Here is a 72,089-nt window from a genome sequence, read left to right on the forward strand (position 1 = left end):
GGAAGAAAGCTTCAAAGGTGGACCGAGTTATCGAATACCTCACCACTGACTCGACGCCGTCTGATCATCAGTTTCTTCGTATTCGGATGGTATGCTGATTCTGCAACCGTTTCTTTAATTAATGAAAAAAGTTCCAGTTGTTGCTGAGGCCTGTACTGAATCCACTACCGGTTTTGGCCTTCGTATTAGAACATTTTCAGCTGGTACAAGGAGTATCGGAAATATGACAGATATGTAAATCCATACATATTATAAAAATCGATGTATGTATCTATTTCCACTTCTCCTCCTAATACAATGGATGGATTTCAACCAAACTTGGTAGACTTATCCCTTATTGTGAGTTAATAATCACTGTGTGACTAAGAACCAGGGGACAGGGCGTCATAAACATTGAGATGCAGGAAAACTACCATATTGTGCCAGACGTTTAAATTTATATCTTCTTTTCTACTAACTCTATTCGCAACACATCATGCGTACAGTATCCAAGTATGCCACTGAATGTACCTACAAAGTTGTATCACTGTGTAACATATATGTAGCTGCACCGTGGTCTACCGTGTTTGATTAGTAATCAACACGCCCTTGGTCCCAGATTAGAAACATTCCTCTGCTTAAACTTTGATTAATAATCAGCATCAGCGACCGAAGACATCCGGCATAAGAAGTCACACTCATTGCCAAAGGGCTTATCAAACAGGGCGGAGGAGTGGACAGAGGTTCAGGGCACTCTCTTGAACTTGGGGTGGAAAACTGCCCCTAAAGGCGGAAGAATCAGAAATGATCAACGGGATGAGGATGCAGAAGCCCGTAGAACCCAACGCATGAAAGACACATAACGTGTATCCACAGGACATATGGCTGGTAATTGAGAAAGTGTCATGATGATCTCTTCATTGGCAAAAAGATACCGGAATAGTCCCCAATTCGGATCTCCGGGAAGGGGACTGCCGAGAGAGAGGTAACCATTAGAAAAAGATTCATAACCAACGAAAGGATAACGTTGTACGAGTCGGTACGTGGAAAGTCACAAGCTTGAACGTCGTAGAGAAGCTAGAAAATCTGAAAAGGGAAATGCGAAAGCTCATCTAGAAATAGTAGGGGTCAGTGAAGTGAAACGGAAAGTTAGTATCATCAGAAGCAGAAAATGGTATAACGGGAGTAGGACTCGCTATGAATAGGAAAGTGAGGCAGAGAGTGTGTTACTGGGAACAGTTCAGTGATAGGGTTGTTCTTAGCAGAATCGACAGCAAACCAACACCGACAACGAGTGTTCAGGTATACATGCGCACCTCGCAAACTGAAGATGAAGAGATACGGGAAGTATATGAGGGTATTCAAAGCGTAATACAGTACATGGAGGCAGATGAAAATCTAATAGTCGTGGGCGACTGGAGTGCAGTTGTAGTGGAAGAATTAGAAGAAAAGGTTGCAGGAGAATATGGGCTTGAGACAAGGAATGAGAGAAGAGAAAGACTAATTGAGTTCTGTAATAAATTTCAGCTTGTAATGGCGAATACTCTGTTCAAGAATCATAAGAGGTGGAGGTATACTTGGAAAGGCTGGGAGGTACGGGTAGATTTCTAGATTTCAGTTAGATTACATCATGGTCAGGCAGAGACTCCGGAATCAGGTTCTGGATTCTAAGGCGTACCCAGGAGCAGATATAGACTCAGATCACAATATAGTAGGAATGAATAGTATGCTGGAGTTTAAGAGATTAGTCAGTTAGTACCAGTACGCAAACAGGTGGGATAAGGAAGTACTAAGGAATGACGAGATACGCTTCAACTTCACTAAGGCTGTAGATACAGCAATAGAGAATAGTCAAGTAACCAGTACAGTTGAAGAGGAATGGACGTCTCTAAAAAGTGCAATCACAGAAAGTGGAAAGAAAAGCATAGGTACAAAGAAGGTATCTCAAAGAAATGCTTCAGTTAATCGACGAAAGAAGGAAGTACGAAGTTGTTCAGGGAAATTCAGGAATACAGAAATACAAACCGCTGAGGAATGAAATAAATAGGAAGTGCAGGGAAACATAGACGAAATGGCTGCATGAAAAATGTGAAGAAATCAAAAAAGAAATGATTGTCGGAAGGACTGCCTCAGCATATAAGAAAGTCAAAACAGCCTATCGGTGAAATTAAAAGCAAGGGTGGTATCATTAAGAGCGGAACGGAAATTCCACTGTTAAATGCAGAGGAAAAAGCGGATAGGTGGAGAGTACATTGAAGGCCTCTATGAGAGGGGAGATTTGTCTGATGGAATAGAAGAAGAAAGAAGAGCAGATTTAGATGAGATAGGGGATCCAGTATTGGAATCGGAATATAAGAGAGCTTTGGAGGACTTAAAATCAAACAGAAGGGATAGATGACATTCCATCAGAAATTCGAAAATCGTTAAGGGAAGTGCCAAGAAACGACTGTTCGTGTTGGTGGTAGATTTTATGAGTCTGGCGGAATAGCATCTGAGTTTTGGAAAAATATCATACACACTGTTGCAAAGACTGCAAGAGCTGACCAGCGCGAGAATTATCGCACCGTCAGCTTAACAGCTCATGCATCCAAGTTGCTGACAAGAATAATATACTGAAGAATGGAAAAGAAATCTGAGAATGTGTTAAATGACGAGCAATTTGGCTTTAGAAAAGGTAAAGGCACCACAGAGGCAGTTCTGATGTTGCGGTTGATAATGGACGCAAGACTAAAGAAAAATCAAGACTCGTACATGGGGTCTGTCGACCTGGAAAAAGCGTTCGACGATGTAAAATGGTGCAAGACGTTAGAAATTCGGAGTAAAATGGGGGTAAGCTACAGGGAGAGACAGGTAATATATGTACAAGAGCCAAGACGGAATAATAAGAGTTGACGATCAAGAGCGAAGCGCTCGGATTAAAAAGGGTGTAAAACAAGGATGTAGTCTTTCGCCCCTACTGTTCAATCTGTGCATCGAAGAAGCAATGATGGAAATAAGAGAAAGGTTTGGGAGTGGAATTAAAACTCAAGGTGAAAGGATGTCAATGATTCGATTCGATGATGTCACTGCTCTCCTGTGTGAAAGTGAAGAAGAATTACATGATATGCTTAGTGGAATGAACAATCTAATGAATACAGAATACTGATTGAGCGTAAATAGAAGAAAGACGAAAGTAGTGAGAATTAGCAAAAATGAGAACAGTGAGAAACTAAACATCAGGACTGACGGGTACGAAGTAGATGGATTTAAGGAATTCTAATACCTAGGCATCAAAATAACCAATGATGGACTGAGAAAGGAGAGCATCAGTAGGAGAGTAGCACAGGTAAAAAGGTCATTCTTGGACAAGAGAAGGCAACTAGCGTCAAACAGTCCTTAATTTGAGGAAGAAATTTCTGAGAATGTACGTCTGGTGCATACCATTGTAAGCTAGTCAAACGCGACTATGGGAAAAACGGAACAGAGAATCGAAGCATTTGAGATGTGGTGCTACGGACAAATATTAAAATTAGATGGGCTGGTAACGTAAGGAATGAGGAGGTTCTGCGCAGAATCGGAGTGGAAAGGAATGTGTGGAAAACTCTGACAAGTAGAAGGGATAGGATGATAGGACATTTGTTAAGACATCAGGAAATGACTTCCATGGTATTAGAGGAAGCTGTAGACGGCAAAAACTGTAGAAGAAGACGGAAAGAGGAGTACATCCAGCAAATAATTGAGCAATTAGATTTCCAAGTGCTACTCGGCAATGAAGAGGTTGGCACAGGAGAGGAGTTAGTGGCGGGCCGCATCAAACCAGTCCGAAGACCGCCCGTGACTCAAAAATAAATGACATAGAGATCAAGAAATGTGACGTCATAAACACGGATATGCGTGAAAAACTACCACATCATGCGTTACGTTTATTATTGATTTGTTACTAACTCTATTCGTAACATACTTCGCTGAGAGTATCCACATTTGCCGCTAAGAGTACTTGCACAAATATATCTTTCTGCTATACATAGTTGAAGAGATTATGCGCCATGAACACTGAAATACGTGGAAAAAATACATCATGCTTGCTGTTTTAATACACTTGTTCTTTAATACTAAGACACATCCAACAGCCGAGAGCGGTACTAGGCGCTTCAGTCCGGAACCGCGCGACTGCTACGGTCGCAGGTTCGAATCCTGCCTCGGGCATGGATGTGTGTGGTGCCCTTAGGTTAGTTAGGTTTAAGTAGTTATGAGTTCTAGGGGACTGATCTCAGATGTTAAGTGCCATAGTGCTCAGAGCCATTTGTACTATTTTCCAACAGCCGAGTCATCTTAAGGATATCTCTGACACCTGGCAGCGATTTTGACAGCTTTCAACTGCGAAGCGCAAACGGTTGTGGGCGAAACCAGTAGCTGTTTATATAGCAATGGAAAGGCGTCGCCATGGAGACGTTTACGAAATCGCGCTGTAGACACACGAAGAAGGTGCGCCCAGTACGGAGAAACTGTCCCGGCTCATGTTTCTTAATTTGGACACTGTACGTGTACTTTTGTACATTAACATATTTCTTGTACGACCGTTTCATTGTTTGACGTATACATGGAAATGAAAGTTTTTCAATCTGTCACTAGTAATACAGTTCATTTTCTGTTTTCGATTGTAATAGAAGATGGCATAATGAATACCCGGACAATGCCGGGATTTCTTAACTGGATTGTATGTAATCAACACGTCAACTTGTGTCCTGTTCTACGGATGTATTCTGAACAAACCTATGGTGTGGCTATGGGTAGTCTGTTGGTGTCGTGGCGAACCTATACATGGAACACCTTGGACGAAGGCACTTGAATCTGACTAGTTCAAACCAACCAGTCTTTATTGGTAAGTGGGCGACACGTTTCTGGTGTGGCCACAGGAAGCGGTAAAACTTGAAGAGCAACTAGAACATGGTCGGTCACGGCGTGCCACGATCGTGAGTCTCATGTGTGGGTCGCGTGCGGTCGCTTCATACAGTATCGCGGTGCAGGATTTTTCGATCAGCACGACTCTCCTTGTGTTGGTATAGTCGTGGTGTCAACGGTGTCTACCCTTCACTACTTGTTCATTGTATGAAGGGCATTGAGAGTCCCAGTGGTCTGGTGTACAAAAGAGGGGGTCCTGTGATCTATCATCACAGTTCTTTAAAATGACACAGGAGAGGGATGAGAATTCTCAGTATCTATTATGCAGTCGCATAATCGAAGCTTATTGCAAATTTGCTATGAAACATTACAACACTACGCAGAAAGAATTTAAAGATTTACTTCACACTCATAGAGCAAAAAATTAGTATGCTCGACAGACAGAATTCATTGTTCTGTACATCAGGAAGCACTTTCTGCTAAATTCGTAATCATGCAGCTCGTGAAGAAATAGGTGGTACGAATAGTAAAATTTGTAAAGTCACACGCATTATTGCACTATCAGTTGTAACAGTTTTCGGTGAAACTGAATGAAGAATGTGGAGATCTTATACATTACAAATAAATATGTTGGTTAAAAAAGGGGCATGCCTGGAACGGCTTTTCGTTTTAAAAGCTCAGTGGGCGAGTTTATGAACTTATTTCTGATATGTGGGGGATACATTTAAAAATAACGTAGCGTTGTATAAGGGACGAATTCTGACAAAGGCAGTTCAGGTCCATAACCGCACTGGTGTTAAACAAAACGCGAGATCTGAAGAAATCGTTGCAGCGCAGAGGGAATTACAGGGACAGTTTTCTAAACGTTTTGACGACACTGTCAATCTTACATCTGTTTTCGAGCTGTTTTCGAGAACGTTTGTCGTTTCAGTTGAAAGTTTCCCTGTGTCTGTGTAGATATAACCTTCTGATCTCAAGTCTACTTCCCATTTTTATGTCACGTTCATTTACGTTAAAACTGTCCAGGAAGTCTGTCACGTTTTCGTCAGGTGGAGTTTCCACCTGTCCATAATGAGCTTGCAAAAGTATTTCGATTAACGTGTGTGTGTGAAAGACTTTTCTCAATTATGAAGCTAATAAGTCCCGATTATGTGTCAAACTGAGTGTGAAAATCTGTGAAATTGTCTGTGTCTGTCTGTACACCGACAGTATGTATGAGATGAAAATTACATTACGTCTTCAGCAAACCATAAATAATTAAATAATACTGAAAATATGTTGCGTTTCGATCTACATTACTAAGAAATATGGAATCAAGTCGTACGCAATGTGTCTGCATTGCCATTTAAATGTAGCACTTCCACCTTTTACTTCTCTTCGCCCTCCTCCCGCTCAGACAGCATGGCGAGCCAGGGGGGGGGGGGGGGGGGGAGTATGCAGCCAGAGCGCGTGCTATGGTACTCGAGCAAGGGCATGCCTCGTGAGCTGAACTCTAGGGTCAACTATCTTTCCTCCAGTCGTTACTTAAGAAAGGAATGGGTCGATCCCTGAGTCACAGTCTATACAGACAATCTGTGCAGACGGCACTCTTTCTCCATGCCTCGAGCCATGACTGCCTGTCACAAATTAATTCGGTGCTAAAGACTCTGGTCCACAGTGCTTAAACACTTGCAGACAAGGAGAGCAACACCAAAGAACTACAGTGCCTACGAATAGTGTTCTGAAGGAATGTGTACTCAGGTCATCAAATTGAATGGGCAATGTAGTAAAAAATCAAGAGAAAATCTGAGAAAAAGGTCGAGGCTGAGAGCGAGGAATAACTCTGAAGAAACTTATATGTACATTAGGTTGGTCCAATATCTAGAAAGATCGGTAGACTCGTCCAGAGACATAGAATCCAGTGTATTTCGCTCTCTTCAACTGAGATGTTAAAATACAATCTAGGTCTCTGAGAAATGGGTGTACATCGCATTCCATGCGAATGAGGCTTGTCTTACGAGTGGCGGACTACCATAACAGTCAAGGAGAGATTCAAGGAACATTAGCGACATAACTCACTAAAATGATCAATCAAATCGGCTGTCGCCGAGCACTGATTGGAATATAATCACGAAATGAAATACGATGAGATCAGTATCGTAGCGGAAATGCCAAGTTTCCGGAACAGTATAATTACGGATTGTGTCAAAATTAAGATGTCAAAATTAAATAAAACTGTATGTAGTATCAATTTAAACAAGGCTTCCAGTCGGGCACTGAGTTTATTAAGAATTCTCCGGGTATCATATCCACTAGAGCTGGAAAATGCAGAAATAGTTTGTTTTTTTCTCTGGTTATCAGTGCGAGCTCTGAAAACAAAACATCATCACAGGGTATAGTTAGTGTTGGGAGTCGAACTCGGCTTAAATATCAGGGGGAGACCAACAACAGTTCACACTCCGTTTGGGCTCCAGGCAGCGAGTACACACAACAGCAAAACTCACAGGCCCTGAAGAGGAAGACAGGATCAGTAGCCGAAATATTGTGCATAAAGTGGAAACAACAACTCGGCGGAGCACCTAGAAGCACACAATTAACAAACTTATATGGAAAGTAAAAATAATACATTCATTTTATTAACAAGTCAGGAAGAGTATTACCTCAAGATGAGATTTATGCTCTTGGCAAAGGACAAAAAAACGCTATAACACCTACGAAAATACCAGTTTGATGGTATTATCGCTAACGTACTCTCCCCAAAGGAACTACAGATGCATTCCGGACTGAAACCACCGAAGATTGCGCTACAATAAACCTTTAGAAAGTAATGAAACGAAACGAGAAGGAAAGGCTCTTAGAGCTTTATATTCAGATGAAGAGATAGTGATTCTTCCTGCTGATAAGGGGAATGCTACTGTTCCTATTAATAAAGAGGATTATAGAAGTAACATTTTGAATCTTTAAACGTGAGGACAGTCCAAAACCTTAAGATAGATCCTACAGCAGGCGTACTGAGGAAAAACAAATATACTGATAAAGTCATCTATTTCTTTTATTGAAGTTTGAAGCTTTGTGTTTTAGACTTTGTGGCCTACCCAACATTAATAAAATTGATCCTTCTCTGAGACCCATTGTTAGCGCTATCAGTTCTCCCATGTATGAAATAGGAAGATATCTCGCAACTCATTTACTGCCATATATTTGGAAAACTAACCCATATAAAAAAAGCCTCGCATCATTTTATAGACAAAATTGAAGGACTAATGCTCGCTCCTGAAGATATCCTTGTCTGTTTCGACATAGTGTCCTTGTTCACTATGATCCCAATCAACGAAGTTATCATACTTGTAACGGATATTTCTCCAGGAGATTTGTCTTTTCTTTTCAGACACTACCTTTCTTCCAGTCAGTTCCTGTAGGATGGTGTAGCAATAGGTAACCCATTAGGTGCTGCTATAGCTAATTTATACACTGATAAATTGGAACAGGCTTAAGAAAAAGCAAATAAGAAACTATCTCGCTGGTATCGGTTTGTGGTCTGGCCACGTGGTAAAAAAGGATTTAGACAAATTCCTTAGTTTTCTAAATAATACACTCCTGGAAATGGAAAAAAGAACACATTGACACCGGTGTGTCAGACCCACCATACTTGCTCCGGACACTGCGAGACGGCTGTACAAGCAATGATCACACGCACGGCACAGCGGACACACCAGGAACCGCGGTGTTGGCCGTCGAATGGCGCTAGCTGCGCAGCATTTGTGCACCGCCGCCGTCAGTGTCAGTCAGTTTGTCGTGGCATACGGAGCTCCATCGCAGTCTTTAACACTGGTAGCATCCCGCGACAGCGTGGACGTGAACCGTATGTGCAGTTGGCGGACTTTGAGCGAGGGCGTATAGTGGGCATGCGGGAGGCCGGGTGGACGTACCGCCGAATTGCTCAACTCGTGGGGCGTGAGGTCTCCACAGTACATCGATGTTGTCGCCAGTAGTCGGCGGAAGGTGCACGTGCCCGTCGACCTGGGACCGGACCGCAGCGACGCACGGATGCACGCCAAGACCGTAGGATCCTACGCAGTGCCGTAGGGGACCGCACCGCCACTTTCCAGCAAATTAGGGACACTGTTGCTCCTGGGGTATCGGCGAGGTCCATTCGCAACCGTCTCCATGAAGCTGGGCTACGGTCCCGCACACCGTTAGGCCGTCTTCCGCTCACGCCCCAACATCGTGCAGCCCGCCTCCAGTGGTGTCGCGAAAGGCGTGAATGGAGGGACGAATGGAGACGTGTCGTCTTCAGCGATGAGAGTCGCTTCTGCCTTGGTGCCAATGATGGTCGTATGCGTGTTTGGCACCGTGCAGGTGAGCGCCACAATCAGGACTGCATACGACCGAGTCACACAGGGCCAACACCCGGCATCATGTTGTGGGGAGCGATCTCCTACACTGGCCGTACACCACTGGTGATCGTCGAGGGGACACTGAATAGTGCACGGTACATCCAAACCGTCATCGAACCCATCGTTCTACCATTCCTAGACCGGCAAGGGAACTTGCTGTTCCAACAGGACAATGCACGTCCGCATGTATCCCGTGCCACCCAACGTGCTCTAGAAGGTGTAAGTCAACTACCCTGGCCAGCAAGATCTCCGGATCTGTCCCCCATTGAGCATGTTTGGGACTGGATGAAGCGTCGTCTCACGCGGTCTGCACGTCCAGCACGAACGCTGGTCCAACTGAGGCGCCAGGTGGAAATGGCATGGCAAGCCGTTCCACAGGACTACATCCAGCATCTCTACGATCGTCTCCATGGGAGAATAGCAGCCTGCATTGCTGCAAAAGGTGGATATACACTGTACTAGTGCCGATATTGTGCATGCTCTGTTGCCTGTGTCTATGTGCCTGTGGTTCTGTCAGTGTGATCATGTGATGTATGTGACCCCAGGAATGTGTCAATAAAGTTTCCCCTTCCTGGGACAATGAATTCACGGTGTTCTTATTTCAATTTCCAGGAGTGTATAAACCTAAAAATCCAGTTAACCATAGAAACAGAAAATGACAAAGTACCTTCCTTGGATATTTCGGATACCTTGTGTTTCAAATTGCCATTCGGCTGAAGGCCCCATATAAAAGAATAACAATCTCATGCCTTAAGGGCAATACAAGAACATTAATTTAACAGGTACTGATAGTCGGTTGAAGGCCACACATCAATCAAATAACTAAAACCCAAACAAGGAAATTACCATGTAACACACAAGGAATGGCGCTCAGAAGTTTCCAAGGGTCTGCCTGGGATTGTAACATTAACGCCCGCTTAGGTGAGACAGGCTGCCTGTCCAACGACTTCTTAATATGAAGGCAACCCAACCGCCAGACAGCCGACCGACCAATCAACAAGGCTAGTTCCGCTCCACGCAACCAGCAAAACGATCACAAGATTTCAATATAACGACACACACAATATTGGCGCCCACAACGACCAACAACATCTCAGCTGTCGAACTACACGCCGCGCTCGGCAGCAACAACACGACGAGGAAAATACACTGCAAAAAATTACGTCAGTGACCAGGGAAGGTAACCGGAACGTCAACGGCCACACGGCAGAAGATATCGCTGGTCAACTCCAATAACAGGGAATAAATTAAGTTAAACTTCACAGGAAGACGGCTGGAATCTTAGCCGACTTGAATACACACACGTTATTGCTCGCGGGAATGTCCCAAAAGCGGCAACCAGGATCAAACGAAGAAATGTAAACAGTTGAGGCTCGATAGTAGGTTAAGTGAGGACTCAACTTTCATGTCCAAGATCGGCGGGCAACGAACTTCGTAGCATCCGCAAGCAGCTGCCACTAATGGAAAGACAGCAACATTATCGCGATAGCCACAGGAGAAATAAAACCACAGGACTGCAACCAAGGTTTAATCCAAGAGAAGCATGACTCGAGCCAACCACGGCTCAAGATACTCCTCCGTTGTAGTTGCACCTAAGTATGGCTATCGGTATCGCTGAGGCACGCAAGCCTCCTCACCAATGGCAAAGTACATGGTTCTTGGGAGGGGCATGAATAAGGTATCGACCTCAATCCACGAAGGATTTCTATTGAAAGGAAGCAATAGTAGGACAAATGAAAATCGAAACAAGGCTCTATCAGTAATAAAGCAATAAGTAATTACGTAAAAGAAAACGGTAGCTAGCGTAATTAGGCAAAGTTGTCTCAGGAACTAGCACTGTTCCTAAAGAAAGTTAACTGTTGCTATTTTGTTTACGTAATACTGAAATACTATTTTTGCGTTTAGGGCACGAGACGGTAGTATGCTTTCGCAAGCAGTATAACAGTGGTTTGTCGTTATTAACACAGCAGGAGTTCTTAATAAGTTTTACCAACAACTGGCTCAGTAACACTAATTATCGGTATATTAAAGCAGAAAGCTAATGATCATTCCAGGTAAATGGTTACTAACGGTAGGGCAAATAACTTGGACATGGGGTTCTTTTATTAGTTGGATTATTGGAAAATGCTGTCACTGAAATACTTTCCAGGTAGCTGAATTATTTGTACTGATTATTATTTGTATTACCAAGGAGCATTCACTTTCTTAGACTATTTGATCAAACGGGACATGTGGTATCTGTATCTAGTACAGTTTGAATAGTTGTAGCCAGTTTCTAACTATAGCACACAAAAGTTAGAAACATGTACGTGCTTTTCATTAATGCTGTGGTTGTAACACGAACTTTAAAGAGGGCTCAGCAATTAGCGTGGTGACCCAGAAACTAATTCGTCAGTAAACTCAAATCAAGCTGAACATTTTAGTCTAAAAAAAAAAGTGGTTCAAATGGCTCCGAATACTATGGGACTTAACATCTGAGGTCATCAGTCCCCTAGAACTTAGAACTGCTTAAACCTAACTAACCTAAGAACATCACACACATCCATACCCAAGGCAGGATTTGAACCTGCAGCCGTAGCAGCCGCGTGTTTCCGGACTGAAGTGCCGAGAACCGCTCGGCCACCGTGGCCGGCTTTTAGTCTCAACAAAATACGAGAAGCACTATTAAATATATAGTTTTTTTTTAATTTTGTTTAGTCGTCAGTCTTCTGGCTGGTTTGACGCAGCCCAATATGAAGCCCTCTCCTGTACCAACCTCTCCACTTGCACTTGCACTTGCAACCTATGTCTTCAATTATTTTCGAGATGTATTCACCGTCTCTGTCTTCCTTTACAGTTTTAACACTCTAGAGCTACCTCCATTATCATGAAGTTATTCCCTCATGTCATAACGGATGTCCTATCATCCTGTACCTTCTTCTTGTCGGTGTTTCCCATATATTTTTTCCTTTCCGATTCTGCGCAGAACCTCCTCAATTCTTACCTTGCCAGTCCATTTAATTTTCACCTGTAACATCACATCTCAAATTCTTCAATTCTCTTTTGTTGTGGTTTTCCCACAGCCCATGTTTCAATTACATACATTCAATGCTCTGCTCCAAACGTACCTTCTCAGAAATTTCTTCCTCAAATCAAATCCTTTTTTTTGATACTAGTAGACTTCTCTTGGACAGGAATGCACCTTTTTTGTGCTAGTCTGCTTTTTATGTCTTCCTTGTTCTGTCCTTCATTGGTTATTTTGCTGCCTAGGTAACAAAATTACTTAACTTCATCTACATCATGACCCTTAGTCCTGATGTTAAGGTTCTGGCTGTTCTCATTTCTGCTACTTCTCATTACTTTCATCTTTTTTCGATTTACTCTCAGTCCATATTCTATACTCATTAGACTGTTCATTCAATTCAGCAGAGCAAGTAATTCTTCTTCACTTTCACTGAGGATAGCAATGTCATCGACAAATCGTATTATTGATATCCTTTCACCATGAATTTTAATGACACTCCTGAACCTTTCTTTTTTTTCCATCATTGCTTCTTTGATGTATAGATTCAACAGTAGGGGCGAAAGACTATATCCACGTCTCACACACTTTTTAATCTGAACACTTAGTTCTTAGTGTTCCATTCCTATTATTCACACTTGCCCCTTATACACGTTGTACATTAACCATCTCTCTCTATAGCTTACCTCTATTTTCCTCAGAATTTCTAACATCTTGCACCATTTTACACTGTCAAACGCTTTTTCCAGGTCGACAAATTCTATGAAAGTGTCTTGATTTTTCTTCGGTCTTGCTTCCATTCTCAACCGCAACGTCAGAACTGCCTCTCTTGTGTCGTTACCTCTCCTAAAGCCAAACTAGTCGTTATCTAACACATCCTCAATTTTCTTTTCGATTCTGTTGTATATTATTCTTGACAACAACTTGGGTGCATGGCTGTTAATCTGATTGTGCTATAGTTGTCGCACTTGTCAGCTATTGTGTGAAAGATGTTATTCCCGAAAGTCAAATGGTATATCTCCAGACTCATACATTCTACAAACCAACGTGAATAGTCGTGTAGCTGCCAGTTCCCTCAATGATTTTAGAAATTCCGATGTAATGTTACCCATCCCTTCGGTCTTACTTGATCTTAAGTCTTCAACAGGCCTTTTCAGTCTGACTCTAATACTGGATCTCCTATCTCTTCCATATCGACTCCCGTTTCTTCTTCTATCATCGTCATCAGACAAGATTTCCCGCTTATAGAGGCCTTCAATGTACTCTTTGCACCTACTCGCTCTCTCTTATGCATTTAACAGAGGAAACTCCAATGGGCTCTTAATATTACAGCCCTTGCTTTCAATTTCGTCGAAGGTTGTTTCGACATTCTATATGCTAAGTCAGTTCTCTCACCGATTACTTCTCTTTCGATTTCCTCACGTTTTCATGCAGCCATTTCGCCTTATCTGCACTTCCTTTTTATTTAATTCCTAAGTGACTTGTATTTCTGCGTTCTTGATTTTTCCTGAACATCTTTTTTACTTCCTCTTTTCGTTGATCACATAAAGTATTTCTTCTGTTACCCATGGTTTCCTCGCAGTTACCTTCTTTATACATACGTTTTTCTTCCAACTTTTATGATTACTCGTGTTGGAGATATCCATTCCTCTTCAACTGAACTGCTTACTGAGCTATTTATTATCGCAGAACCTATAACCTCAGAAGACTTCAAACGTATCCCTTCATTCCTTAGAATTTCCGTATCCCACTTCTTTGCACATTCGTTCTACCTGATTAATATCTTAAACTTCAACCTACTTTTCATCACTACTACATTGTGATCCGAGTCTATATGTGCTACAGGATACGCTTTATAATCCGGTATCTGATTTCGGAATCTCTGACTGACCATGACGTAATCTAACTGAAATCTCCCCGTACCTCCGAGCCTTTACCAAGTATAACTCGTCTTCCTGTGATTCTTCAGCAGAGTATTCGCTATTATTAGCTGAAATTTATTACAGAACTCAGTTAGTCTTTCTCCTCTCTCAACCGTAGTGCCAAGACCATATTCTCCCCTAAGCCTTCCTTCTATCCCTTCCCTTACAAATGCTTGCCAGCACCTCATGACTATTAGATTCTCATCTCCCTTAACGTACTGAATTACTCGTTCAGTATCCTCATACACTTCCTCTGTCTCTTCATCTTCAGCTTGCGACGTCGGCATGTATACCTGAACCATCGTTGTCGTTGTTGGTTCGCCGTCGATTCTGATGAGAATAACTCTGTCACTGAACTGTTCACAATAGCACACTCTCTGCCTTACCTTCCTGTTGATAACGGATCTTACAGCTGTTTACCATTTTCTGCTGCTACATACGTATGAATTTATATATGCTGTTATTTCCAAATCTGCACAAGTATTCATACTTGTGCTAGATCTTCAAATCGACTATCCGGCAACTGTTATGGATCACCATAGTTTCTGCAAATAACTTTAATACTGCCTGCCCGGTTGGCCGTGCGGTCCAACGCACGGCTTTCCGGGCGGGAAGGAGCGCCTGGTCCCCGGCACGAATCCGCCCGGCGGATTTGTGTCGAGGTTCGGTGAACCGGCCGGTCTGTGGATGGTTTTTAGGCGGTTTTCCATCCGTCTCGGGGAATGCGGGCTGGTTCCCCTTATTTCGCCTCAATTACACTATGTCGGCGATTGCTGCGCAAACAAATTCTCCACGTACGCGTACACCACCATTACCACGCAAAGATAGGGGTTACACTCGTCTGGTGTGAGACGTAGTCTGGAGGGTCCACCGGGGGCCGAACCGCACAATAATCCTGGGTTCGGTGTGGGGTGGCGGAGGGGTGAAGTGGACTGCGGTAGTCGTCGTGGGGTTGTGGACCACTGCGGCTGCGGCGGGGACGGAGCCTCTCCGTTGTTTCTAGATCCCCGGTTAAAATTCAATACAATAACTTTTATACTGAACTGAGATTTCAATAAGAAGAATTTTTAAGCTGAGTACTTTAAAGCTTTGTGATTGTACATTGGGGAAATTTAAGCTGCCGTTTTATGAAAAATACGGGATGTACTTCCAACATATGGCCCACTAAAAAATTATGAAATTTACTAATCCAAAAAGTTATTAGCTTTTGTTAAGGAAGGTATTTACTTTTAATTTCAATAAAATGGGGTACTCGGAAATATCGTAGTACTTGGAGTAGGACCCTGTCTGGATAAGTGACTGAGTATAAAACAACCTCTAATCTTCTTTCCTTCCTTTCCTTCTAAAATGCGTCACATTGAAGGATGAAAGTAACTGTTGTTGCGGTCTTGAATCTAAAGACTCTACATTCCTACGTAACTGCTGCAACCTATATAAATCTGGACCTGTAGTCAAGCCTTGGTCCCCTTCTACAATTTTAACCCCTCACACTTCCTCACGTTTCAAAACCGACGATTCATAGAGGGCTAAGGTGTGTCCCAATAACTAATCACATGCTTACTCAGGTTGGGCCACAACTTTCTTTTCTGCCCACTTCCATTCAGTACCTCCTCATTTTTTATTCGATCTGTCCATCTTCTGAGCCGTGGCGACCACTCCTTTTCGATTCTTCCCTGTCTCCCGTAGTCGTATGTGTCAGTGGGGCCACATTTGCCTCTTTGTATCGGTTCTTCTTGTGAAGGAACATCTCTGGCGGTGCATCCAGTAGGTGGCGGCGGCGACGGCGGCCTGCGGGGCGGAACGCGGAGGGAACCAGTACTACGAGGGCAAGCGGACAGCCGGGTACGGCGGACCAGGACTACCAGCAGCCCACACTACTAGCGGCAGCTACATTTTTCGAGTTAGATGTTAATAGTTAGCAGTGATGGAGGTTAGCAGTGTTAGCTCGAGCAGACGGTTTGGACGTGTGTCCGTCTTGGAGATCTAGTATTGGTTGGAAATGGATTGTAAAAATGATGCTTCATGTATTTGCTAATGTCTGGGAAATCTAATTATTGACGATTATATAATTTTGGATCTGGATGTCACATGATTAAGGTGAAATCTGCTAAATACATTGTTTGCTCTGCAACAAAATGTTTCCTTTGCTCGCCACATGCCTATTAGTAGTTAGAGCCTACAGTAATTAGTATCTTTTTATTTAGCTGGCTGTATGCTTGCTGTATTTGCTGTAGCTCGTGTCATGAAGATTTTCTGTGAGGTAACTGACTTATGAAATGTATGGGTTATTGTTATCATCTCTTCTAATTCAGGGCCATTCTTTTGTGTTAACTATTTGAGGTCGAATTGCGTTGCGTTTGTATATTGTTGGTCATAAAAGTTTAGGATAAGTTTGCGTTGTATTGGTAGGGACAATTCTGTAGGACAGTGTTGAAATGAAATGATAAAAACAAGCGGTAGTTTCAGAACATTCAGTAGGCATTCAGCAGTTTAAGTAGAAAAACGAAGTAGTTTCACCTAATCAGTTATTTCCGCAGTTTCAGTTTCAGAATTAAATAAAGAAGTTTCAGTGTCACCTGTCGAAGTCGTATCTAGATGATCAGGGGTCCAATATCACTCCAGCTGCACACGCCCCACACCATTACACAGTCTCCATCAGCTTGAACAGTCCCATGCTCACATGCAGGGTCCATGGATTCATGATGTTGTCTCTATACTTATACACCTCCATCCGCTTGATACAATTTGAAACGAGACTCGTCCAACCAGGCAATACGTTTCCAGTCATCAGCAGTTCAATGCCGGTGTTAACGGGCCCAGGCGAAGCGTACAGCTTTGTATTGTGCAGTCATAAAGGGTACACGAGTGGACCTTCGGCTCCGAAAGCCCATAGCGATGATGTTTCGTTGAACGGTTCGCAAGCTGACACTTGTTGATGGCCCTGCATTGAAATCTGCAGCAGTTTGCGGAATGGTTGCACTTCTGTCACGTGAACGATTCTCTTCAGTCGTCGTTGGTCCCGTTCTTGCAGGATCTTTTTCCGGCCACAGCGATGTCGGAGATTTGATGTTTTACCAGATTCACGATCGTCACTGTACACTCGTGAAATGGTTGTACGGGGAAATCCCCACTTCATCGCTATCTCGGAGATGCTGTATCCCATCGCTCGTGCGCCGATTATAGCACTATGTTCAAACTCATTTAAATCTTGATAGCCGGCCGTTGTGGACGAGCGGTTCTAGGCGCTTCATTCCGGAACCGCGCTGCTGCTGCGGTCGCAGGTTCGAATCCTGCCTCGGGCATGGATGTGTGTGTGGTGTCCTTACGTTGGTTAGGTTTAAGTAGTTCTACGTCTAGGGGACTGATGACCTCAGATCTTAAGTCCCATAGTGCTTAGAGCCATCTGAACCATTTAAATCTTGATAAACTGCAATTATAGCAGCAGTAACCGATATAACAATTGCGTCAGACATTTGTTCTGTTATATAGGCGTTGCCGACCGCAGCGCCATATTTGCCTGTCTACATGTCTCTGTATTCGAATACACATGCCTATACCATTTTCTTTGGCACTTCACTGTAAATATATTGTTATCATTTTACCATAAATGAAATTTAAGATAATCTAATGTATAAACAGCCATTAACCTTTTTCTTAGCCGTACTTTAGGCATGTAGTTTTGATTTCAAAAATGGTATACAGCCGCAGCCTCTGCTGTTGATACTCATTGTGAAAATGCCTGATGCTGCTTCCTGTTCCCAAGTGAACCACGCATCTATAACACCGTTAAGAATGACGAGAAAAAGATTCTTCTCAAAGTTTTTCAGAAGTTTACAGAAGAAACCGCCTTTGAAGTTTTCCTAAGACTAAATATAAGGCGTTTCAAAACTGGATGCATAGCTTAATTGGTAGCGTTGTGGATTTGTATTTTGGTGTAGTCCATAGACTGTTGGTTCAAAGCTCATGCTGGTCTTTTCTTCGTTCAGTGTGGAATACTTGCATCTTTTAAATACAAAAGATATCAAATGAATGATAATTAACAGATAACTATTCATCATTTTTATAAATATACACATATTCTTGTTTCTAATTACACATTGCATGCAAAATTCCGGTTTTCCTTGCAACCATATATTCTTGGTTATCCAAGGTTGTTTCAGTTCAGGAAACATAACAAATTACATTTTTGGGATAAAAATGAAAACTCGAATTCTCTTTAATTGGATTACGTCCGTTTTTTATACCACAGATGTGGTCTCACAGGAGCCAGAGCGATACGCGTCATAGAAATACGGAAAACAATAATTTTCACGACATTTAACACACTATACAAGTGCTGCACTGTTAGAGTTGCCACCGTAGCACTTCAATATGAACCCAGCAGAACTAATCTGGAGCAAAGTTACGGGATTTGTAGCGAGAAACGACAAGGCGTTTCAGCTGTCATACCTGTTGTTGTTGTGGTTGTTGTTGTTGTCTTCAGTCCTGAGACTGGTTTGATGCAGCTGTCCATGCTACTCTATCCCTTGCAAGCTTCCTCATCTCCCAGTACTTACTGCAACCTACATCCTTCTGAATCTGCTTAGAGTATTCATCTCTTGGTCTCCCTCTACTAGTTTTACCCTCCACGCTGCCCTCCAATGCTAAATTGGTGATCCCTTGATGCCTCATAACATGTCCTACCAACCGGTCCCATCTTCGTGTCAAGTTGTGCCACAAACTCCTCTTCTCCCCAATTCTATTCAATACCTCCTCATTAGTTATGTGATCTACCCATCTAATCTTCAGCATTCTTCTGTAGCACCACATTTCGAAAGCTTCTATTCTCTTCTTGTCCAAACTATTTATCGTCCATGTTTCACTTCCATACATGGCTACACTCCATACAAATACTTTCAGAAACGACTTCCTGACACTTAAATCTATACTCGATGTTAACAAATTTCTCTTCTTCAGAAACGCTTTCCTTGCCGTTGCCAGTCTACATTTTATATCCTCTCTACTTCGACCATCATCAGTTATTTTGCTCCCCAAATAGCAAAACTCCTTTACTGCTTTAAGTGTCTCATTTCCTAATCTAATTCCCTCATAATCACCCGACTTAATTCGACTACATTCCATTATCCTCTTTTTGCTTTTGTTGATGTTCATCTTATATCCTCCTTTCAAGACACTGTCCATTCCGTTCAACTGCTCTTCCAAGTCCTTTGCTGTCTCTGACAGAATTACAATGTCATCGGCGAACCTCAAAGTTTTTATTTCTTCTCCATGGATTTTAATACCTACTCCGAATTTTTCTTTTGTTTCCTTTACTGCTTGCTCAATATACAGATTGAATAACATCGGGGACAGACTACAATCCTGTCTCACTCCCTTCCCAACCGCTGCTTCCCTTTCATGCCCCTCGACTCTTATAACTGCCATCTGGTTTCTGTACTAATTGTAAATAGCCATCGCTCCCTGTATTTTACCCCTGCCACCTTTAGAATTTGAAAGAGAGTACTCCAGTCAACATGTGTAAAAGCTTTCTCTAATCTATTTCCTTAATCTATTTTCTAAGATAAGTCGTAGGGTCAGTATTGCCTCACATGTTCCAACATTTCTGCGGAATCCAAACTGATCTTCGCCGAGGTCGGCTTCTACCAGTTTTTCCATTCGTCTGTAAAGAATTCGCATTAGTATCTTGCAGCTGTGATTTATTAAACTGATGGTTCGGTAATTTTCACATCTGTCAACACCTGCTTTCTTTGGGATTGGAATTATTATATTCTTCTTGAAGTCTGAAGGTATTTCGCCTGACTCATACATCTTGCTCACAAGATGGTATAGTTTTGTCAGGACTGGCTCTGCCAAGGCCGTCAGTAGTTCCAATGGAATGTTGTCTACTCCCGGGGCCTTGTTTCGACTCAGGTCTTTCAGTGCTCTGACAAACTCTTCACGCAGTATTGTATCTCCCATTTCATCTTCATCTACATCCTCTTCCATTTCCATAATATTGTCCTCAAGTACATCGCCCTTGTATAGACACTCTATATACTCCTTCCACCTTTCTGCTTTCCCTTCTTTGCTTAGAACTGGGTTTCCATCTGAGCTCTTGATATTCATACAAGTGCCTCTCTTTTCTCCAAAGGTCTCTCTAATTTTCCTGTGGGCAGTATCTATTTTACCCCTAGTGAGATAAGCCTCTACATCCTTACATTTGCCCTCGAGCCATCCCTGCTTAGCCATTTTGCACTTCCTGTCGATCTCATTTTTGAGACGTTTGTATTCCCTTTTGCCTGCTTCATTTACTGCGTTTTTATATTTTCTCCTTTCATCAATTAAATTCAATATTTCTTCTGTTACCGAAGGGTTTCTACTAGCCCTCGTCTTTTTACCTATTTGATCTTCTGTTGCCTTCACTACTTCATCTCTCAAAGCTACCCATTCTTCTTCTACTGTATTTCTTTCCCCCATTCTTGTCAATTGTTCCCTTATGCTCTCCATGAAACTCTGTACAACCCCTGGTTCTTTCAGTTTATCCAGGTCCCATCTCCTTAAATTCCAACCTTTTTGCAGTTTCTTCAGTTTTAATCTACAGTCCATAACCAGTAGATTGTGGTCAGAGTCCACATATGCCCCTGGAAATGTTACAATTTAAAACCTGGTTCCTAAATATCTGTCTTACCATTATACAATCTATCTGATACCTTCTAGTATCTCCAGGATTCTTCCATGTATACAACCTTCTTGCATGATTCTTGAACCAAGTGTTAGCTATGATTAAGTTATGCTCTGTGGAAAATTCTACCAGACGGCTTCCTCTTTCATTTCTCTCCCCCAATCCATATTCGCCCACTATGTTTCCTTCTCTCCCTTTTCCTACTCTCGACTTCCAGTCACCCATGACTATTAAATTTTCGTCTCCCTTCACTACCTGAATAATTTCTTTTATCTCATCATACATTTCATCAATTTCTTCATCATCTGCAGAGCTAGTTGGCTTATAAACTTGTACTACTGTAGTAGGCATGGGCTTCGTGTCTATCTTGGCCACAATAATGCGTTCACTATGCTGTTGGTAGTAGCTTACCCGCACTCCTATTTTTTTATTCATTATAAAACCTACTCCTGCATTACCCCTATCTGATTTTGTATTTATAACCCTGTATTCACCTGACCAAAAGTCTTGTTCCTCCTGCCACCGAACTTCACTAATTCCCACTATATCTAACTTCAACCTATCCATTTCCCTTTTTAAATTTTCTAACCTACCTGCCCGATTAAGGGATCTGACATTCCACGCTCCGATCCGTAGAACGCCAGTTTTCTTTCTCCTGAAGACGGCGTCCTCTTGATTAGTCCCCGCCCAGAGATCCGAATGGGGGACTATTTTACCTCCGGAATGTTTTACCCAAGAGGTCGCCATCATCATTTAACCATACAGTAAAGCTGCATGCCATCGAGAAAAATTACGGCTGTAGTTTCCCCTTGCTTTCAGCCGTTCGCAGTACCAGCACAGCAAGGCCGTTTTGGTTAGTGTTGCAAGGCCAGATCAGTCAATTATCCAGACTGTCGCCCCTGCAACTACTGAAAAGGCTGCTGCCCCTCTTTAGGAACCACACGTTTGTCTGGCCTCTCAACAGATACCCCTCCGTTGTGGTTGCACCTACGGTACGGCCATCTGTATCGCTGAGGCACGCAAGCCTCCCCACCAACGGCAAGGTCCATGGTTCATGGGGGTAGGCTGTCATACCTACTGGAACTAATGTACGAAGCTTTGTCAAATGTCACTCTCAAACGTTGGCAGGATAGAGACAGGCATGTCGTAAGGGAAGAGGATAAAATGTGGTGCTTGGATAGCTTCCTGTATTCCGTTGTTGACTGACTCATAATCAACGTGGCAGATGATAGATCCAATATTGAAATTCATTTCTCAGTTCCGAATGTGGAAAGAATTCAGAATTACGAGACGACTACCAACAGTGGCTTCAATATTTAACTGTACGGCAAAATTCCTGCAATATGTTTTTGAGAAAAATTAACCTGTGTTTACGTTAGGAACTTTCATTAGCCTTGTTTTTAATTAAAATACTACGTTCGCTAAGAATGAGAGCGTAATATGTTTTTCGTCTGGTCCTGGAAAAAGAGTACGGTATTGCGGCAACTTTGATAAATACAATCATTCTGTTTAAAGGTTACATGATATTCGAAGCTGTATTGTTTCTCTGCTCGTCTCTTTTACGTCTTAACTGCAACTCTTCACATCATTACAGATTAGCTGGACCACTTGGCCGGTCAATGATCTTAAACTTAAACGCGCCAGTAAAGTTGTTGTCCCGTATTAAAGCTCAATCGCAGGGCGCGTAATGCCCAGCTTAAAAGGTAACCCAATTATCGTACTTGTATGTTCTCGAGACAGTTTGGCTTTTGCTCCACGTGAAATGAAATCCAATGAGATTCCAGCAAACGCGGATGAATGTTGTTGTGGTGTTCAGTCCGAAGACTGGTTTGATGCATCTCTCCATGCTACTCTTTCCTGTGCGAATCTCTTCATCTCTGAATAACTAATGCAACCTACAGTTATTTGAATCTGCTAACTGTATACATCTCTTGGTCTCCCTCTAAGGTTTTTACCCCCCATGCTCCAGTACTAAACCGATGATCCCTTGATGTCTCAGAATGTGCCCTATCAACCTATTCCTTCTTTTGGTCAAGTTGTGCCACATATTTCTTATCTCGTCAATTCTGTTCAGTACTTCCTCATTAGTTTAGTGATCGACCCATCTAATCTTCAGAATTCTTCTCCAGCACCACATTTCGAAAACTTCTGTTCTATTGTTATCTAAACTGTTTGTAGTCCACCATTCACTTCCATAGCTATAATCCAGATACATACCTTTAGAAAAGACTTCCTGACACTTAAATCTGTATTCGATGTTAACAAATTTCTCTTCTTCAGAAATGCTCTTTCTTGCCTTGCGCCTAGACTTTATATGCTCTTTACTTCGGCCATCATCAGTTATTTTGCTGCCAAAAATAGCAGAACTCATATACTACTTTAAGTGTTTCAGTTGCTAGTCTGACTCCCTTAGCATCACTTCATTTAATTCGACTACATTCCATTATCTTTGTTTTTTTCATCTTATATCCTCCTTTCAAGACACAGTCTATTTCAATAAACTGCTCTTATAAGTATTTGCTGTCTCTGACAGAATTGCAATGCCACTGGAAAACCTCAAAGTCTTTATTTGTTTTCCCTGAACTTTAATTCCTATCCGGAATTTTTCTTTGGTTTCCTTTATTGCTTGTTCAGTATACATACTGAATAACTTCCTTTCCAACCACTAGCTCCCTTTCATGTCCCTAGACCATATGGTTTTTGTACAGGTTGTAAATAGCCTTTTGTTCCCGGTATTTTACCCTTGCTACGTTCACAATTCCAAAGAGAGGATTCCAGTCAACGCTGTCAAAAGTTTTCTCTAAGTTTACAAATGCTGTAAGTGTAGCTTTGTCTTTCCTTAACCTAGCTTCTAGATGAGTTGCAGAGTCAGTATTGCCTTATGTATTCTTACGTTTCTCTGGAATCCAAACTGATCATCCCTGAGGTCGGCTTCCACAATTTTTTCGATTTTTCTCTAAAGAAATCGTGTTAGTATGTTGCAACCACGACTTATTAAACTTATAGTTTGACAAGTTTAATACCTGTCAGCAACTGATTTCTTTGGAATTACGTCAACTATCCTTTCTCTTATATTGCTTTTAAGATCATCTCCCTTGCATAGACTCGATACATATTCCTTCCATCTTTCAGCTTTCCCTTCTTTGCTTAGGACTGGTTTACCATCTGAGCTCTTGAATTCACACAGCTGCACAGCTGATTCTGTTTTCCCCAAAGACTACTTTAATTTTCCTGTATTCAGTTCCCTTCTTTCACCTAGTGAAATATGCTTCTAAATCCGTACATTTGTCCTCTAGCAATTCCCGCTTAGCAATTTTGAACATTCTGTCAATCTCATTCTTAAAGATTTGTATTCCCTTTCGCCTGTTTCATGTAATGCAATTTTTACATTTTCTCCTTTCATCAATTAAATTCAACATCTATTGTGTTATCCAAGGATTTCTGTTAGGCCTTGTCTTTTTACCTATTTGACTCTCTGCTGCCTTCATAATTTCATCTCTTAAAGCTGACTGTTCTTCTTCTACTGCATTCCTTTCCCCTGTTCTAGTCAACCGTTGCCTAATGCTCCCTCTGAAATTCTCAACAGCCTCTGTTTCATTCAAGTTATTCACATTCCATCTCCTTAATTTCCTCCCTTTTTTCAGCTTCTTCATTTTTAATTTGCAATTCACAATCAATAAATTGCGGTCAGAGTCCACATCTGCTGCGGAAATGTCATACAATTTGAAATTTGGTTCCTTAATCTCTGTTAAACCATTATACAATCAGTCTGAAACCTTCTGATGTCTCCAGGTCTCTTCGACATATACAACCTTCTTAAACCAAATGTTAGCGATGACTGAAACATTCTCTCTGCAAAATTCTACCAGGCGGCTTCCTCTTTCATTCGTTTTTCCCAGTCCATATTCACCTGATTTTTTTCCTTCTCTTCCTTTTCCCACTGTCAAATTACAGTTCTCATAACAATAAATTTTCGTCTCCTTCGACTATCTGAATGATTTCATTTACCTCATCTTCCATTTCTTCAATCTCTTAGTCAACTGCGGAGCTATTTGACATGTAAACTTGTGCTACTGTGGTAGGCATGGGCTTTGTGCCTAGTGTGGATACGATAAAGTGATCACTATGCTCTTCACAGTCTGGACGATTGACTGATCTAGCCCTGCAACATCAACCAAAACTGAGAACATGCTTGTACTGTATGGTTAAATGACAATGGCGTCCTTTTGGGTAAAATATTCTGGAGAAAAATAGTGAGTCATTCAGAACTCCAGGTGGGGAATACTCAGGTTGAGGTCGGCATCAGGAGAAACAAAACTGGAATTCTACGGATTGGAGCATGTAATGTTAAATCCCTTAATTGGGCAGGTAGCTTCGAAAACTTAGAAAGGGAAATGGACAAGTTGAAGTTAGATATAGCTTCACTAATTCCTACTATATCTAACTTCAACTTGTCCATTTCCCTTTTTAAGTTTTCGGACCTACCTGCCCGATTAAGGGATCTAACACTACATGCTTCAATCCACAGAATGCCAATTTTGTTTCTCCTGATGCCGACCTCCTGCTGAGTAGTCTCCACTTGGAGATCTGAATGTTTTACTGTTTTTCTCCAGAATATTTTACCCAAAAGGACACCATACAGTAGATGCATGTTCTCAGGAAGAATTACAGGTGCAGTTCCCCCCCTGCTTTCAGTCGTTCGTGGTACCAGCACAGCAAGACCGTTTTGGTTGATGTTGCAAGGCCAGATCATTCAGTCATCCTGACTTTAGCTTCTGCAACCAATGAGAATGTTCTTAACCACACGTTTGTCTGACCTCTGAATGGATACTCTTCCGTTATGGTTTCACGCCTGGTACGGCTATCTGTATCACATTTATTCTTACGATGAACGCAGTATAGTGACGTTCTAAGTGACTGACCTCTTCTGACGTGGCCATTCTGCTGTTACTGCTTCTCTGCTGTCAACACAATACTACCTGCCTACTTCTGTACTGTTGGGTCCACCTCTCGCGGCATTTAGTGATCAGTTCGGCTTTACAGAACGATGTCTGGCTACTTTTTGGTCGTGTTGTGCAGACGCTGAGCAGCAGAGGAGACAGGCGTCGCGTCCGCTCGATTGCCCGAAATGCGAGTGTGACTGATGCGTCGTGCGCTGGCGGCGCGCCGAGCGCCGTGGCCGGCCGTGTTGTCGCCCCGCCCGTTTCCCACGGGCTGGGCCGCTTCCCACGGCATCTGGAGCAAGGTCGTTGCCGCCGACACCTGCGGACCTGCCTCTGCCTCTGCCGCCGCCGCTGCCTCCGCCGCGGCCTCAGCCGCTGCCAGCGCTACGGGACGCTGGCCAACAGCCGTGGGAAGTCAATTGCAGCGATCCCTGCTTGCTGCCTGACTGACACTGCCCTCTCAGAGCATCTCAGGCTGTTAATCTAGGTAAGGTGCCCTTTGTGGGTTGTGCTGCAGGGCCAGGGACGTTGTCCTCTTTCCTGTCAATTATCGTATGCCGACAGGAGAAAATAGTAGAAAATTGCTTATGACAAATGTATACGTTCAGTGTACAATATGTAGACTGAGCAAGCAATAAAGGAAACCAAAGAAAAATTCCGAATAGCAATTAAACTTCAGGGAAAAGAAATTATAACTTTTGTAATCTTGTATCTCAGTTGCGTGTAATATTACGGCATATTGACAATTTTTACTTTTGGGCCGTCTAACTACAATTGAATGAAACACAATTTTCGTCCCATGCGCATTTTGACTTTACTTTGTGCAAGGCATCTTTAGTGGCCTGGAATATGTACGTATTTTTATTATTATTTTACATTTTGGAGCAATCCATCTATAGTTTATACACAGTTCTAGTGGTTCGTTTTTTTCTATGATGTAGTAATATCTTAAATTCTACTTACATGTTGCATGGACGACTTTCTACATATTACGTTTCTATTCCATTTTTGGTGCTGTCCCTCTTCTTCTAATTGCCACTTGCGGTTTTTTGGTTCCCACTTTTCACAGCAGTAGGAACTGGACACTTGTTTTGATGCAGTGTTTTGGTCTGTATTGCCGACTGTCGGATGTTATTGACAGATTGAATGTTATTACCAACTTTGGAGTGTAATTTTTGAGATATCTGTGCTCTGTTTGTGTACGCATGTGTACGTGTGTGTGTGTGTGTGTGTGTGTGTGTGTGTGTGTGTGTGTAAGTACAGAAGGCGAAAGGAGAGAGAGAGTTAGAGAGATGTATTTTTCTTTCTTTTTGTGGCTGCTTACGTGAGAGAGATGATTTTTATTTAATATACCTCTAACACACATGTTAAACACGATCACACTCAACAAGAGAAAATATGGATAAGAAATGAGTACAATCATACAAATAGCTAGGAACAATGACTATGACACACATGTAATACACAGACTCAATCAAACAATAAAAACACAAATACAAAACAACACGACAGTTCCAGAATACAAGGTAACTCACAAACTGCAATCTCACAAACTCACACAGTGACAACACCACACAGAAAAGAAGCAGATGATACACTACGACTTAGACACATAAATTACCAGAGTGACAAACATAGTAAAGAGACAGGGCTTCCAAATAGCATATAAGACTGGGCAAACCCTCCAAAATCACCTAAGCCACCCAACTACCAAGACGGATAAATTCCAGGGATCAGAAATACATAAACTTGAATGGCAAATTTGCGATGCAGTATACTTAGGCATGACATGCAGGAACTTTAAAACACAATACAAAGAATATATCAAGTGTTGAATGTACGAAACAAACCAGTCCACATTTACAGAACATTTAAAACACCATAACCATCATCCTGCAAACATGATACAAGAAATGAAAATAATGAGCATAAACGCCGGCCGTTGTGGCCGAGCGGTTCTAGGCGCTTCAGTTCGGAACCGCGCTGCTGCTATGGTCGCAGGTTCGAATCCTGCCTCGGGCATGGATGTGTGTGATGTCCTTAGGTTAGTTAGGTTCAAGTAGTTCTAAGTGTAGGGGACTGATGACCTAAGATGTTAAGTCCCATAGTGCTTAGGGCCATTTGAGAATAAACAACCATGACAAATACCTTATAAAGATGCAAGAAAACTTCCTAATCCAGAAAACCATTGCTGCAAACAAACATGTGATAAATGAGCAAACACACATCATTACAGACTCCCTACTACGCTTAATAAAAGAAATGATCAGACAAAAATCATCCTTCTCACACAAGAAACCACAAAAAAATCTCTCTCCCTCTCCCTCTCTCACCCGCCCTTTTCGCCTTCTGGACACACACACACACACACACACACACACACACACACACACACACACACATGCATACACAAAGAGATCACAGCTCTGTCAAAAATTACGCTCGGAAGTTGGCAGTAACGTACGATCTTTGACAACAACATCCGACAGTCGGCTACACAAACCAAAACATTGCATCAAAACAAGTGTTCATCTCCTACTGCTGTCAAATGTGGGAAACGAAAAACTGTAAGTGGCAATTAGAAAAAGAGGAACAGCACTAAAAATGGAACTGAAACATAATATGTAGAAAATCGTCCATGCTGCCTCTAAGTAGAATTTGATAATATATTACTATGTCATAGAAAAAAACACCAAAACTGTTTCTAACCAGTAGGTACATTGTCCCAAAATGTAAACTAAATACTAAAACTATGTACATATTCCAGGCCACTGAAAATGCCTTGCAGAAAATAAAGGCGAAAGGCGTGTGGCACGAAAATTGTGTTTCATTCAGTTGTAGTTAGATGGTTCAAAAGTATAAATTATCAGTATACCAAAATAGAAAGAACTAAAAACTTTGATGTTTCCCAGTTACATTATAATTCCGTCAGAGACAGCAAAGGACTTGGAAGAACACTTGAACAGAATAGACAAAGTCTTGGAAGGAGGAGAACACCGACAAAATCAAATCGAGGATAATCGAATGCAGTCGAATTACGTGAGGCGATGCTGAGGGATTGGATAAGGGAACTAGACACTCAAAGTAACAGACGAATTTCACTATTTGGGCAGGAAAATAACTGATGATGAACGAAGTAGAGAGGACATAAAAAGTAGGCTGGAAAAGGTAAGGAAGACCCTTCTGAAGAAGAGAAATTTGTTAACATCGAATATAGACTTAAGATAGAGAATGAAGATTTTGGAGTGTAGCCACCTATAGAAGTGAAACGTGAACGATAAATACTTTAGACAAGAAGACAGTAGAAGCTTTCGAAATGTTGTGCTAGAGAAGACTGCTGAAGATTATATGGGTAAACCACGTAACTAATGAGGAGGTACTGTATTGAATTGGTGACAACACGAAAAGTGGACATATGTAGGTGGACTGGATATTTATTTGCTGATAGTTTCAGAATGAGTGGAAATTTCATGTCAAGAGAGCGAAGCACATCTGTGAAATAGTCGACTTACAGCAGTGCCAGTATTATCTCTGAACTTATGTATCTTTGGCTCAGTTGTAGAGCAGAGAGTTGTCGAGTGTTGGACATGGAGTAAGCTGGCTGACGTTTTGGCGTAGTGCACATTGGAGGAGGATTTTGCTGAAGAAAACTACTAGGAATTATTAATCTGATGGAAGGACTTACAGACGCAGCATTTATGGAAGAGAGAGAATGGATTTGCGTTAAGGATATGTTTTTAAAATAGTAATTTTTGCTGGCGCGAAAACGCACTTTGCAATTATGGGTAAGAAGAAGACATCAACTACATAATATTAGGATTGACATGGATTAAGGATGCGGGGATCTAGTAGTGGTAAGCGAGTGCATACATTCTAAGAAGAAAGATTTCACAACTTTATGCAACACAAACAATTTATGTAAGACATATGCTGATAACATGTGTGTATTTAATTATTCTGTCAAGCACTTGTAAATGATTATCAAACTGTCTACAATACATCAAAAATTACAAAAAAATATGAAAAAATCAAATGGTGTAACATCTCAAGAAATACTTAAAATCCACTAATTAAAGCATCAACCAAGCTTCAACATTTATTTAAAAACCCCAATGTTTAAAGCATAGAGTTTAACATCAGAATAATTTGATCGCCAGTCGCTGCTACAAAAGAGTTTACAGGCGCCAATGAGAAACATTTAATACAGACAGTATCGCAGTGACATCGATCGAATTGCAACTCGTTATTTATCCCGAAATCGCCGGCCAGAAACCGACAACGGACATCGAGGGTTCATCCTGAAAACTGTTCAGAAGCTGGTATAAGCATACTGCACTTACATTCTGTGCAGGTTCCAACCAGCCATCCCAGCAGACTTAATCCTTGACCCGAATCATCAGCCTTTCATCCTTCATTCTAAAGGTCGAGTTTGGAAACTGTAAAAAATCGCCGTGATCCTTTCTCAGTATCTTCGTATTAATACTTGTCGCGAGTAAAGTAACATTCAGCAATATATTTGACCTTGTCAGTCTATCGATAAAGTGTGTCATTTAGAGCTGAGTAGTGCGAAATTGGGTGCCTTAAACGCATATTTCGCATTACATATAATACTCAATTAAGTCCAATAGACTACATCTTTCTAAGTGCCACATATTTTGCTTTCAATTGCTTTTTCGGTTTTTGTGTTGTTTTATTATATGTGTGAATTTATATAATTTTTCAGCTACAAAATGGAGCTACTTTCTGCAGCTGATCCAAATTTTGAAGCTTTTGTTAAAGAGCAATTATGTGCTATAGATGAAGACGAAAGGGTAACAACTACAACATATTTGACGATTCTGGTGTTGATACTGTTTTTATGGTAAGTGATGATCACTATGAAACAGAATGTGATACTAGTGAAAAATTCTTTATTGAAAGAAGAGCCTGTTGTGATCTGTATCACAGATAGCTTCTCACGACAAGAATAGTACTTTAAGGGCAAAAATAATTCAAAGTGTAAGTTTATGAGCCTGTTAGAGTAAGAAAATACCTCAGCGTAACTTTTTGAGAGGAAAAATTCCTGCACTAACAGCCAAAAGTCGAATTTTGAACCAAAGGTTTATCTCAAATGTGGGAGAACTTATTTGATACCGATACGTTCGAATCATACCAAGTGATAGAATGCAAAAGAGGGGAATTTGTATGAAGTGTCCTGGATCCAACAAATGGAAACCGGCGTACAAGTGCACTAAATGTTGTCAACCAATTTACAAGGAATATAGTAGCCCAGCCTTGGTACAAATTTTCATTCGTCGCTTCAGTCCGCATGTACACATCATAGATGTTAGAGACTTGAAATGACCTTTATAACCATATAGTTTCATTTGATATAGTGCAAAGATGTACTTCGATTGTACAAAAGTACTGTGATTTAGTATTATCAGTTCATTTGATTATTACCTTCAGCTACATTTTCTGCAACCTTTCATTTATATTCATGAATATCGTGACTGATGTAATTATACTAACAATTATTTGAAAACTGACACTAAATGACTGCACATTTTCGTGACATTTTGTTTCAGATAATGAAAACAAGAAAGCCTTTTACATACTGACTAGTATTAAATTTACTTGTGATATGAATTATCTGACTATTTATGTAATTTTTGTCAACTAGTGAATAGTTATGTGATTAAAAAACCTTATGACGTCTAATAGCCTGCATTTTTCTAGTTTTGCACAGTTGAGAGCTGTTTTGGGTTAAGATTTAAGTGCAACATACGATAATTAAATTTTAGAGCTCTGAAAAGGAAAAACATAAATATTACCACTACATCATAACATCTAAAACAGTTCCATTAAACTTGAGAGAAGGTGTTAGTTTTGCACCTCTACGACACTCTGACACAAAAAAAACATTTATCAAAATCAGTGTTGCGTTACATAGTTAACTACACGGCTCCTTTGGCCGAGACACGCACATTGAAACAGAGTTTCAGCTCAGGCAGCTGAACACCAAAACCGATTAAGGCAAGATACCGCCCAGGCGGTGCAGCAGTTTCAGATAAATTTACCATCTAAATACTCACAGTCACTGCCGGAAGTCCCTTCGGAATGTAAGTAAAAGAAAACATAAATAGTGTGTCAGTTTAGTCCCACAAGCGCACCAGCACGCTGTTCACGCGCCCTGGGCCAACTAAGTAGTACACCAGTGTGATAACAGTAAGTGCCACAATGGTCCCACAGCAAGTATACCTCAATGAAGTACTTCATTTCGGAAATCCACATGGAAATACTCAAAACCAGGCATTGAAATGCCACGAAGGAGCCGACGACATTTTATGTGGCCACCCATCACCCAGCCACCTCCAGGAAGGAAAACCTCCACGTGCTTACACCGCCATCCCTCGTAGCGCCCTCACGCATGGTCTTCAATAGCGGCACATGCGGAAGTGCCTACTCCTCGAAGCGTCTGTGGAAGCTCCAGGTCAAGGCACCGCCTCCAGCGTACCAATTGTAACGATACGAAAGTATCAAGGATATCCCCAAAAGACAGACAGGACAGATCGAACGCTAAATCACCAGAGAGTCATGTTGTAAAAAGGCCCCCACTGCGTTGCCACTCTTTCGGTAACAAAACACGGTATGGTGTACAACCTCATATACACACCTCTCATAGGAATTAGAGACCTGTGCCCGTGTACGGTGTCTGTTGTCCAGGAGTGAAGTGTCGTCTTGGCGTGGTATCATGAACATAATACCTAACGTCGATTATACCTGTACCTGAGGCGCATCCTGAAGATGGCAATGTAATCAACTCAGGCAGCTGAACACAAAAACCGATTATGGCAAGATACCGCCCACGCGCAGATGAACAGATTGAAAGAATGTACCGAAATGTAAAGGAAATTGAAATTGTCCATATCGTTAAACGAGACGAAAATTTAACTATAACGTGGGTGTAGGAGGAAAAATGGAGAACATGAACTGGGGGAAAGTAATGAAAGGTCACGCCACCTAGTAGCTGCGTTCCCACCTGCCACTACCACAGATGGTCAAGAGCAAAATCCAGAGATCACCAGATCGAAATTTAAAGTATTAGATTCCTTAATCAGATGCGTCAGAGAATTTGTAAAAAGAGATGGATAGGCTGAAGTTATACTCGGAATAAGTTAAGGATGATGATAGGAAAAATATGATTTCTTGTCAGGTGAGTGCCACGTTATCCTCATATAATGAAATAGGGGTAGAAGTAGGTCTAATAATGAATGAGAAAACAGGAATGTGAGTGAGCAGCGTAGATATAAAATTATAGTAGTCAAGCTAAGACACAAAATCGTCTTCGAACACAGTAGTCACATGTCAACAAGCTCCGCAGATGATGAACAGATTGAAAGAGTGTACGGAAATGTAAAGGAAATTGTCCATATCGTTAAGCGAGACGAAAATTTAATTGTAACGAGGGTGTAGGAGGAAAAATATAGAACATGAACTGGGGGAAAGTAATGAAAGGGCAAGCCACCTAGTAGCACACAGAAGACTTTAATCGTTGGTAACACATCTAGTAGAAATATAAAAGTAGGCTGACCTGGAGACACCATGGTAGCGTGCAGGCTTACGAGGCTTTGAAGTCGGTAGCCATTAGAATACTAAGTCTTCCTGGTAGATTAAAGCTGTGTGACGAACTGAGACTCGAACTCGGGACCTTTGCCTTTGGCGAACAAATGCTCTGCTTCATACAATTGCATCTATTCAATTTCAGTCGTGTCCACGTGAAAGTTGTTTTAAATGGTTAATATTACAGAAACCATGGGTAACAGAAGAAATACTTCAGTTGATTGATGAAAGGAGGCCGGCCGCGGTGGCCGTGTGGTTCTAGGCGCTCCATTCCGGAGCCGCGCTGCTGCTGCGGTCGCAGGTTCGAATCCTGCCTCGGGCATGGGTGTGTGTGATGTCCTTAGGTTAGTTAGCTTTATGTAGTTCTAAGTTCTAGGGGACTGATGATCACAGCAGTTGAGTCCCATAGTGATCAGAGCCATTTGAACCATTTTTTTTTATGAAAGGAGGAAGTACAAACATGTTCCGGGAAAATCAGGAATACAGAAATACAAGTCGCTGAGGAATGAAATAAATAGGAAGTGCAGGGAAGCTAAGACGAAATGGCTGCAGGAAAAATGTGAAGACATCGAAAAAGATATGATTGTCGGAAGGACAGACTCAGCATACAGGAAAGTCAAAACAGCCTTTGGTGACATTAAAAGCAACGGTGGTAACATTAAGAGTGCAACGGGAATTCCACTGTTAAATGCAGAGGAGAGAGCAGATAGGTGGAAAGAATACATTGAAAGCCTCTATGAGGGTGAAGATTTGTCTGATGTGATAGAAGAAGAAACAGGAGTCGATTTAGAAGAGATAGCGGATCCAGTATTAGAATCGGAATTTAAAAGAGTTTTGGAGGACTTACGGTCAAATAAGGCAGAAGGGATAGATAACATTCCATCAGAATTTCTAAAATCATTGGGGGAAGTGGCAACAAAACGACTATTCACGTTGGTGTGTAGAATATATGAGTCTGGCGATATACCATCTGACTTTCGGAAAAGCATCATCCACACAATTCCGAAGACGGCAAGAGCTGACAAGTGCGAGAATTATCGCATAATCAGCTTAACAGCTCATGCATCGAAGCTGCTTACAAGAATAATATACAGAAGAATGGAAAAGAAAATTGTGAATGCGCTAGGTGACGATCAGTTTTGCTTTAGAAAAAGTAAAGGGACGAGAGAGGCAATTCTAACGTTACGGCTAATAATGGAAGCAAGGCTAAAGAAAAATCAAGACACTTTCATAGGATTTGTCGCCCTGGAAAAAGCGTTCGACAATATAAAATGGTGCAAGCTGTTCGAGATTCTGAAAAAGTAGGGGTGAGCTATAGGGAGAGACGGGTCATATACAATATGTACAACAACCAAGAGGGAATAATAAGAGTGGACGATCAAGAACGAAGTGCTCATATTAAGAAGGGTGTAAGACAAGGCTGTAGCCTTTCGCCCCTACTCTTCAATCTGTACATCGAGGAAGCAATGATGGAAATAAAAGAAGGGTTCAGGAGTTGAATTAAAATAAAAAGTGAAAGGATATCAATGATACGATTCGCTGATGACATTGCTATCCTGAGTGAAAGTGAAGAAGAATTAAATGATCTGCTGAACGGAATGAACAGTCTAACGAGTACACAGTATGGTTTGAGAGTAAATCGGAGAAAAACGAAGGTAATGAGAAGTAGTAGAAACGAGAACAGCGAGAAACTTAACATCAGGATTGATGGTCACGAAGTCAATGAAGTTAAGGAATTCTGCTACCTAGGCAGTAAAATAACCAATGACGGACGGAGCAAGGATGACATCAAAAGCAGACTCGCTATGGCAAAAAAGGCATTTCTGGCCAAGAGAAGTCTACTAATATCAAATACCGGCCTTAATTTCAGGAAGAAATTTCTAAGGATGTACGTCTGGAGTATAGCATTGTATGGTAGTGAAACATGGACTGTGGGAAAACCGGAACGGAAGAGAATCGGAGCATTTGAGATGTGGTGCTATAGACGAATGTTGAAAATTAGGTGGACTGATAAGGTAAGGAATGAGGAGGTTCTACGCAGAATCGGAGAGGAAAGGAATATGTGGAAAACACTGATAAGGAGAAGGGACAGGATGATAGGACATCTGCTAAGACATGAGGGAATGACTTCCATAGTACTAGAGGGAACTGTAGAGGGCAAAAACTGTAGAGGAAAACAGAGATTGGAATACGTCAAGCAAATAATTGAGGACGTAGGTTGCAAGTGCTACTCTGAGATGAAGAGGTTAGCACAGGAAAGGAATTCGTGGCTGGCCGCATCAAACCAGTCAGTAGACTGATGACCAAAAAAAAAAAAAATATTACAGCACTTTCGTGAATAACGCAACGTCAAGAACGCATTTTCAGACGTTTCTCTGGCCTTAAAGGAATACTCATTCAGTAATGCAACGAATTTCGTCTAGTTAATGTAACTTTCTTTTTGTTACACGTTTCGAATAACCAAGAAGCGAAGTATGTGATGACAAAATGCTGATTTCGTAATCCAGCGTTTTTCTTAATACGTAAATGATGTTCTGCCTAAGTTCTCTTCCAGAAAATTCCAAGAACATCTCTGAACGATATGCAATATAATCTTCTCACTGCATTAAACCAAAACGCTCTTCGAGTTGTATTTATACGAAATCTCTTCCTCATCGTCATCATCATCATCATTATCTTCCTTTCAAGGATTAGGCTGTCGTCTGTTCCTAACTAATAAACTTCGAGGTTTTCCAATATCTCTTTTCCCATTCGGCTGGTAGTTCAGGAACTTCTTAGGAATTCTGTGACATGACATCCACATGAGGTGTTGTCTCCAATCTTCACGATTTTTTGAATTTTTTCATTCACTGCGAAAATATTTAATTATGTTCTAATATCTTCGTTTCTAATCATATCTCTTCTTGTGCAGCCCTTCGTCCTTCTTAGGAACCTCATCTCTGCTGCTTTTTTTGTGGTAAACCAGCTTTTGCTTCCATAGGATAACACAGGAACAAGCCTCTCTTCATAGAATTTCATAATGGTTTCTTTTTGTACACAAAAAACAACACTCCGTCTTCAGGCCACGAGTGGCCTACCGGGACCATCCGACCGCCGTGTCATCCTCGGTGGAGGATGCGGATGGGAGGGGCATGGGGTCAGCACACCTCTCTCCCGGTCTTAAGATGGTATTCTTGACCGAAGCCGCTACTATTCGGTCAAGTAGCTCCTCAATTGGCATCACGAGGCTGAGTGAACACCGAAAAATGGCAACAGCGCATGGCGGCCTTGATGGTCACCCATCCAAGTGCCGACCACGCCCGACAGCGCTTAATTTCGGTGATCTCACGGGAACCGGTGTATCCACTGTGGCACGGCCGTTCCCTTTGTACACTATTACAAAGAATATTTAATTAAATCTAAAATATTAATGAAATGTGTAAAATAATTATAAACGCAAATGTTCTGCGAATGGTACCACAGCCAGCCTGGAATTTGTGTATTTTGTTTTCAGTATCAGAGTCAATATCAAAACTTATAGCACAGCCTAAATAAGACATTTGAGACAGTTGTTCTAAAACTAAATTATTCAGCACAATTTTTGATCTGACTGGATATTTTTCTCTGAATGCCAGTATTTTTGTTTGTTGCTGGATATTTTAAAGTTGTACTTCATGCAAATTTCCTTCGGCTGGTATGCTGATCTTTGGAGGTCATCTTTTTAATAATAGGAAATCTTAAGTCAAATGACAAAAATAAAACCATTACAGTAAATGTAAACAGCGCAACTAAAATTCAACTATATAATGGAAAATATCGCTTGAAGGAACGCATTCATGAATGATTCCCTTACAGTTTTAGACTATAATGAGAATGATTAGTACCCCTGTAAATGATGCAACGTTTCCACCAGAATCTAATATTTGGCCCTGCTAACATGGTGGACGTGGGCTACAAGTTTGTAACGTCATGGCATCTCCCCTTTTTATACCTCCACGGTAGACACCGAAAATTTTCAGGCAGATTGTACACTAATGAGCCACATGTTATCACAGTGCCCACCACGACTCTGAACGCATCTGGTAGCGTTACTTGCACCTGACGCTATAAGGAAACTTGCAAGGGGAATGTCTTTTTACCTCTTTACACATTTTTGTAGTTTCGTCCATTACTACGGCCTCAAGGTTGTTATTATGTTGCCAGGTCGACGTTTGTCGGTACGTGGGAAAGAAAATGGTGCAGCGCTGTTGTCTTATTTCTTTTAGGATCATGAAGCTCTTCCTTTCTCTCGCCAAGGCCTGATTAATTTCTGTAAGGTATGGATGTGTGTGTGAGCGCTTTCAGGCGTACCAGTGGAGGTTATAGAAGTTCCATTCCGTCAGAGCATAGCAGCACCAACGTCAATAGTCTCTTCACAGATGTCCAGTAATATAACGTGCTGCAAACTCAGAGCTTTCAAGTTTTTTTGATCCGTTCTATTGGCTAGCCCTATGTAGTGGTGTCCTCTCCCTTCAAGTAAAAAAAAGTAAAGTGGCCCCGACTGCCGTCCTCATTTCAATACATTATCCATTTCGTTCAATCGTTCTTGTAAGATCTTTGCCGTCTCTGACGTAATTATAATGTCATCGGCTAACGGCATGGAACTTATTTCTTCTCCCTGAACTTTAACGCCCTTTCGAAATGTTTCCTTAAGTGCCTTTACCGCTTCTCTGTGTAGAGGTTAAATAAGAGTGTGGAGAAGCTATACTCCTTCCTTACTCCACTCTCAGGCATTGCTTCCCTTTCTCAGCCATTGCTCCCATTTCACGCTCTTCGATTCTTATAACTGCAATCAGGCTTATGTACAAGTTGTAGATAAACTTTCGCTCCCTCTATTTTACCCCTTATGCCTTCAGAATTTTGACATCTGCCAAGATTGTCAGAAGCTTCCTCTAAATCTACAAATACTGTAACTTTCTTCAACATATCTTCTAAGATAAGTCGCAGGGCCAGTGTGACCTCGCGTGTTCCTATATTCCTGTGTAACCGAGCCGAATGTACCCTGATGTTGGCTTCTGTCACTTTTCCCACTCGTCCGGATGTACGCGTAACTCTTGTCAGTACCTTGCGAATACGACTTATTACATTGGTGTTTCGGTAACGTTCACGTCTTGTAACTGGACATCCTCCTCTAGAATTACTTATCCCCAACAGCAGTTGCCGATACAAGTATTATTTTTCTAATTTTGGACTGGCCAATATTATCTCAGCCACTTTTCTGAAAACTTTCATATAATTTTATGCACAGTACGTTATATTTCAAGATAAAATTTATGAAAAGGTAGTACTAGTTCTGAATGTGCAGTTAATATTATTTTTTTGAAATATTTGAAATTCCTAATTATTTACACACTTAAAATTTCTATTGTTTATTACGCAATCCTGTACTTCTTACCATGTTTATTTCTGGATTCATTTATGAAATAATAATCGACATTAATAATGTAAAGAAAACTAGTAGGAATTCATTTGTTAAGAAAAATTGTAAACCCCTTCGGATTATTGTTATTTCCGCAGAGTGTGAGAGTCGTAAGCCTGCCTCTGATATGATCGGACATATTTTTGTTCAATAAGTGCGAACAATGTAATTTCGGCCTTGTTAATGTGAGAAATCAAAATGCTGTATGATATACTGAAATGTGAGAAAATCAGTGGAAAATATGTTTACGTAAAAAAATCTGCAATAACAATCTTCAAATTTTTTTAGTTCAAACAACCCTGAGGACCTAATGTTAGATTTTTACCTTCAAGAATCAGACGCCTAGACAAGAACTGAAGACATCTCAACATGACAAGCTTAGTAAATTTGAAAGTTTATTCTAATCATCGCTCCTCTCGAATCTTCATAAAAGACTTTACTTATTAATTACTAAGACTGGGTATTGTTTAATGTGGACAACGGGTGCAAGAAGGAAGGAGGGAGGATATTACAGCCCGTCATCACTGGACTTCTTTGTAATAGAAATTATTGCGTTATTTTTGAGGTCAGAGATTACTTCACATACGAGATACAACTTTCATAGGGGTGGGGTGGGATCTGCAGCTTTAACTCACTTGCCAAAACAGCTCTGTACATTATCGGGCAGCCGCGAAAGCTCGAGCGACTCGAGCTTATAAATGGACGGCTGCTTCCACTATCTGACAGTGCTTGTACGGGTCTGAGAGAAGCAACAGGTGGCAGCGGTAAGTACCGGACCATCGTTTTAACTGGTGCGAACGCAATGTGTTGCTGATTTGTCCGGGTACTTTTTCATCCCCAGCACATGTTTCTCTTTGCTGCTGCTGTAAACGCGGTCGCTCAAGTTTCTGCGTGTCATCTACGAATATTTGATGTGACGACTATTCATTACAAGTCATGCATGTTTCAAGAGTTTGCGTAACGCATATAATCGTGGCTGTCCTCGGATATGTTTTCAAACTATAAGTGAAACAGGTAGTATTCCTAGAAAGTTTTTAACGGTAGATCGTCACTAGCCCACTAAACGTATTACCCCTGATCGCGAGAACAATTACAAGCATAAGCTTGTGAGCTGCCAGACAAACATGAGATTAGCTCTCACTGACGCATCAAAAACTGAACGCGTTAAACGATCTGCGACATTTTTGTACTGTTTTGTTCAATATTACATAATTTATCAACCCGTATAATACACTACTAAGCGAGACAGATATAACCACGAAACAGTCGCTGTGTTTCTTCATCCATGATGGATGTTGTCGATCTCTGACGTCGGTTTCAATCAAGGGCACCCAGCCACAAATATCTTTAAAAAAATCTTCATTTCATTAGTGCTTTCTTTAAATTGTGCCCGTCTTCAGGTGCATACAGTTGCTTGCTTCATTACGCAAGAGACGTATATTAAAGTATCAGGCATCAACCAATTCGGAACTAATTACTATTGGTGTTTCACAAAGTTCCATCATAGGGTCCATGCTTTTACTTGTATGTATCAACAACCCTTCATACTAACATTACCTGATGTCGATTTTGTTCGGTTGCAGATATAGAAAATAACAATGAATAACAAATTTAGTCTTATAAAGATCGGTTTATAAATTTTTCATGGATGTTAATTTTTCTCGGATGTTAAACTTTAAAGAAACACTCAATATACAGTTGTAAGAAGGTTTGCGTCCACCCCCCCCCCCCTCCCTCTCGCCGCACTAATGCCTAAAATACGACAAGCTGATAGAAGGACACTGTTACACTGTTAAATTCTTGGTATTACAGCTTGGTACTATATTCAGCTGAGAGGGGCATACCGCAGAGCTGATGAAGCACCTTATCTCTATCTCCAATTCGGATTTTGTCAGACGAAAGTGATACACAAGTGAAAAAGCTAGCTCACTTTCCCTACTTTTATTCCATAATGTCACACGGGATCATTTTCTCGGAGTATTTCATCAAGACAAGCTGAAGTTTTCCAAATCTAAAAACGTGTAATACGAATTATTTTTGGTGTGATCGTCCTGCCGAGCCCTGTTTAAGGAACTGTGAATACTATCTGCTGCTTACCAATATATTTATTCTTTAATGAAATTTTTCATTAAAATATATATCTCTCTTTCAACCCACATATCAGCTCATGGAATCAGTACTACAAATGAGAACAATCTCCTCAAAGATTTAAAGCCACTTACGTTGGCTCAGAAAGGTGCATGTTACTGCCGAACACACATTTTCAGGTCTTTACCAACAGCTGTGAAAAGTTAAATGGCTAATAAAGATCAGTTTTAGAGCAGCCTACTGGTTATATTGGTTGCCAACTCCTGCTCCAATGCCAAATTTCATTGCGGAAACGACTGGTGTATTTGTTTGTTAATAATATCATACAGTGCGAGTACTGACTTCTGTACAATCTAAGTTCTGTAAAAATTCAGCGAAGTAATGCTATCAATGTAAATAAGTGTTGTAAAATGGTGTTTCTACTTGTTTGTGCTTGGATGGAATACACTAAGAATTACACTGGTCAATAACATTTTTGTGTCATTGCCGGTAGTAGTTCTTTTGTCAAATTGAAGGTCGCTGATTTCAGATCCGAGGTCGGTTTTTTTTTTTTTTTTTTTTTTTTGAAGGCTCTAGAATTTTTTTGCATTCGCAAAAGTGAATACTTCATGTTTTTTTCATTAAATGGCAATGTGGCTGAATAAATATTTTATTGAAGTGATTTAATGAAATAGAATCACAGTCTAAATCTATTCAGTGGTACGAATTGAAAAAAAAGCATACCATCGCGAAGAAGATTACGGTTCGATACAAGATACTTATAACTACCACTTTCTGTTGAAGTAGAGTTTCGTTTCAAGCTGTTTAGTCTGTAGAGTACTGAGGGAGACAAAGGACTCTTTTAATGCTCCAGCAATAGTCTACCAGCATATGTTTGTCCCATCTTCCTTGATAGCGCTCTTCCAGAGTCTTGCGGTCGTGATGGAACCGTTCGCTATGCTCATCACTGACGTCTCCTAAATTGTCAGGAAATCTATCGAGTTGGCTGTATGGGAAACGGGGTCTGACATTCGTACTACACCCCAAGATATGAAACGCTGACAACATATCAGCTATGAGACTTCCTACTTAGCAGCTTTTTTACTATCAAGAAAGTTTTCCATTGCCGCCGCTAGTGACACCCATGTACCCCTCTCCTTGATGTTCATCTTTGTGATAAATTGGGGATATTAGCATTCGATATTTTATGTCTGCTTTTCGGACCACTTCCCTTTGTATAATGATACAAAAATAGCAGTGAACTGTGTGACGTGCTGGTTCTCGCCAATACATGGAGATTCCGAAAAATAAATCCCCGAAAGGTAAATCCTCATGCTTCCGTTTCATCCAGCCACTCAGCGTTTCCTCGGCCGCTATGAGTAATTACACAGTACGATTTATAAGCTAGCGTCACGAAGGATGCTATATTGCTCCTGTGACGAATAAGGTTGTAGTATAAACAAGTGCAACAGAAATTGTCCGGATGGATATTACGTTTAACGCTCTTCGTAGTCATGATGAAATGACACAGGATCGGAAAGAAAAGAGATTCAGTGTCGTAAAACTGTCGATAACATAAACATGTACATAATTAAACTAACCGAAAACAGCTGGAACGAAAAAGTTCTAATTGCATGAAAACCGGGACATAGATGGCAAAATCTATTTCGGATATGAAATTAGCAGACTAAAAACATTAAGAATCAGTAAAAAAGTCTTATGAAACTGAAAGTTCGAAATAAAAAATTTTGACCATCGTTATCGTACGCACCTCAGCTTATTGAACATTTGCATGTCTTGTGATAAGTTTCTTAATACCTCATAAAAATGTTTACGAGTTTTTGGCTTATACCACGAGGACCAGTTTATTTGGAATCTGTGGAAGGTGCATTACCATTAGCACAAATGAATGTGTAAGAGAGGAAATAGGAGCCCATGACTTGTGTTTATTTTATTGTTTGTTTGTTCGTTTCCTACATAATTAGAACCACACATCATTCAGTGTTAGTCCACTGTGTATTTTATATCTTAAGGGAGTATAAATTGCATTTTATAAGTAATAAAAATTAGTTGATCTCTTAACTTCTGCGGTTTTATGTAAACATAGCAATTACTTTCGGTGGAAGTACAGTTTACATGCACAAATATAAAAAATATATATAAACATTGTTATTGTTTGTGCTCAACAGTGTTCATCATAATGAAAGGCAAGAGATGCGTGTTATTAATGATAAATGCAAAAGCTGTTTATGAATAACAGAAACGTGTTTTATAAAGTTTCGACGAAGTATTGAATCGATGTTTGATATATTTTTGTTCCGCGGTTTTTTTGTTTTCCCTTTTTGATGAGGAATATGCATTTTCTAGCGCTGTATGGTATCTCTGTATTGTATTTCTTTATTTTTACTACAACATCCCTCTGCCTGACGTAAGAAAACAACAGTTTTCGAATAAAACCTGAATTAAACATTGTCAGTTTGAGTTTTGCGGTAAATACTGTTTATTCTTAAGTAACAGACAGGAGGGTAACTACACTCCTGGAAATTGAAATAAGAACACCGTGAATTCATTGTCCCAGGAAGGGGAAACTTTATTGACACATTCCTGGGGTCAGATACCTCACATGATCACACTGACAGAACCACAGGCACATAGACACAGGCAACAGAGCATGCACAATGTCGGCACTAGTACAGTGTATATCCACCTTTCGCAGCAATGCAGGCTGCTATTCTCCCATGGAGACGATCGTAGAGATGCTGGATGTAGTCCTGTGGAACGGCTTGCCATGCCATTTCCACCTGGCGCCTCAGTTGGACCAGCGTTCGTGCTGGACGTGCAGACCGCGTGAGACGACGCTTCATCCAGTCCCAAACATGCTCAATGGGGGACAGATCCGGAGATCTTGCTGGCCAGGGTAGTTGACTTACACCTTCTAGAGCACGTTGGGTGGCACGGGATACATGCGGACGTGCATTGCCCTGTTGGAACAGCAAGTTCCCTTGCCGGTCTAGGAATGGTAGAACGATGGGTTCGATGACGGTTTGGATGTACCGTGCACTATTCAGTGTCCCCTCGACGATCACCAGTGGTGTACGGCCAGTGTAGGAGATCGCTCCCCACACCATGGTGCCGGGTGTTGGCCCTGTGTGCCTCGGTCGTATGCAGTCCTGATTGTGGCGCTCACCTGCACGGCGCCAAACACGCATACGACCATCATTGGCACCAAGGCAGAAGCGACTCTCATCGCTGAAGACGACACGTCTCCATTCGTCCCTCCATTCACGCCTGTCGCGACACCACTGGAGGCGGGCTGCACGATGTTGGGGCGTGAGCGGAAGACGGCCTAACGGTGTGCGGGACCGTAGCCCAGCTTCATGGAGACGGTTGCGAATGGTCCTCGCCGATACCCCAGGAGCAACAGTGTCCCTAATTTGCTGGGAAGTGGCGGTGCGGTCCCCTACGGCACTGCGTAGGATCCTACGGTTTTGGCGTGCATCTGTGCGTCGCTGCGGTCCGGTCCCAGGTCGACGGGCACGTGCACGTTCCGCCGACCACTGGCGACAACATCGATGTACTGTGGAGACCTCACGCCACACGTGTTGAGCAATTCGGCGGTACGTCCACCCGGCCTCCCGCATGCCCACTATACGCCCTCGCTCAAAGTCCGTCAACTGCACATACGGTTCACGTCCACGCTGTCGCGGCATGCTACCAGTGTTAAAGACTGCGATGGAGCTCCGTATGCCACGGCAAACTGGCTGACACTGACGGCGGCGGTGCACAAATGCTACGCAGCTAGCGCCATTCGACGGCCAACACCGCGGTTCCTGGTGTGTCCGCTGTGCCGTGCGTGTGATCATTGCTTGTACAGCCGTCTCGCAGTGTCCGGAGCAAGTATGGTGGGTCTGACACACCGGTGTCAATGTGTTCTTTTTTCCATTTCCAGGAGTGTATATAGCAAAAATCCTATAGGTAACCTGGAGCTCTATACATCGTCACTCAGTTAGTAGACGGTTCACCGCTTCCGGTTTTTAGGGCAATCTAGCATACTTAAAGAAAGCGATCGTTGTTAGGTAACGCCAGATGAGTATGCAACACACAGCGTATAGGTAACGCAGGTACGACCTTGACTGACCAAAGCTAGTAGGAGACCTACCATAATGTACTCTTACTTATGGCAGTTTTACAACGTTATGTAGTTTTGACACGTACGGTGAGCCGAAACATTATGGCCAACTGCTTAATACTGCGTTGGTCCAACTCTGATACGCTATACAACAGTGATAATGCATGGTACGGATTCTATACGTACTTGGTACGGTCCCAGAGGTAGCTCGCATCAGATTCTGCGCACATGTGAAACAGCGCTCGTTAATTTCGGACCAATGGTTTTTGCACTAGGAGCTGGCGCCAGATGTGCCCCAGACGCGCTCCATTGGGTTCCGTTCAGGCGACTTTGATGGCCACTGTCTGACTACTTAATCCACTGCAGCATGATTATGGCCTGTGTGACACGGACAGTTGTCCTGTAGGAAGATCCCAACGCCATTGTGGAAGACATCAAGCGTACGGGACGGTGGTTTAAATTTCTATCCGTGATTTCCCTACGTCGGTTATGGGCAACGCTCGAATGGTTTCTTTGAAAAGGATACGGCCGATTTCCTTCACCATCCTTCACGAATCTCAACGTGTGCTCCAACTGTAACATCCACGAGATAAATTTTAGCTACAGTGCGACGAGAGAAAGTTATACCTCTAACAGTTATAAACATTATCTATTCGACGTATGAAAAAACAGTGAAAACGAATGAAAACGATGATAAATATTAATTATTTATATAATATTCTATGATGTAATTGAACATATCGATGTGTATCATACAAAGACAATGATAAGTGTAAATTCCTTTTATGATATGCGTTTGTCTTCCTTTGTTTTTACTTTTTGTTGAATGGCTTTTGTAGGTTGCGGACGCATATCGAACTGAGGTCTGTTAAGAAACTATAATTATTTGTTAATTATTACTTGAAAATAGAGTTCATTATTATTATAAACATGAGTGAATAATTATTTGTAACTTTAATTCCTCTCTCAGTAAGCATTATCTGTGTTAATTATTTCTTTCCGCTGCAACGAGCACAGCCATTGATGATAGCGATTTGTATCGCGTTTCTTTTTGGCTGTGTTTTCCTTAGAAACAAATCAAATGTTTGCTTGATGAAGTCTAAATAGTGCACAATACGAAAGTAGATTTTATAGAGTTTCATAAGCATTTTTAATATTTACTTATTTGCTCTAACAATAGAAAGTCTCTATCAATTGTCTGCCGCCATCTTAACAATTATCTCAGCGGCAAATTCGAATTTAAATTACGCAACTCTGCAGAATAAATGGCGAAGGTAATACAAATGTGTGAAAATAAATGTGCACCGGTGGTCCCGAACTCATTTTAATGAAAATGATTCGAATCAGATTGGTTCTTTAAAAACAGTGCTCATAGCACGATCCTTATAAGAAACTTTTCTAGCAGATGTATGGAGCCGAAATTAATTACGCACGAGTTGCTAAGAATATTGTTTCAGGTAACATACGTCAGTGTTGTGCGCGGCTGATATTCGGTGGTTTTAATGATCATTTTGCTGAAGATAACCGCTTCCATCTTAATCAGTAGTTGTAAGGCATCTGTTGTATGAACTGTGATTTAGTGATACTTACACAACTTACAGACAACACTTTAACACGACGTTAACTTGGAGTTCTTTAGCAACTTGATCAAATATTTAGCCGGGAGAAAAATTATTTAGTAATTACTCAATGTAATAAAATAAGATTATCATTTCCATTTACAAATTAGTTAAATACCAAACCACTGAATAAAACAGCGAACGCCACACAACTCTACTGATCTGGTCGTTGACGGGACGTTAAACATTCATCTCCCTTCCGTCCTTATGAGTAAATTTCTGTTATATCTTGTTAAGCGAATAATACACGGCCCAGTCACATAAAAGTGACCAACGTGTGTGTTCGACGTCAGCGTGCAATAAATACTCACAGATGAGAGGTAGGAGCAATAGCATTGGAGGGCATATGAAGTGTAATGGGGAAGATACGTAAAACAGTGCAGTCGTCGTCATGCGGAAACGGAGCGATTTATTTGACTTCTAAAAGGGCATGATCATTAGCATCCCGGCCATGTGGAAGCATTTCCGGAATAGCAAAGTTTGTAAACTGTTCGCATACCGCCGTGATTAAAGTATACCGTGCATGACAAAGTGGCGCTATCCAAAAACAGCGTCGAGGCAGCTTGGTGCACCACAGGCCACAGATGACAGGGGAGATCGACTAACGTGGGGATGAGTATTGGCGAATAGATATGCATCTGTTAAGCAATTGACCGCCCAGATGAACAAAGTGGCTACCAAGAGTGTCCTCTCAACGGAGTTTCAGCGAAGTTTGCTGGGGCACCCACAGCGGCTATCTAGTTTATGTACCGATACTGACTGCTGTCCGTCGGTATTTCCACGCCATTACCGCAACAGGACGCAACCTGAATGAAGACAGGTGGCATTTTCAGATGAATCACGCTTTAAGCTCCGTCGGACAATTGGCCTTTCACGTGCACGGTCCTGCAAGAGTCGTCGGAGTCCAGGCCGGGGAAGAGAGCGTTATGGTCTGGAGACTGTTTTCGTGGCATTCCCTCAGTGATATCGTCTTTCTGGAAGTCACAATGGATCAACATAAGTATGCATCTTTCATCGGAGACCATTCCCGTCCCAAAATGCAGTTTGTTTCTATGCAACACGATGGGATCTACCAGCAGGACAATGCAACGTGTCACATATTCGCAGTGTATCTGAGTGGTTCGAACTGCACCAAGATGGGTTTTATCGTACTCGCCATGTCACCAAATTCTGCAAATTTTAACCCAATCGAGAATGTGTGAGAGCACAACGATCAGCCTGTTCGCACGATGACTACTTGACTAGGAAAACTCGCGCTGCTGGCCAAGCCACTGGAGTCAGCATGGCTCCACGTTCCTGTCCGTTTCTTCCAAAACATCACTGACTCTCTTCTTGCACGTTTCACAGAGGTCCACGTTGCGAAAGGTGATTAATTTTGAAACATTAATGCGACAGGACACTATATGCGTGGAAAGTGCTGCAATTTACACATACAAAAAATAATTGATACGTTAGTATAAAACGAAATAGAGCTGCATGAACCTGGTTACAAAAAAAAAAAAGAAAAAAAATTTGTTCAAATGGCTCTGTGCACTATGGGACTTAACACTGTGGTCATCAGTCCCCTAGAACTCAGAACTACTTAAACCTAACTAACCTAAGGACATCACACACATCCTTGCCCGAGGCAGGATTCGAACCTGCGACCGTAGCGGTCGCGCGGTTCCCGACTGAAGCGCCTAGAACCGCTAGGCCACACCAGCCGGCACCTGGTTACAGTTACATCAAGGAAGATACATTCTATCACTACATTCCTGCAGTAACTCTGAGACTTACTGGCTGTCCCTCAAACCTTCCGGGTAAACGTAATACGAACGGTGGACGCTCCTTAACTGCAAACTGTAGTACTGTTGATCTGTCAATCTTAAGATACTATTAATATTCTGTAAATGATTTCTGGGTTAGAACCGTCTGCATGCAACTAACAAAGGCAATATTTGAAACTTCCTGGCAGATTAAAACTGTGTGCCGGACGGAGACTCGAACTCGGGACCTTTGCCTTTCGCGGGAATGTGCTCTACCAACTGAGCTACCCAAGCACGACTCACGCCCCGTACTCACAGCTTTACTTCCGCCAGTACCCCGTCTCCTACTTTCCAAACTTCACAGAAGCTCTCATGCGAATTCCTGCAGACTCCTTTCTTCCAGGGGTGCTAGTTCTGCAAGGTTCGCAGGAGAGCTTCTGTAAAGTTTGGAAGGTAGGAGTCGAGGTATTGGCATAAGTAAAGATGTGGGGGCGGGTCGTGAGTCGTGCTTGGGTAGCTCAGTTGGTAGAGCACGTGCCCGCGAAAGGCAAGGGTCCCGAGTCCGAGTCTCGGTCCGGCACACAGTTTTAATCTGCCAGGAAGTTTCATATCAGCGCACACTCCGCTGCAGAGTGAAAATCTCCGTCTCTAAACACAATATTTATTTTGCGAGACGCGATGTACCTCCTTACGTCTTTGCCCTGAAGTTTGCATTCAATACTGCTCGGTTCTATCTGGGTTTTTGTTTTCCGACATAGTTAGTTACTCGTTAGTAGTGATACACAGCAGTTCTATGGATAGGTTTACTGACGGAGATTTGACCGATATGCATCTTTTGTGCACCCAGGTTCATCGATGAGTACACCATCGCAGGCACTCCTGTCTCTGATGCAGCGTCAAGGGTAACCGCAGCCAAGGTCTCCGAGCTGATAGTCCATGCTGCTACACACGTCGTCGAACCGTTCGTGCAGATGGCTGTTGTCTTGCAAACGTCCCCATCTGTTGACTCAGGGATCGAGACGTGGCTGCACGATCCGTTACAGCCATGCGGATAAGATGCCTGTCATCTCGACTGCTAGTGATACGAGGCCGTTGGGATCCAGCACGGCGTTCCGTATTACCCTCCTGAACCCACCGATTCCATATTCTGTTAACAGTCATTGGATCTCGACCAACGCGAGCAACAATGTCGCGATACGATAAATCGCAATCGATAGGCTACAATCCAACCTTTATCAAAGTCGGAAACGTGATGGTACGCATTTCTCCTCCTTACACGAATGGAATGTATGAGCAGCACACCAACTTTACACTGGGCAAAGCCTGCACCGAAAGCAACCATACCACAACACGTTTGCATCTGTACATAGGCGCCTACGAGAAACTTGCTCCTACGTTAGACTGGAAGGTACTGGCTGTGTGAGGGGTGCTACAACACTCACTATGTATGACGATGTGTTACACGCGATTGGTGGTGATCCTGCCTCTACTAATCGGTGCGTTGCAGGAGCACTGAACACAAGCCAACCAACTCTTTTCAGAGTTGATGAATTTTTTTTCTTTCTCTGGAGCCACATTCGCAAAATTTTCGAAAAGATATTTCCGCTATTGGATTGTATACAACGCGATTATTCCACTGTTTAGATCTCACCCTTAGTCCATTTTGATGAGTTAACAATGTCAAAAATCGTCCGACTTGTATGAAACACAAGTCATCGGCGAAAAATATAGTCTGACATGTCAGACATGTATGTGTTTCACACAAGTCAGTGACTTCTGACTCATCAGAGTGGCCTAAGGCCGAAGTCTAGGTAGTGAAGTGAACAATTTTTTCTTTTTCGGGTGCTCAATCTTCTTGATGCGACCCGCCACCAATTCCTCTCCTGTGTTAACCTCTTCATCTCAGAGTAACACTTGTGACCTTTGTCTCAATTATTTGCTGGATGTATTGCAATCTTTGTCTTCCTCTACAGTTTTTGTCCTCTACAGCTTCCTCTAGTACCACGGAAGTCATTCCCTGATGTCTTAACAGGTGTACTATCATCCTGTCCCTTCTCCTTGTCAGTGTTTTGCACATTTTTCTTTTACTCTCCGATTCTGTGCAGAACCTCCTCATTTCTTACCTTGACAGTCCACCTAATTTTCAACATTCGCCTGTAGCACCATATCTCAAATGCTTCGATTCTCTCTCTCTCTCTCTCTCTCTCTCTGTTTTCCCGCAGTCCATGTTTCACTACCATACAATACGGGACTCCAGACGTACAGTCGTGCTCAAAAGTATCCGAACGACCTGAACTGCATTTCGCCTGAATCGCATAAAACCAGCATAACGCGGCTGTCTAGCAGGTCTCTAATCGCTCCTTGGTACAGTCGTTTGACTATTGAAAATGGTTCCAACAAGTCACCACTAGAAAACACTGCTCTGTATCGCAGTAACTCAAGATATAAAGTAATACCACGAGGCTACAAATATCAGGGAACACCTTATCACAGATAAGACTGTCCTTAAGGCTTGTAAGCTCACGTTTATTACAATAAATGACATACGTCAAATGTTACCACTCTCATTATTACGTCGGGTAGGTAATGCACGTAGTAAGTTCGTCGTATTCATGATTTCCTCTTCAAAGTAACATACAGTACTTATTATTTAACACAAAATCACATTAAAAATTTAAGTTACTCACGAACAGTAAGTTGAGAATATGTATGAACTTCAAATGACACGACGAACCGTCTCGTTCTGCATATGGATTCAGACCCAGGTCAGGCAGACTAAGTAATCATTTCGTGACTGACGCAAACTAACAGTCATTCCTCATTAGGCATACAGAGAGATATACCTCGATTTTAGACAGTATCAGTTAGCAAATATCAACTTTAAATTACATAACGCAAACATTTTTAACGGACGCGAATTCCTACCCAGTTAACGAACTATGAGAGATGATAAATATTGCTTCTTCATAAGTAACTTACATGAAAGGCCGTGAGGCAAAGCTTTATGTTGGACAGGGATTCGAACCCAGAACCTAATTAGATTGATATCGAAGCACAACCAACCGTGATATATCGGATTTTCTCGGCAGTAAAAAAATGGTTCAAATGACTCTGAGCACTATGGGACTTAACATCTATGGTCATCAGTCCCCTAGAACTTAGAACTACTTAAACCTAACTAACCTAAGGACAGCACACAACACCCAGCCATCACGAGGCAGAGAAAATCCCTGACCCCGCCGGGAATCGAACCCGGGAACCCGGGCGCGGGAAGCGAGAACGCTACCGCACGACCACGAGATGCGGGCTCTCGGCAGTAGCTAGATGTTTTAACTGAAATGACGAGACGAAAAATTAATTTTTTCCTTCCCAGGACTCCAACCCGGAACCTATCACTGTTATATTCTAGAGAAAACGAACGTTAAATATGGGTTTTTTGCACCAGCAGCGACATGTGAGCATGTTCGAACTAGAAATAATGTCGAAGAGTTCGGTGCTCACTGGGAATAGAGCCCCGCACATATCATTGTTGACTACACACAGAGAGACGTCATCTACCGCATTTTTCTCCACCAACGGCTCGGAATAACATCTTGAACTTACAGTGTCCTCGCAAATATTTCTGTCCCCCACTGGGAGTCAAAAACGTCAGATATCGTTAGTGTTGACAACGAATGAAAAAACATTAAAAATCAAAATTATTATCCACCAGCATATAGGTGTTCTCATGCTAGAGCTTGATAATACATAATGAAATCTTTTGTGCCGAGCCAGGATTCGAACCCATTCACACGTAATATGTGGAGATGTTGAGGAATCTGCAGTTTTGAACAAACAACAAATTGTAGCCGAGATGTATTGCCACGAAGGGATCAAATTCCGCGTTAAGGGTGGTCAGAGTTGCATTCTCAGTTCAGAACCAATTTTATCGACATACAGAAGCTCAGATAAAAGATGGAATAAGTGTCCTGTGACCCTACATAGCGTTTGTTTCGTCACTAGAAATAAATAGCTAGTATAAGAAAGGTTACTGGTGATAGAGTTTCTACATGTCGCCACTTCAGGCTTTATTGTGGTTCAACCTGACGTCTACTTGGCAGAGAAGGAATATCATCTTTAATGTGAATTTCAGACCACACTGTCATTATATCGTCTTCACTTGGTGTAGTCATAAGAGAATAGAATCTTTCTCTCCCTATCTAAAATCGTTGACAGAAGTGGGAATCGAACCCAGACCATAGGTATAAGAAATTACCATCAGTCCAGCACACCACCAAACCCTCTTCTCGGCGTCTCATTTTTCTATCGTAACGCCGTTGCGCCACAATGGATGAGAATTCTGACACACAGGCTCCCTATAGTAAATTGCAACATGTTCAGTAAATTCATTTACTGGTTGACCAAATCACCATGAACTAGCTGCCTCGGCTACCCAGTGCATACATTTGACTCTATTTTGTAATCACCGAAATAAAATCACCTAACTGCCACCTACACAGAACTATTAACAGTGTAGGATGCAGAAATTTAAATAGGAAGTGTTCCTTTCCACTTGAGCTATTCTATTGCGCTATCTGTTTGTAAAAAACGGATGCAGCGCAACAGAAAAGCCGTAACTGTTTCTCACAGAAGTCTAGACCCGGCCATTCACATTATCTCGCAGCGCTGTGGTATGCAGAAGTTCTGGAGCCTTGTTGTTCAGCTCTGGAGCTGTTCTAACTATGTGTGAGCTATTAGCGTAATGGTAAGGGTCCTGCACCATAGATAAAATGTCGCGAGTTCGAATACATTTACTGCTAAATTTTTTTAAAACGGAATTCTGCTGTCTGCTGAAGTTACCAATCTAATGGAACGTTGAACGTAATTCCCTTCACTTCTCAACCCAAAATAGTCGCAAGTGGAAAAAGGGCTAACTTCTGTGACATTTTGTTCTTTTCAGGTTTAATAGACAGCCAGACAGCAGATGCATCACGAAGCTTTTGTATTATGTATGAGGAGAGCGCATCGCCGGCCGCGGTGGTCTCGCGGTTCTAGGCGCGCAGTCCGGAACCGCGTGACTGCTACGGTCGCAGGTTCGAATCCTGCCTCGGGCATGGATGTGTGTGATGTCCTTAGGTTAGTTAGGTTTAAGTAGTTCTAAGTTCTAGGGGACTGATGACCACAGCTGTTAAGTCCCATAGTGCTCAGAGCCATTTTTTGAGAGCGCATCGTGACCAAATATGTCGGAAAAGTATTTTCTAGATTAGCTGTCGTGCGGTAGTGGCATTTTATTCTTCTTCAAACATTGTTTGACACCTTTAACTCAGAACAAGTTTTCTACATGCATGTAATCGATAAACTGCATGTGCATCGTCAGACTGTTATAGATAACATCAGAGAATTCGCATATGTCGTTGATGATTAATTTCGCTCTCGTGTTTACTATTGTTTCAACAACACTAAAGGAAACCTTACGAAAATTGTGCACTGTATGAAATAAAACTACCCACGATAACCTTACGACGACAGTTTGTTTTAATGAAACTGAATATCTGTACACAAGCATGCCTCTATCGACACGAATTAGTAAAATACTACTCACTTACATTTTGATTGGGTCTGCGTTTAATTGGTATGCTGTGTCATACTCAAGAGGTATGCAAATGTGGCATTTCATAAATATAGTTATGTATTTCTAGAAACCCAAAATTTGCTTATCAGCAGCGTAAAAAGAGGCGTTACCTGTTGTGCAGCATTGTTAGTTTTCCACCATTGCACTATAAGCCGAAAGTATTTTCTTGCAATTTCCTTATTGATGTTAGATCCGACTGCTTGTAGCTCTTTCACAGAACGGGTAAAAACGTTGAAGTCATTGAGACTGGAACTGCGAACCACAGCACACGCTTTTTCACAGGTCAGTACGTTACCACAGAGCTGGCGAACATGTATGTGTCTGAACTACCTCTTACGAGGTGAATAGTGGCTAGAACTCATAACCCGCTGTTTAAAGGACGAGATTAGTTGCGATTTCCACCTGCAACGACTTTCCTGGGCTGAAAACCGTAAGTTTACAATCTTTTGTTACACCTCAAGCGATAATAACTGAGATTATTCAATGGAAATGGCAGGTAAAATCAAGTGAACTTTGAGGCTTAATTCCGTGCACACAAGGAAGTAACTCGGCGATCACACAGTTGCCAAACATACGTTGCCTTGTTGCCGAATCTCAGTTACAGTACCAGCAGGAAGAAGACGAACCGATGTGATCCTAGAGCGGGCTGGGAAGTGACCATAGCTGGTGTCTCCAAGTCGCAGCTCCTACGGCCCGGAATATGTAATGCGTCTGATTCGCATTTCTGTAACTAGGTTTAGGTATTGGAGCGTAGTTCCTAAAAGTACTCAGAACTGACTGCAAACTAAGCATCATAAATCAGTAACTCTCGTAGTTGTTTTTATATTTCTTTCGTAAGTGTACTCAAAACTAAGAAACTCATTCACAGGCGTTTTCGTGCCTCACCGGTAGTCGAGCACAAAAAACAAATAAAAATAAAAAAGAATGTGTGTGTGTGTGTTTAGCAGAGGGACAGAGAGAGAGAGAGAGAGAGAGAGAGAGAGAGAGAGAGAGAGAGAGAGAGAGAGAAAGAGAGTGCAAAAAATTGTTGTTAAGAAGTTGACTCTTGGTATGTAAAGAAATCTTTCATTTAAAATGACACGTTCCACAACATTACAAAATGTCGTGTTAATGACCCTTTCGTCCCTGTTAGCTAACCACGAAAGAGATGTCTGATATACCTCCATTCTGATGTAACAAAGTGTGCATGCAATTAAACAATTAAAGATGAAGTGCATGATGTGAAGTTCTGTGACGGAGATACGAACCCAACACGTAATCGACTTGTAAGTAAGAAAAATAAAATGTTACGAATCAGTGTTTCTTACTAGCTGCTAGATGTTTGAATCCGAAATAAGGATACAAACTTTTGTGCCTAAGCGACAATCGAACTGCACACCTACCGTGCATCCACGAATATAGCTTAAGTATCAGTTGCTTACTCACCAACAGTAAGATGTGTGCGTGGTTGACCAGAAATAACGACAGCTATTGCGATTGTTGGCAACACATCAACAGACATTAAAAATACACGTTAATCTTCACTAGCAGGTGGGTGTGCACTTGATAGGGCTTGAAATGAAATTATGAATATTTTTGTACTGGATCCTTTGGAGGAGACCTAGAGAAGATGGCAGTCTTGGGAAAATGAACGAAATGATTGAACTATACTGTTCTGAGAGATTCAGATCCTCGAAAGAGGAGATGCGAATTCGTATCACAGTCCAGCACCAAATTTTTCAACGTCTCTTGTTCAATCAAGTACAAGTAAAATAAGAGACCTGTTCCTTTAAATGGCTGTCGGTTCATCAAATAAAATAAAATTTTCTAATGTAAGTAAGTTTACTGGCGACCGTATTTCTGTTTGCCATGACTTCCGCTATGTCATTTCCCACCGTAAACCGGCTCTGCCCAGTTGGTAATGAAGGAACGTGATGTTTAATGCGAATTATGGATTATAATGTCCTTCTCTTGAGGTTACCAGAGGTAAAATAAATCTGTTTCTGCCTCTTAAAAGTAAATTCCTGTACCCATGCAGTGCACCTGTGATAATTCGTTCCACCAGACCATTGTGGCCACATTTCCCAGCCTCAAAAGTGTGCTGAAACGGATGATGTGCTTAGCTTACAAAATTAGTCATGGTGGAAAAAATGCGAGTCTATTAAATGGTTAAGTAGAAGCAAGCTTCTGACGCGGAGATTATGCTATTATCATGTCAGCAGGATGTGAAGACTCTTCTAGGCATCATAGGCTCGAAGTAGAGCCATTTTGAATGTTCACAAATTGAGCAAATTTCTTAGTTCGAGAAAATCCACTGTGAAGTGTGAAGTTACCGGATAATTCGATTATTACCGTAATTATTACTATCATTTTATTCATACCGCTGCTGGAACACACGTGCTTGAAGATCATTTAATGCCTTTTGGTCAATATAGAAGTAGTTTCCCAAGAACAGGTTCCTTCCCTGTCTACAGAATCCTTTCCATGTTAATATCAAACATCAGCCGTTTCTGGTAGATTACATTAAAACTAAAGTAATTGATGAAGACGTTACTTGATAACAAAAACGCGCTGCCTTTCTTCATTTACTTGCGCCAAGAAATAGCTATCGAGTACTGCCAAACCAAAAGGCAAGAGATCTTACTGCCTTCCGATATACGTCGCTGTCAGTTCTTCCATATGATTTGGTCGACATGACCTGTTTCAAGTTGTGTATGACAGACAATGTTTTAGAACATAAATTGTTTTCCTTTGAAATAAACAGAAAGATTTTCATTCTAAGCTATCCAAGTACAAAATTTTTGCAGTATTAGTTTAGATTTAATATTCGCTTCTATAATGTAGGAAAGTATTTCACAGCTGCAAAACTCGTATCCGACTCATTGACCTTACACTTTGTCGCTGACCATAAGTTCTAGCTCAGAGTGACACCAGTTTAGGTTTTCAACCGATGATTCCCACAGCTACAGGAACACAGTTGTGATACCTCTTAGACAAAATACTTACGCAGTGTTATCAGACGAGAAGATCAACCTGACACAAACTGTGGGAAGTTTGTTTTACAACTTTCGTACCTGGATAATGAGCTTTTTCCTATTTGAGATATCTGTAACCGTTGCTGCTGAAGACGATTTGAGAAGGAACTAAATTCCTTCAGCTACGACAGTGTTTGGAGAAATCGTCTTAACGGCACTAAATCGGAGTTTGTGAATCGTTTACCGGCCGTACTCTGCCGTATTTCGCGGGTTGGAAGGCAGAAAGCTTACTGACAAATTTCACAGAAGGAAAATGGGGACGAAATGTCTTCCATTGGAAGGTCATAATGTATTATTTATATGATTACAAAATCAGGTAAAACGAACAGTCAGGTTGTCGGTATAAGCACATTACTGTTGTCAGTCTGATGTTGCACTGCCCAGCGCCTGTAATGATAAACGGCGTGTTTAGGTCAGGCATATTGTATACAGAATTGGAAGAGAGAGCACCACTAAATTCTACAATCCGTATGCATTGCATACACTCAGAAATTACTGTTACAGTGTACTTACGGAGCCAAATGAGTGAATTGAATGTTTACGGGTGAGAAAGAGCACTGGCAAACAGTCTTCGCTACATTAGGTTACTTACATGCTCACATGTCGCTGCTGGTGCAACAAACCCATATTTAACGTTCGTTTTCTCTAGAATATAACAGCGATAGGTGCCGGGTTGGAGTCCTGGGAAGGGAAACATTAATGTTTCGTCTCGTCATTTCAGTTAAAACATCTAGCTACTGCCGAGAAAATCCGATATGTCACGGTTGGTTATGCTTCGATATCTTTCTGATTAGGTTCTGGGTTCGAATCCCTGTCCAACACGAAGCTTTACCTCACGGCATATCAAGTAAGTTACTTGTGAAGAAGCAATATTTAACATCTCTCGTAGATCGTTGACAGAGACAAGAGATGCTGGGGAGGATTTCGCGTCCGTTAAAAATGTTTGCGTTATGTAATTTAAAGTTGATATTTGCTAACTCATACTCTCTAAAATCGAGGTATATCACTCTCTGTATGTCTAATGAGGAAAGACTGTCAGTTTGCGTCAGTCTCGAAATCTTTGCTTAGTTTGCCTGACCTGGGTCTGAATCCATATGCAAAACGAGACGGTTCGTCGTGTCACTTGAAGTTCATACATATTCCCAATTAGCTGCTCTTGGATAACGTAAATTTTTAATGTCATTTTGTGTTAAATAATAAGTACTGTATGTTACTTTGAAGAGGAAATCATGAATACGACGAACTTACTACGTGCATTACCTACCCGACGTAATAATGAGAGTGGTAACATTTGAGGTATGTCATTTATTGTAATAAATGTGAGCTTACAAGCCTTAAGGACAGTCTCATCTGTGATAAGGTGTTCCCTGATATTTGTAGCCTCGTGGTATTACTTTACATCTTGACTTACTGCGATACAGAGCAGTGTTTTCTAGTGGTGACTTGTTGGAACCATTTTCAATAGTCAAACGACTGTATCATGTAGCGATTAGAGGACTTGCTAGACAGCTGCGTTTTGCCGATTGCATGCGAATCAGGCGAAATGCAATTCAGGTCGTTCGGATATTTTTGAGTATGACTGCACATTCTCAGAAATGTCTTCCTCAAATTGAGGCCGGTATTTGATATTAGTAGCCTTCTCTTCGTTAGGAATGCCCTTTTTGCCACTGCTAGTATGCTTTTGATGTCGTCCTTGCTCCGTCCGTCACTCGGCTTTTTGCTGCCTAGGTAGCAGATTTCCTTAATTTCATCTATTTCGTGACCATCAGTCCTGTTGTTAAGTTTCTTGCTGTTCACATTTCTGCTACTTCTCATTACTTTCGTCTTTCTTCGATTTATTCTCAGTCCATATTCTGTACTCATTAGATTGTTCATTCCATTCAGCAGATCATGTAATTCTTCTTCGCTTTCACTCAGGGTAGCAGTGTCGTCAGGGAATCATATCATTGATATTCTTCGCCTAAGCATATTATGTAGAGTGAAATGGCGGAAATATCTTTTCGAAAATGTTTTTAATCTTACGGTAACAACTGCATCGGCATCGTCCACAGAAGATATAATAATTGCTGGCACCGTACTTCCCATTTCGAGTGACGTGAACGCCTGAGTCATAGGCATCTCGCTGCTCTTCAAGATAGGCAGTGTCCCGTATCTTCTGGAACGCAGATTAGTTAACCGCTTTCGTCTTTTTTTTAATCCTTAAACTATGTTCTATTCTAAGAATGATTTGTAGCCCTTCAGAAATTCTCTTCCTTAGATCGGCATGATCATGAAGCTTAGAACTGGTATCTGCATTGTTTCCTCTTTCATTTGTGTTCGGAGTTTATCTACCGTGATTAATGTATAAGTGGCAGTGAAGTAAAACGAGACAGATAGGAAAACAGTAAGTAAAGTGTTTATTATTGCAAAAGTAATCGCCTTAGCTGTTGATACATTTATTCCACTGTGAGACAAGATGGTCAATTCCGTCATGGAAAAATGTTTGTGGTTGCGTACGTAAACATGATTCTACCGAAGCAAATCGACGGCCACGAATGTCTTTCTTCAGGACTCCAAAAATACGGAAATCGCCTGGGGAGAGATCGAGACTGTGTGCTACATGGGTGAGGGATGCTAGATGTGTGAGGGATTCGCAGCGAAACTTAGACAGCGTAATCGAAACAACATGGGGCATTATCCTGTAACCATACGGTGCGTCCACTAACGTTCCTGGGAGTTTGGACCTGACGGTGCCCTCCAATTTTTGCAAAGTGTCCACATAACTCGAGCCCTCATCCACCTTCGTTCTTACACTAGCGTGTCATTCTTAACTGGCAGTGAGTCATTGACAAGTCTTCCGGTTGGCGACCGGTGCTGCCCTCGATACCCATTCGTTGTTACTATCTAGGATCTCCTGTATGACTTCTATCACGCTGGAAGGCCGCTGGTCTTCGTATGGAACGCTGGTCAGTTTGGCATCCCAGGGAATGCAAATGCCGACAAGTTGACTACCAGGATGCCCACTTTGGAGATAGGGGTACCGGAACCGCCGGCCGCGGTGGTCTAGCGGTTCTAGGCGCGCAGTCCGGAACCGCGCGACAGCTACGGTCGCAGGTTCGAATCCTGCCTCGGGCATGAATGTGTGTGATGTCCTTAGGTTAGTTAGGTTTAAGTAGTTCTAAGTTCTAGGGGACTGATGACCACAGATGTTAAGTCCCATAGTGCTCAGAGCCATTTGAACCATTTTTTTTTGGTACCGGAACCGGACCTTCGGTCAATCTGGCAGGCAAACTACTGTCGTCTGTTGGCTTCGCAGTGACCACACTTGGCTGACCCACGGCCACATCCTCCAACGTGAGGGTCCACCACACTGTCGGTGTAGTGCCCGTGGAACACTACCTCATGAAACTGTTTTTTTTTTTTCTTCCTCTCTTTGTGACGTAGGGCTCGTTATCCTCGTCGGTCGCCTGAGGGATTGGAGCAAAGGGTACCCAGTCGCCTGCCCCGACCAAGGGGCCCATGGCTGCCATTGCTCGGTGGTCTGGCCTGGCTCCTGCCCTTCCCACATTTTTGGTTCTTCTTATTCTTTTACATCTGTCGATGACTGACAGAGCCGTCGTCACTATTTTCTTTCCTCAGATTTTATCTTGTGTGTGAGTGTAGCTAGTTTCTTGTGGTTTGGAAGCACTATTCTAATGTAGAAGGTATGTCTCCGATCACATAATGTATACCGGGGGCCTCCAACTGCTTTCTGGGCAGTGCAACTCTCCCATATTCACACTTTCCCCCTCTCTCACTTCTGGTTACTTCTGTCTCTTAATTTTCTTGATTCTCTGACACAATAGAGTCCATTGGGATTTGTCTTTTGTGTCCTCCCTCTCTGGGGACAATTCCTAGATTGATGATCTTGCAGTTTGGTCCCTTTAAGTCGATCAATCCAGCCATCATTTGTGCGTTAATAGAGAGCAGTGGTTCCTTGTAGTGAAAGAAAAGAGACATCTTGACTTTCCCGGAAATGGTGTGCCTGATATTTCGCTGGAAGCCGGTACATAACCTCAACATAACCCTGCATTTTTGTTGTTGTTGTGATCTTCCGTCCTACACTAGTTTAATGCAGTTGTTCACGCTAGTATACTCTGGGAAGCTTCTTCATCTCTGCAAACTGCCGCAACCTGTATCGATTTATAGCTGCTTTGGTCTCACTCTGCAGTTTTTACCCCCACCCGAATCCCCCTCCCCCTCCCACGTTCGTTCATTACCAAACTGATGATTTGTTGCTGCCACAGGATGTGTCCTATCAACTGATCTCTTGTTTCACTCAAGATGTGCCACACATTCCTTTTATCCCCAATTCGATTTAGCACATCTTCAATAGTTATTCGATTTACCCATTTTCAGCATTCTTCTGTAGCACTACATTTCAAAAGCCTCTGTTTTTTACTCCTCAGAATTATTTATCATCCACGCTTGAATTCAAGACTTCATTCCGCAAAAGTACCTTCAGAAAAGACTTCCTGACATATATATCACCAAAAACAAGCATAAAAAATTGCATACAGTGGAAACATGAAATAAACTCACGTGATACATGTTGCGTGAAAAGAAATACGGAGGCATAAGCCTTAGTCAACAATAAAACGATCCACGTAAAATCTAAGACATACGTGCATCGTACACACAAACAGACAACTAACGGGCCAGAGGGGACAAGCCAGCATAAACTTACACGCAGGTGGCGCTCGCATCAGAAGCGGTGCCAACCACAAACATGACATGTTAATAAAATTACATTAAAATAACATTACAGAAACAGCAACATAATAAAAATTATAAATAAACCATACGAACCAATGAAAAGATGAACAAAACTACGATGCACATTAAAGTAGGATAATGACACATTTTCTCAATAATATCTAGAAACTGCTCGGAAAATCCGATAAAATAGCTTCGTCAACTTAAAATAGACCGAAAGCCATCGAAAAAGTATCTGTTTTTAAGCTGTAATTCATCATTAAGAATAAATTCCCTATAACTGAAATTGTGCTTAAAAACTTTAAATTCCTCTAGCAAGTCCAATCTAAAACTCTTCTCTTCCCTATGCAAACAATATCTCCTTGGACCCTTTAACTGCAAACTGATTCGTGTATACGTTGGAGATAACTTTTCATTCTCTGTAAATCTCCTGTGCGGCTGGTCCCGGCGGAGGTTCGAGTCCTCCCTCGGGCATGGACATGTGTGTTTGTCCTTAGGATAATTTAGGTTAAGTAGTGCATAAGCTTTGGGACTGATGACCTTAGCAGTTAAGTCCCATAAGATTTCACACACATTTGAACATTTTTGTAAATCTCTGCCTTTCAGAATTTCAAAGGATGTATTCCAGTCAACATTATCAAAAGCTTCTTCTAAACCTACATTGTCATACTTGAACATGCATATGTGATACATAGAGGAGCTAATGTGAACTTATAAGAAAATAGCGTAGATTCACATTTTGTAAGATGCTGCAAAGGTGTATGGTGCATATTCGACAGCAAAATGCCCCATGTTCTTACTTGTCAAACATAGATAAAAAAGTTCTATAAACATATGTTGAGAAACATATACTTGTTGAGATATGGATCGTTCGGTACTATGAAACCCACACTTCTGTTGACAGTCATTGAAATGATCAGTGCGGTTATCAAGTAGTCTTATTGCAGAAGAGGAAAAAAAACAGATGAGTATTTCAAAGAACAGAATCGAAAGTGTACTTCCCGTAAATACGACATTAATTGAAATCGCAGATTTTTAACACTACTGAATATGAAGTCCTGAGCCCAGTCTACGCCTAATTAACATCCACGTATACACGGAGGGGACAAAAGTCGTAAGATAACTATATGCACGTATACTGATGGCCGTTGTGTGGCGTACTCAAGATGTGAAATGGCAGAGCATTGGCGGGGCTGTCATTTGTGGTCAGATGTTTCACGTGAAAAGTTTTCCGTCGTGATAAAGGCTGCGCGACGTGAATTAACGGACCTTGAACGCGGAACGGTGCTTGGAACTAGACGCAAGAAACATTACATTTCACAACCGTCGGAGAATTCAGTATTCTGAGACCCGGAGTGTCATGAGTGTGCTGAGAATACCAAATTTCAGGCATTACCTCTCATCACATACAATGCAGTGGCCGACAGGCATCATTTAACAACCGAGAGTAGCAGTGTTTTCGTCGAGTTGTCAGTGCTAACAGTCAAACAACACTGCGTGAAATAACTGCAGACATCAACTTGGCACGTACGGCGAACGTATCTATTAAGACAGTGCGGCCAAATTTGGCGTTAATGGACTATGGCAGGAGATGATCGACGCGAGTGTAGGGAAGCAGCCTACTCACGCCGTAGTAAATTCACATCAGTCTTTCCATTGTGTGCCAGCCTAGTCCGCTGTAACTAGATCTGACTTCATAAATGTTGCGCAATACTTTTAAAATCAAGAAAATAATCTGAAACGGTTCTAGCATGTCAGGAGTAATACTAAATTAATATGAGTTGAATATCAGTTCGATAACTTTAACCATTTTCGAAATTTGGACATTTTTCTGTAAAAATCATTGGCGCAACAGAAAAGAGCTAGAGACTTAAAAATTTATATTTAGATTCCTTTTTCATAATTATTTAATAGAAACAGTCTTCTGGATCTCACAAATTAAGATTTTAGTTGAAATTCATGATTTTCTGGTTTTTCTCTTAAAAATTAAGGAAGCAAGATAGATTAAGTAGGCTAATAAATAGGGCTAGAATGTTTATATTTAAGTAGAATGGAGATCCGCTATAACCATAAAGATGTGATAAGTTTCATTTGAATAACTATAAAACTATAGCGATAGCGTATTTCCAAAGGGCAAGTTCAGAGCTCGTCTACTGCGTGTAATGTAATTAAATTAATTCTCTCGCCCAAAATATTTAACTTAGCCATGTCAAACTTTTATTATGATTACTTACCTGTGTGCTGAATGCACATTTAAATTGAGAGCTTCATCGGCCATCAGCAAAAGAAGCTATGATTTATTCAATAACTTAATGTGGTGCATTATTAGCCCAGCGGCTACTCGGGAGAGCCGATTTGATCAGGCGTTCCCTTAGCCGTCCGCACCGCGGCTTTATATATAAGAACGCTGCGTGAGGAAGCAAGGCCCCAGTTCTCTCCAGACGCTGAATAGCACACCATCTGTGTCGGGAGTCGCGTCGCGTCGGTATCATTGCTATAAACAGCCTCGGATGCCATATTAAGTTACTCGGGATACGCATAACCATGAAATCATTTTCGAGTGAAGTGTTAATTCTGGGATGACTTTAATTATCTATCGTCAGTTTGCGTATGTCGTATTTTCACGTGCCGCCGCGGGACAGACATTCTACCATTATTTAGCGTGGCGTTTGATGAGCATTATCATCAAATTATGGCGAGCATTCATTTAAATATTTAATTTGCACAGTTATAGTTGCATCAGCGCATTAGACTCTGAACTGCTCTGTTAGTCAGATTGTGTGGATTCTTTTTTTTTTTTTTCATCTGTGACTTTCAGAATATACTCAACCATTTTAGAAAATCGTTTTTGATTATGAATCCCAGACAATCTCCTAATTCCTCAGAGCTATAAGCTGCAGCTATAAGTGTGTTTCTCAGATGAAGTGGGCACTAGGAATTCTAATTACAGGCTTCACGTTTTGCTAATCACTTTCTGGTTGCCAATATTGTAGTTGGAGAGCCAGTGTTGAGAACGGCAAAACAACAGCATAAATAATAGGAACACTTATATAACAATTAATTCCACCCGCCGCCCCACATATGGTGCATCGGCCGGGAAGTGTTTCTACTTTCTACAAAATTTTATACCACCAAATAATTCCACCCGCCGCCCCACACGAGTGTCTTTGCTAACAGCATGACATCACTTGCTACGCCTCTCCTGGGCTCGTGACCACATCGGTTGGACCCTAGACGACTGGAAAACCGTGGCCTGGTTAGACTAGTACCGATTTAGGTTGGTAAGAGCTGATGGTAGGGTTCGAGTGTGGCACAAACCCCACGAAGCCATGGACCCAAGTTGTCAGCAAGGTACTGTGGAAGTTGGTGGTGGCTCCATACAGGCGTGGACTGTGTTTACATGGAATGGTATGGGTCCTCCGATCAAACGGAAACTATTATTGACTGGAAACGGCTATGTTCAGCTACTTGGAGACCTTTTGCAGTCATTTATTGCCTTCAAGTTCCGAAAGAACGATGCGGCATTTCAGTGGGCCACATTTGTTTGCGGTAGGTTTGAAGAACATTCTGGACAATTCGAGATAACGATTTGGCCACCCAGTACTCCCAGCATGAATCCTTTCGAATATTTGCGGAAAATAATCGAGACGTGAGTTCGTCCACAAAATCCTGCACCGGCAACACATTCGCAGTTGTGGACAGCTATTGAGGCAGCATGGTTCAGTATTTCTGCGGGGAATTCCAACGACATGCGGAGTGCATGCCACTTCGAGCTGTTTCAATAAGCCTGGCAAAAGGCAGTTCTGCACGATATTTGAAGGTATCTCATGACTTTTGTCACCTTGATGTGCATTGCCTAAGCCAGTGTACAGTGCCTGGTACGGGGTGCTTGGTACCAGTATTAACGATTTTCTGTGCAGGATCATTCGTGTATTGTACGAGGGAAATACGACTGCCCCCATACACGCTCTGATTGTCTTACATTATTCTCACGATCCCTAGGCGCTCTCTGTATGATGATGGCAGCAGAGTGACCACTCAGTCTGCCTTCAATACTGGTCCTTCAGATTGGCCCAACAATGTTTCGGAAGAATACGCCATCTGTTTTTCAAGTGTTCCGGATTATATTTCCGGAACATCTCTGTTAGACTTTCAAACGGGTGTATACCAACCTTTCACGATCCAAGTAGCACGTTGTTGAATCCCGTCGGTGTCTGCTACTATGCCGACCATTTTAACAATCTATACTACTGAACGCTTAAAACGCTCAACCGGGCACCCGCTCCCAGTTGTAGGTTGGCTGTCTACTGGCTTCCAAGGCCAACAAAATTTTGATTTTCCGTGTTTCATATGTGCCCCTAATTGCTTAACGATTTTAAAAATTTAAAATACAGGCATTATCTACTCATAATCTTACCTTAAGGATTTAACGTAAGAAGCCAAGCATTAAAGGTAAAAACCGTAAATATGCCTTGAGGAAGAGCAAATCACTTCACGCAAGTTACCCAGATTACACAGGATGAATCAAAAATGTATGGTCAAATTTTCAGAAAACATTCTTCACACGTAGAGGAAGAAGAATGTCTTACATAAATGTGGGTCTGGAACCGCTTACTTCCGTGTTAGAGCTCGTTTTCTACAGCAACTCAGCACATTAATCATGGGAATCAAACAGGAAAAGAACGTATCAACACAGTATGAACACTTTTCTAAACAAATTCATATCAGGATACACATACAGAGCTTCCAAATGCCCCCACAAACAAAAGTCTAGTAGTTTTAGTTCTGGACAGTGTGTAGTCCAAGGAGTTGGTCCACGTCTACCTATCCATGTGTCACGAAATTTATCTACAAGACTACGAACACGAATTGAGCTCCACGTGCGTGAAGGATATGCTTTGTCGCACTCGTAGAGGCACATGCTCTAGCAGAACAGATAGGTATTCTCTGACAAAGTCAGCCGTCCGGGTCGGCTTTATCAAATTCTTTTGCGATGAATAAAATTTTTTTAGTTTTCAATCCGCGTCAATTAGAATAAAATTTTCGAGCTTTCGTTAGCCACCTCTACCACCGTCGTCAGGAGTGAAACCACGTACTGCCGGGGCTGGCACGCTTTCCGCTTATACAGGGTGGTCCAATGATCGTGACCGTGCCAAATGTCTCACGAAGTAACCATAACCGAAAAAACTACAAAGAACGAAACTCGTCTAGCTTGAAGGGGGAAACCAGATGGCGCTATGGTTGGCCCGCTAGATGGCGCTGCCATAGGTCAAACGGATATCAACTGCGTTTTTTTAAATAGGAGGCGCCATTTTTTATTACATATTCGTGTAGTACGTAAAGAAATATGAATGTTTTAGTGGTACCACTTCTTTCGCTTTGTGGTAGATGGCACTGTAATAGTCACAAACGTATAAGTACGTGGTGTCACGTAATATTCCATCAGTGCGGACGGTATTTGCTTCGTGAAACATTACCCGTGTTAAAATGGACAGTTTACCAATTGCGGAAAAGGTCGATATCGTGTTGATGTACGGCTATTGTGATCAGAATGGCCAACGGGCGTGTGCTATGTATGTTGCTCGGTATCCTGGACGACTCATCCAAGAGTCCGGACCGTTCGCCGTATAGTTACGTTATTTAAGGAAACAGGAAGTGTTCAGCCACATGTGAAACGTCAACCACGACCTGCAACAAATGATGATGCCCAAGTAGGTGTTTTAGCTGCTGTCACGGCTAATCCGCACATCAGTAGCAGACAAACTGCTCGAGATTCGGGAATCTCAAAAACGTCGGTGTTGAGAATGCTACATCAACATCGACAGCACCCGTACCATATTTCTGTGCACCAGGAATTGCATGGCGACGACTTTGAACGTCGTGTACAGTACCGTCACTGGGCACAATAGAAATTACGGGACGATGACAGATTTTTTCCACGCATTCAATTTAGCGACGAAGCGTCATTCACCAACAGCGTTAACGTAAACCGGCATAATATGTGCTATCGGGCAACGGAAAATCCACGATGGCTGCGACAAGTGGTACATCAGCAACCTTGGCGGGTTAATGTATGGTGCGGCACTATGGGAGGAAGGATAATTGGCCCCCATTTTATCGATGGCAATCTAAATGGTGCAATGTATGCTGATTTCCTACGTAATATTCTACCGATGTTACTACAAGATGTTTCACTGCATGACAGAATGGCGATGTACTTCCAACATGATGGACGTCCGGTACGTAGCTCGCGTGCGGTTGAAGCGGTATTGAATAACATATTTCATGACTGGTGGATTGGTCGTCGAAGCACCATACCATGGTCCGTACGTTCACCGGTTCTGACGTCCCCGGAATTCTTTCTGTGGGGAAAGTTGAAGGATATTTGCAATCGTGTTCCACCGAAAACGCCTGACAACATGCGTCAGCGCATTGTCAATGCATGTGCGAACATTACGGAAGGCGAACTACTCGATGTCATTACACGTATTGCCAAACGCATTGAGGTTGACGGACATCATTTTGAACATTTATTGCATTAATGTGGTATTTACAGGTAATCACGCTGTAACAGCATGCGTTCTCAGAAATGATAAGTTCACAAAGGTACATGTATCACACTGGAACAACCGAAATAAAATGTTCAAACGTACCTACGTTCTGTATTTTAATTTTTAAAACCTACCTGTTACCAACTGTTCGTCTAAAATTGTGAGCCATATGTTTGTGATTATTACAGCGCCATATATCACAAAGCGAAAAAAGTGGTCCAACTAAAACATTCGTATTTCTTTACGTACTACACGAATATGTAATAAAAATGGGGGTTCCTATTTAAATAAACGCAGATGATATCCGTTTGACCTATGGCAGCGCCATCTAGGGGGCCAACCATAGCGCCATCTCGTTTCCCCCTTCAAGCTATACGAGTTTCATTTGATGCTTACTTCGTGAGATATTTGGCCCGGTCACGGTCAATGGACCACCCTGTATAGCCACTATTGTGGCCTCTGGCACCAGTCAGAGAGGCTCAGAGTTACTCGTGCCTAAAGGCGATTGGCGGCTCACTGCAGCTCCGTCCCGCCAGGGTACCGAGTGACGTCAGGTAGCGCGAGGGTCCGTCGCCACATTTGAAACTGCCGCCCCTCCTCCCCACAAGCGTCAAGCATTCGTCGTTGCTTCCTTTCGACATCCAAAGCCCGCCCCCACAGTGTATAGCCCTGGTCTGTGTTAAAATAGTTGCTGTTCATTCTTATCTCAGTCACCCCTTTTATAACGGAATCCCAGCATATTGACGCATGAGCCTAGACTCCCGTGTTTTCAAACAGTATTTTGTGCCATTTTTCAGGCAACACAGTCCTCATTTGCTGCTCATTGCCCAACAGTATGGCAAGAAAGCAGCTCGTTTGGCCTCTTGCCCGCTCAACTAAACGTCCAAGAACGGTAACTTGCCATCCTTCTCCCTCCCGATGGTAAATTTAATGTTGGATTGGACACCGTTCATGTGATCCACAAATTGCTCTAGGGTATTTTCACCCTGAGGCCATATCAGGAAGGTGTCATGGACGTATTTTAGGAAGCAAGACGGCCGCAACGCCGCCAGGTTCAGAGCCTGCTCCTCAAAGTGTTCCACGAAGAAATTCGCGACTGCCGGAGGCAGTGGTGAGTCCATCGCTTTGCCACCCGTCATTTCATAATATTGGTCGCGGTACAAGAAGTACGTTGTTGTTAGATCATGACGGAGCGATTTGAAGATTCCAGGTGGAAACTATTGGGCCAAAAGATCCAGTATGTCTTGTGCTGGCACCCTCGTCAAGAGTAACCTAAGGTTCAGACAAACCATTGCGTTATTTTCTTCAGTGGCTCAACAACTGTCTACGAGTATCCAACATGGTGTTCAAAATGTCCCAGTTTTGGCCCTAACAATCCTGCAACAAGATTTTATTCAGCCCTGCCGCCGCGAAAAGACACTGAGGACGTATATCTTTTGCGACTGTTTTGCTGTGCCCTTAAGTTCTTGTATAATTTTGCGCAGTGAGCGGAGGGGTATTTCAACTCGTGCGCGTTGTCGTGGCGTTCTCTTCCAAAATAACGCCGTGGGCTTTATGGTAGCTCCCCGCGACTTGCCCCGAGTTACGTTCACGACGACGCCAGGTGCAGGGGCAGTCGGCTGCAGTTTGTATGCCGTGGCTGTTACTTGTGTAATGGCGTGGTCCGGCTTGCCATTGCTAGAGACGCGTGTGTCTCGAAGCATCCTGAAGAACAGGCCAGGAGGCTGTGTGTTGTGTTGGAATTCTGTGGAACGGACTCTTGTGGAGCCTGCAATGAGCTTGTGACATTGTGGCAGACCATTGTGGGAGTCTTGTCAATTATTCTTACTCTGGTGCCCTGTTCGCACCGTGTCAATTCTGGCTGGTCTAAAGAGCTAAGCTATACTCTGGTGGTTTTCTTCTACCGAGTCCTCCCGAAAATGATGAGACTTTTTGTACCACTGATACTGTTCCCACGTCCTTGTTACATCTGAAAGCCGTGTTACGATTGTTCTCATGTAGACTGTTGAACAGTGCCGTGACCTCAAGATGGCTGTGTTTTGTTAACATTCAGATCAATAGCTATTGCACGGAACGCCTTATGTTTTAGTTGTGTTAGTTGCCTGTGGTAACAAATCTATGTTTCAGCTGTTTCTACCCAAATGTTCTTTGTTAAATCGTTGTAAAGGCCACCTTGATGAAGATGTTTTGTTAAAACCCCAGGATGCAGCCATCTGACAATGGGGCTCGTACCTATGTGTTATTATATGGACCCAGGCTCTTGAGTAATCTGGGTTTCAACTTGTCGTGCTGTAAGCTAGACAGTGTTTTAATTTATCAAATGGTTCTGAGCACTATGCGACTTAACTTCTGAGGTCATCAGTCGCCTAGAACTTAGAACTAATTAAACCTAAATAACCTAAGGACATCACACACATCCATGCCTGAGGCAGGATTCGAACCTGCGACCGTAGCGGCACCTCGGTTCCAGACTGTAGCGCCTAGAACCGCACGGCCACTCTTGCCGGCTTTAATTTATCAATCTGTAAGCTAGCCAATGGTAATTATTACTTGCTTTTAGTTACAGAAAATCGCTATTTAATTCTAAGCTGTCATTGATTTAAAGTGTTCTCTAGCTGAAGTTATGTGATTGTTATTGCTCTTTTTAAAATCTATTCACTGCAGTGAACTTCGCTATGAGGCCTTTCCAAGTTTTAAAAATTTGTATGGTAGTTGCAAAATTATTCTTCTGGAAGATTTTGTCAAATATGGGGAAGGAAATCGTCCTTGCTCTCTCAAAGGAACCATCCCGGCATTTGCTAGGAGCGATTTAGGAAGTCACGCAAAACCGAAATCTGGATCGCCAGACGAGGGTTAGAACTGTCGTCCTTCCGAATGCGAGTCCAGTGTGCTAACTAGTACACCACCTCGCTCGACAGAGGCTGTAACTTGTGTAGTTGTTACCTAAGCTTTAAGAAATTCATGTCAGTTATGAAACTTTCTTTTCCTTGGCCAGCCGTCAGCGTTTAAAATTTGTAATTTGAGTTTGATTTCGTGTACGTTATCATCAAACTGATAATCCTTCGCTCTTGCAAGATGGTATGTGACGTTTAGTTACGAATGTAAATTAAGTTTTGTGCTTTAATATTAAAACCAATCTTCGTCTGATAAATAACTTTTTTGGTAAAATATGTAAAGTAATTTCGGCCCAGTACCTTACCACTTCCTCCCCACTCCTGTCACTATACCTTACCACTTCCTCCCCGCTCCTGTCACTATACCTTACCACTTCCTCCCCACTCCTGTCACTATACCTTACCACTTCCTCCCCGCTCCTGTCACTATACCTTACCACTTCCTCCCCACTCCTGTCACTATACCTTACCACTTCCTCCCCGCTCCTGTCACTATACCTTACCACTTCCTCCCCACTCCTGTCACTATACCTTACCACTTCCTCCCTGCTCCTGTCACTATACCTTACCACTTCCTCCCCACTCCTGTCACTATACCTTACCACTTCCTGCCCGCTCCTGTCACTATACCTTACCACTTCCTCCCCACTCCTGTCACTATACCTTACCACTTCCTCCCCGCTCCTTTCACTATACCTTACCACTTCCTCCCTGCTCCTGTCACTATACCTTACCACTTCCTCCCTGCTCCTGTCACTACAGAAAGCATGGTATGTGCTAAGTTTCTCCATTGAACCTGGATGGAAAAACATGAGGCCTAAGAAAAAGTCACCATCAATTACGGCCCAAACATTGCCATAAAAATCTTTGTTGATGACGTGATTGCACAATTTCGTGGGGATTTTCGACACCTCATGTGTGCT

Source organism: Schistocerca piceifrons, chromosome 2 (assembly GCF_021461385.2).
Source record: "Schistocerca piceifrons isolate TAMUIC-IGC-003096 chromosome 2, iqSchPice1.1, whole genome shotgun sequence".
In the NCBI taxonomy this organism is placed as follows: domain Eukaryota; kingdom Metazoa; phylum Arthropoda; class Insecta; order Orthoptera; family Acrididae; genus Schistocerca; species Schistocerca piceifrons.